The 72,089-nt window shown below is 36.4% G+C and overlaps 5 protein-coding genes across 5 annotated transcripts; all 5 read left to right on the forward strand.

The window, feature by feature from the left end:
• The first annotated feature begins 5,928 nt into the window (after positions 1-5,928).
• Positions 5,929-7,769, forward strand: LOC139707975 (muscarinic acetylcholine receptor M2-like). Its single transcript, XM_071619970.1, has 2 exons — positions 5,929-6,819; positions 7,470-7,769. Exons 1-2 carry the CDS (start codon positions 5,929-5,931, stop codon positions 7,767-7,769), a joined length of 1,191 nt encoding a protein of 396 aa, XP_071476071.1.
• A 6,266-nt stretch (positions 7,770-14,035) lies between these two features.
• LOC139707986 (muscarinic acetylcholine receptor M2-like) lies at positions 14,036-23,148 on the forward strand. The gene is made up of 2 exons (XM_071619980.1): positions 14,036-14,926; positions 22,843-23,148. The coding sequence occupies exons 1-2, from the start codon at positions 14,036-14,038 to the stop codon at positions 23,146-23,148; spliced, it is 1,197 nt and encodes a 398-aa protein (XP_071476081.1).
• Positions 23,149-28,717: 5,569 nt separating this feature from the next.
• On the forward strand, positions 28,718-30,534 carry LOC139707996 (muscarinic acetylcholine receptor M2-like). Its single transcript, XM_071619992.1, has 2 exons — positions 28,718-29,599; positions 30,229-30,534. Exons 1-2 carry the CDS (start codon positions 28,718-28,720, stop codon positions 30,532-30,534), a joined length of 1,188 nt encoding a protein of 395 aa, XP_071476093.1.
• A 9,566-nt stretch (positions 30,535-40,100) lies between these two features.
• On the forward strand, positions 40,101-43,438 carry LOC139708007 (muscarinic acetylcholine receptor M2-like). The gene is made up of 2 exons (XM_071620001.1): positions 40,101-40,991; positions 43,151-43,438. Exons 1-2 carry the CDS (start codon positions 40,101-40,103, stop codon positions 43,436-43,438), a joined length of 1,179 nt encoding a protein of 392 aa, XP_071476102.1.
• A 19,492-nt stretch (positions 43,439-62,930) lies between these two features.
• Positions 62,931-65,683, forward strand: LOC139708017 (muscarinic acetylcholine receptor M4-like). Its single transcript, XM_071620010.1, has 2 exons — positions 62,931-63,821; positions 65,378-65,683. The coding sequence occupies exons 1-2, from the start codon at positions 62,931-62,933 to the stop codon at positions 65,681-65,683; spliced, it is 1,197 nt and encodes a 398-aa protein (XP_071476111.1).
• Positions 65,684-72,089: the final 6,406 nt, after the last annotated feature.

Below are 72,089 nucleotides of genomic sequence, written 5' to 3' on the forward strand. Positions count from 1 at the left end.
TAAATAAATATATATATATATATATATACAATCATATATATATATATATATATATATATATATATACACTGCAAAAAGTGCGGTGTTAAATAGTGAACACCGAGTTGGTGTTAAATTTTCGGTGCTCATTTATGGTGCTAAATTAACACCTCCTGGTGTCATTTCCAAATTTTAAACTGTTTTTGAAGAGTTTCTTAGTAACTGCACTTCTTGTTGATTTTTAATTTAAACAAGACGATCAAGAATTTTACATTAAAATACTAGATTTTTGAAAAAATGCGAAAATAAATTTACACCACAGTAACACCAGCTGGTGTGGTCTCAATGAAGCTGGACGGGTGTTAAACCATTGATATCAACACCAACAAATATCAAATCAACACTATGTGGTGTCATTTTTTTGATTAACACCAGTACAGTGTCAAAATAACACCAGGTACAGTGTCAAATTAACACCACGAAGTGTCAGGTGAACACTTTTCAACACCATCACAGTGCATTTTCAACACCTGTGGGTGTGGTCCTTTATTGAAGTTTGACCGGTGTTAGATTTAACACCCGTGGTGTTAAATCTAACACCGATGTTTTTACAGTGTATATATACATATACATACACTAATTTAATCTTTTTTTTTCAAACTGCTTTGTCTTCCCATGCAACCGGGATGTAGTCTGCGCCTTATTTACCTCATCATGCCAGTTACATTTCGAGAAATAAAACTGCTGCACGTTATTTATGTACGAACGCTTGGTCTCATTTTTTTTTAATTCTTTACCAGGTGTTGGTTGGACAAGAATGGTTACTTGCAACACTTTCACACCGGTTTGGCTTGCTACATGGTACCAAATAGTGAGCCATTATCAAATACGGTAAAGAAAACAACATGTTACGTAAGAAAAGTACAATTTGTTATGGGGGCTGAGCGGTGGAATATCCACTTTCATCGATGCGCCCAACCTCTCCATATCCGTACAAAACATTATGTAACCTTGATGTATCAGAAGCGACAATGCAGAGTCGTTGCTTGGAAACTGAAGAAATTGCCCCTGACCTATGACTGAATTCAATTTTCATACTATTGCACCCATTATCCAACGAGGATGCTCTTGGGGGAAAACTTAATTAACTTTCTGCAGCTAAGAGCAAGCATCTTCTCTAGGCATTGATGATTTTATGAAAACATATATTTTGTATTATTCTTGCTACTTTCAAAAACTTATTCCAAGGTGCCACATAAAAAAGTAGAACGTAGAAGGACAGTATTAACTTTCTATCGTGAAATTATAAGTGATAACGTTAACGGAAATAATTTCATTTCAACATTAAGAAACCTTCGGAATAAAGAACGTCTCTCCGTCTTTTTGTTGATATCACAGAACTAAGTTGCTATACCAGCTGATGTCTGACGCAATTCAGTTCAATTCAAAGTTGTTGTTTTTTTCATTTTTTCGACAAAAAATATATGTTTCACTTCCTTTGATAACAGATAAGGTAAACAGAGCATTGTGAAATGAAGCGACTGTACAATATTTGAGGACCTTGTAGTCATTACACATTGTAGTAAAAAAGAAGCAGAAGTGGTCGAAATGAAGCACATGTATAAAAATTAATGTACATGTATAATCTATTGTGCATGCAATACAACACTCTTTGATGCAGTTTCCCTTTCAGCAGCGAATGATAACAACCTTAGTCTAAAGGTCAAACTATGGAGCTACTACATAGTAGCTCCTTGGTTAAAACATCAAAAGGTTTTGTTGCACACATCACAAACCTTTTTGTTGTCTCGTAATGGGATGCTCTATTAACCCTTTCTGTGCCAGGGACCTTGGACAGTGTGTCCAATACTGTGGAGATTTATGTGCCAGTCAGCACTTATAGAGTTAATAATGAAGAAATTAAATCATTTGCAGAAGACAAACACATCTAGGTCCTACATGCTGACTCGTATGGAATCGAAAACACTGCTATATACAGTTACGTTTTCTTATGTCAGTGGTATTCTATTTTCACTCTTTGAGTTGTTTCAGCTCTAAAAATACCACTTTAAGAGCTATGGCATCAGCCACATACTTAGCGCCCTCTGTGCCCCCGTTACCGAGTCACTTAAAGATTAACACTTTATATTACATTATTCTTATTTTTCTTCTTCTTCTTCTTCTTCTTTTTCTTCTTGTTATCATTTTCATTATCATTATCATTGTGTGATTGTAATTTTGGTTTTGCACTGTTCTGTTATTTCGAATTTTAGTCTTTTTGTGATATTAGAAACACCAATATATACCGCCTTATAAATGCAATTATTATGATCATTATTGTTATTATTATTATCAGTAGTATTGTAATTATTATTATTATTATTATTACCATCATAATCACCACCATCATCATTATCATCATGAGTATCATCATTATTAGCAGTGACATTCCTTAGGCATTTAGAATAGACAATACAGAAGAATGATAAAACAACAACAAAACAAACAAAAACAGAGACCAAGAAGTCAGGGTTTCCCTGTGGTGTGCTCCCCAATAATCATCCTATGATATAGGAGGATTGTTCATGTCATCATTTGTGATGTCTCCTCATGCTTAGGAAAAATAGCAGCAACGCAGTGCTAATTGTCCCAAGGAGTGCATGATTAACACGTAATTTGTTCTCCTTCCCTTTTGTCCATCACAACCACAATCCGTCGGGTTACTATTAACCCTTGACCCCCCCCCCCCCCCCCCCATCTTCCCGCAGTCCCTTCACCCTCTTTTGTAATAATTCTTTATTCGAATTTTGTTCAATTTCATATCACAGAAACAGAAACGTTCACGGAAACAAGAACAAAGCATCATACAAAGACAAACTGCATTATACACAAACATTGAACAAAATAACGTAAATCTTATGTACACTATATAAGGATGAAATCCAGATACACACACACACACACACACACACACACACACACACACGCATACACATAAACGCAGACGCACACACACACATCTAAAAACAAGCAAGAAAAAAAGGTTGTGAGGGGCCAGTTATAATTCGCTTCTCCATCGTTGGATATTCTGTTTAGCAATATTTTCTTCTTATTTTGTTTTCATCTGCGCAAAAAATCAGGTATCGGATCAGGTATAGAAACGTTACAATGTGACAAAGAATCCTTCCCTATATTCGTCTTACTACTCATTAACCGCATTTGAGAATACTTCATAGCAAGCTACAATATTAAAGCAGGAGGTAACTTTGAATCAAATCTACTTCAAAACTCCCTAATGAGTCCTTCTGACACCAAACGCCTGATGTGTGTTGCTATCTGTTCCATTCATGATTATCAACACGAATTGAAGGCATTTGTTTTCTTTGTTTATATGTATGTAACCCGTTGAGGATGAGCTGATTTCGTTATATCACACGTTTCCCATAGACACCTACCCGAGTGGTATTACCAAAGTTGATTATTGTTGTAATCAATTTGACAATTCTTGGCATGTACCCCTTTGTTGTCAGCTTATTGTTTTCTACCTGTCATTTTCATATCATTCAACTTCATAAAGATAGTCTGCACAGTCTGGTAATCATGTATTTTGTTCTTTGATTTTGAATTGACAGCGTGCCTTGGAAGAATAGCTCTCAACACCGAAAAGGACGTACTTCTGATAAATAAAAACAAAAAAACAAAAATATGAATTGATAAAGGAATAGAGGGGAAAAGATTTGCGGTAGCTCCATGTGAATGTAGTCCTTGAAAGGACTCTTGTTCGGCAAAAGAAGACAGCAGAAAGGAGAGTTAAGAAGGGAAGCGACAAAGGACGAGTGTATATAAAGAAAGGCAAGGCGCGAGTGTTGAAGGACAGCGGTGAGCGCGGAGTTGAGGCGGCACTAATGGATACGGGCGGATGGGAGATAGGGACAGACGTTGTTAGGAGGAATAGAGCCAGAAAAAAAAGAAGAAGAATAAAAAAGAGGTTTCGGAAGTCGGTGGGAGGAGAAAGATGAACCAGAAAAGAGGAAGGAGAAGGGAAGGAGAATTAAAACTGCCATAACAAACAAGTCATGCCGCTTACGCAAATGGTTTGAGAGTTCAAAATATGAAAGGATTTCTTTTATTCTATTTGTTATCCCTTCATAGGTCATAACTATAATGGAACCTTGGATAGAGTGCTGTAAGGTCTATCATTAAAAAACACCCACACATAAATATGAAAGCCATCCGGTCCCCATTTCCTTCATTTTCTTGAGTATGATATATCTCTTTCGTGCGCAAACAAGCTTTTAGCTAGAAATCACTTATAACTTCAACATTTTGCAGGAGCAAAGGCGACGGTGCTTTCTCAGCCGGTTTTGTTGTTGTTGTTGTTGCTTAATTTCTTATTTTTGCTACTGCTGTTGTTGTTGTTGCGCATAATGCTATTCAAATAAGAAAAACCTTGGCCAGTGATTCATGCTGCTCTTTTGCAATATCTAATGTAGCCGCAGCACATTAAAAGAGGTGATATTTTTTCTTCAATCTGATCCTCTTTGTCACTTTTGACAAAAGGAGCTATGGAGAAAAGTGTGTGAAAGAGTATGATCTCTCCTCCATCTCATTCTTGTTCAATAGAGGCAAGTCCATTTTTCCTTTATTGATCATTATTGTTGAGAGTGAACCTGTACAAGCAAACAAGATTTAAGCCGAAGATTCCACACAATGCTTGATTTGATGGATACCAAGCATTTTAAGTTTATATGCAGCCTCCAAAGTCAAAGAAAACAAGGAGTGCTTTACTGTAAAAAAAATGTCTTGTATTCAACTTTGTTATAAGTTATAATACATGTATCAAACTTGTCACTATTATCTTAAATGACGTCTCGACGGAAACAAGCTGAGTGTGGCTCTTGCAAAGAAACTCATGTAATAAATGTAATGATGTAATAATCTCATTTTATGACATATCATCAAACAGTCAATGATTGATGAATGGGCCGCGGAACGGGGAAGGGGCTGGATGGGCGGTTGCAGTCCCCCCCCCCCCCCCTCCGCACCCTTCTTTGGATTTGGGAAAAAATGGAAAAGGAATTGAAAAATAAAGAACTGTTGATCTACAACTGCCCCTCCCCATCCACTTTAGAAAATGCCCCGCGGTCCCTCTAATGTTGTAGACAAAGCTATTCCAAACAAGTGCATAATTTGTCAAGCAAAAAAAAAAAAAAAAATGAAATAAAAAATAAAACCAAAAATGTCATCACTGACATCACCACCACCACCAACAACAACAGCAACAAGAACACAAACCCAAACAAACAAACACTAAACAAACGAACAGAGCGGAAAGAGAATATCTCGGAACTCCCTGGACCACCAGGTCAGATTCCACAATGTCTTCGTTTCGTTAATATTGGTCTTGGTATAAAGGAGGTTAAAGTCTGTGCAGACGCAATGTGAAGGCGGCCTCGAAACACGTCACAATGACATTCACTAACGTGTTCTACCGGAAAATAGAGTGCGAGCTTTGTAGACTTTTGTTTTTAGAATCCTGTACTGACCTTGTGTAAGTTAGATCCAACAGAGAGAATTTGCAGCGGAAGTACCACTTTAATCGTGTTTGATGAAATTGTCATCTCAACCTTGTACCACGTGTCTTTATAATATGGGGACATTTCATACCCACTCTAGCGAGTTTTACACTTCAATGTCAGGAAGTGAACTTCTCGCATCTCTCTCTAGCATTGGTAAGAATACTCCCAGGAGACCACGGCATTTGGCGTCAAGACTGTTGATGAATTGCTATTTAAAATTTGAAGTTGACGCATTTGTCCCTTTGTTTGTAGAGCTGACACGATAGATATATATATGTGATTTAACTCTGTGGATTTCTATCATTAGTAAAGTGAAGTCTTTCTAGAAAGGAGTCAGATAATCCACCTCGACATAACAATCTAGGTAAAAATGACCACAGTATCAGTGCAAACATACCCTACGTTTTGGGATGAAACTGCTCTCGACAATACAACTGGGAGTGAAGTGTACACAGAATCTGGGAGGTCCAATTCTTCTAGCGTATTTGGTCTTCTGTGGACCTCCCTGTTTACGGCTTGCATTATTGTCGCAAATCTTTTCACTCTCACAGCTTTTTGCGTGAACAAAAAGCTTCGCACTTACAACAACTACTTCATCATCAACCTATCCATTCTCGATCTCCTATCTGGTTTTCGCCTGATCATTAGCGTACTCCATACCCACATCGGCTACTATCCCCTGAACCAGGATCTTTGTAAGATTATGAATGGGATAAGTCGGTCAGTCCTCAGCGCTTCTAATTTCGTCGTCGTGATCATCTGCGCAGACCGACATCGTGCGACTTATGATCCCATCAACCATTTCATGACTCGCAGCAAACGTAAGGCTTTGTTTCTTAACTCCCTGGCCTGGCTTGTTGCTTTTGCTTTCTGGATGATGTTCATCACAGCCTGGGAGTTCATCGACAACTTTGACAACGGACGTCACTGCGTTAATAAATATTCCACAATACCAGGAGTTTCCGTAGTCAATGTCGTTATCATCTTCTATCTGCCTTTCTTTTTCATTACCTTTCTCTACCTTCGTATATTTCTAAAGATCAGAAAGACACGGGGTGGGAAACTTGTCGAAAAGAAATTCGATGTGAAGAATAATCTCAGTATAGTTTCCACAAATATTCCGAAGGACGCCACAACGTCGTCTCAGAATAATTCAACCATCGACATGGACGTTGAGTCTTTGGGAGAAAAAGAATTTGGACAAGATTTTGCACGGAGGAACACCAAGAAAGCCGGTTCAAATGTCGACAAGAAACCGAATGTAAGCAATCAGCTTTATCCCTTTCAATAAGTATTTTCAGTAGGCCTATATGCTTGATTTCGCAAATGTTGTCACCTTTCTTTTTCTGGTTACGATAAGCCCAAGTCACGTTTAGACAACACAAATATTTTTTTTTGGAAACTCTAAGCTGCCAATGACTATTGAGGATTTTTTTTTAAATGCTTGGCCTTTGGAAACAAGAAACTGAAATTTGTGTGCTTCAACAGAATCCCAAATATACGACAATTTGATATTCTCTCTTTTTTATTATTTTCACCATCAACGAAAATATAAAAACGATACAATGAGTATCTTCTTTACATTTTGCAATATGTTCCAATCTTGATAAAGGACAACAGCAAAAGGCATCTTTTGTATAATGTTTATACAGACCTACAGATACAAAACCTAATTTTGTTCGAAATAAAAAAAAAAAGTTAAGTTGGCACGAATGATAATTATGACAGGAAAGATTGCTTGAATGTAACGAATATCGATTAAATTAATTCTAATTTTCAATAAAACTAAGCTATTACTTTTGGTTAGAATAAGAATGAATCATGAAATCATGAAAGGTTCTTTGTCAGTGTTAAAAGACCAAGTATTATTTTTCAAACTGCCTTTTTCTTTTTCTCTATTTCAAATCAAAGCGCGAGTCGGCTGCCGAAATGCGGAAAGCGACACGAACCCTCTTGTTCATCGTGCTGTCTTTCGTTGTTGCCTGGTTACCTCAGAGCATCATCGGTTTGATCTATTCCGTCAAGCCTCAGCTTATCGTGCAGGGCCTACCCCGGGCTTGGATGCTTTTTTTCACCTGGTTGGCAACCGGAAACAGCCTTCTGAACCCGATCTCCTACGCAGTGAGCCAGCCGCTTCTAAGGTCAACACTGAAGAACATGCTTTTCAATCATTGCAAGGAAAGATCTCCACCGAAGAAAGTAAACTCTTGAATCCAGGAAAATGTAGCACTGCAGCAAATCATAATAGAGTATTCAAAAGGAAATATTATCCAGGACAATTAAAAGAAATCTTTAACTTGAAGACATGAATATCTGTGCACTAAATAACAACGTTAAAAAATGTAAACGATAATATCATACATTTTAGACATTTGAAGTCTTCGAAACATAATCACAATTTACTAGTAAAGAAATAAAGAGCATGTAGTGAATTCATTGATTCTGTTTAAAAGCATAATTGACACCTTCTAGTTAGAATATTTTCGATGTTCAAACATGAGTTGTTGCACGCACTGTCTTCGCAATCATTTCCTGTTTCGATCTTGTACGATTTACCTTACATATTCAATGGTATAAAGAGTATATGATATTATATTTTTCTTACGATTCTTTGAAAGAATATCGTATTCAACAAATAACTTTTTGGAAACAATCATATTTGATGTACAAGTGGGATTTATACAATTATTTCCGAGGACCCTAATTGCATAAGAAATGTGTTGTCTTTGATTTTGTAAGGGCTTTCATTTGAACTTGTTGCAGGCAACTTGATAAAGATTTCCCCCTTCACTTGTAAATTCTATCACAAAACATTTGCCCTTTCATTATTTCCGTACTCAACATATATTTTAACAAAATGAGTGACAGAAAAATGAAACGGGAAAAAAAATCTACGCTGTCTCCGTTGGTGATCAAATGTGTCAATTACAGGTATCTAACCAAGGGTCATTTGTATTCGGAGTCGAGGCAAATATGGCAAACATTTGAAAGGATACATGTACGTGCTTACATCAAAACCTGAAAAGCGACTAGACTATGTTTCTTGATGACATGGATTTTCAGGGTCATGCTAATGTGACTATCCATCGATCGCACAGTGGGGAGATCTGTGTTATCTTTATCCTGAAAGACTGCAGATCAGACTTTCCTAGACCTCCGAAATATGAACGTTCGACGTTTCGCACATTTTCATCCTTTTTTTGGCATCTATTTGTGATGAACTAAAACTCAACCGTTGCAGATAGTTTCCAATTCAAATGTATTCCCTTAAAATCTAATCTAACCCAGAATTTGACTACCTTTTGTCATTTTCGCAATGTAAGATAATATTTGCCTCTTTTTAAATCTTGTTTAACATAATCTAAGGAATGCATTTGTTGACTAGTTTTGTAAATATACATTTTAGTCGATCCTTACGAGAAATCCTGGCATATTCCTGGTTTAAAGAATCATTAGTATTTCATTTTAGACTGGATCTGCATTGATTTCAAAACCACGATTTAAATGTACGAACAAAACATCTTGTGATCGTTAAAAAACAAAAGTAGAATTCCGTGTCGCTGATTGATATTAAAGAATAATTCAACAGTAGGCATCAAAAATTGGGAGAAGTTATGCATTGGTCAAGGCCTCAAATCCCAACACTTGAGACTAACTCTATACTTTAACTCTTCGTTTTGTAATACTTTGCTAAAACATACTTTTGACATCATTCCTTGGGAGCTTTTGTTGTTCATAGTGCATAATCATATTGGAATCATTCCACTGTAATAACTAGAATGCTTTCTTTACTTTATAATTACTTTACTTCAGTCTTTTGTATTTATTATTCCATCTACTTGTACGCAATGTCCACAACTGGTAACGGAGCTTTATCTTGTGTAATTTGGGCATTGATCTAATCAAAATATTAATAACAAAGACCTCTTCTTTACCTATTTCCTTAAGTAGTGTCTCACAAGCAGTGGAGATATGTTTAATTTCATCAATGTTTATATTGTATAAAGTTGATGAGCATTTTTTAAACTCTGTTTATCAACCAGTATTGTAAAACCACGTTTTATCACGTGAACTTTATCTAATTATATAACTTTTATTGTATAAACTTAATAAGTATTTTTCAAACTCTATTTATCAAACCAGTATTGTAAAACCACGTTTTATCACGTGAACTTTATGTAATTATATAACTTTTATTGTATAAACTTAATAAGTATTCTTCAAACTCTATTTATAAAACCAGTATTGTAAAACCCCGTTTTATCACGTGAACTTAATCAAATTATAAAACTTTTATTGTATAAACTTAATAAGTATTTTTCAACTCTGTTTATCGACCAGCATTGTAAAACCACGTTTTATCACGTGAACTTTATCTAATTATACAACTTTTATTGTATAAACTTAATAAGTATTTTTCAAATTCTATTTATCATCCGGTATTGTAAAACCACGTTTTATCACGCGAACTTAATCCAATCATATAACTTATAGTGTATAAACTTATTAAGTATTTTTCAAACTCTGTTTATCAACCAGTATTGTAAAACCACGTTTTATCACGTGAACTTTATCTAATATAACTTCTATTGCATAAACTTAATAATTATTTTTTAAACTGTTTTTATTAACTAGTATTGTAAAACTCCTGTATATCACTTGAACTTTATCTAATGGCTGTCACATAGTGAGCATTGGTGGAACCCAAATTAAGAGATTTTTCTGTGTCAGTTGGAATATAGTATTATATGCGTACATATCATAAAAAATCAACACTTCTACATACTATAATTCTCATGGAATTGTCAACATTTCAATAACCACTTTTCCACATATCACGGGTATTTTTCGGGGGGGGGGGGTGTTTTCTACTCTCTCCCGTGATTTCAGCTGCAGCTCCACTTTACTAGCCGTATAATATCAGCTAGAGTCCCTTCATACAGGGACTGTAACACCAGTTAGCCAGACCCTTCATTAGCCACAAAATAGCGCCCTCTGTATCGCCGTTTCTGTGTCAATTATTGAACATTAATACTTTACATTCATTATACTCTAAGAGGAAGATTACCCAGTTCATCATCATTGTAATAGGGACCTGGTGGCAAATTCTCAAAAGCTCAAAACAGACACCAATGGATTTATCATCTCACTGAAAGCATAAAGATGAATGCTCCATGAATGCTTGCCTTGAATGTCAAATCGTACGTGATGACAGAGAGGTTTAAAAAGATTTTTTTCTCCCTTGTACACGTCTTTCCCTGACATTAGGGAGCTTTAGATTAGCGGCGACGCTTGTGCTGGACGTTCTCCTCTTTCCTGCGTCGTATTAAAAAAAAAAAACAGCTTTAGATTACGCTGAGGCGCAACCTATAAAAAATAAAATGGCGTCCCCATATGATTGCTGCGTGAAGTAGCTATCAACGTCGTGAATTCAGCGGACGTAAAAATACCATAAGAACGCATAGTGAAAACTCAGACGACGCGAGCTATAATAGATCGACTTTGATACGCGATTTTGCGCGTGCGCAGAATACGTTTTTTTTTTTCCCCTCTGATCGTCCCCGTCGCGAAAATCTAAAGATCCCTATTAGCTTATTACAGCGCGCTCAACCGTTCTCATGCCTCATCTGTATCCGCCACTTCATTAAAGGTCCACTTTACCTTTTGGAGCAGTGATTTCAAAAAAGTTCAAGATATATTGATGCATATGTATAGATCTGTTTTATCACAAAACATCCTACCATATAAAATTTTCGCGGTAAAACCTTAAGTCTGAGGAGATATCAGGGTTTTTTCTCAATAAACCGTAACTGAAGAAGGTTTGGTCTGGAAACATTTTTATTATAACTATTGTTCTCGTTTTGTGTATTTAACAACACCATCGATTATACGGATTCAAATTTTTACAGTGGTTGTTTCTATGCTTAACTCACATTTTAGAACTATTCTAAAGCGCTAATGCTGCGTTTTTGTTTTATCTGCAAATGGTAAATGATGCCTTTAAGTAAAACTTCAGCCACGGTCATCCAAGGGCTGACAGTTTGTTACTCTAAAGGTTCGCTATTCCGAATATTTATTGATCCGGAAATGGAGCAAGAGTCGTCATTTTGAAGGTTTGTTAATTCGAAAATGAAGGAAGTATTTTTCGATGGTTCGTTAATCCGAAAAGGAAATAGATGGCTGGTAATTCTGAACGTTCGTCAGTACTCTTGACACATGTGCACCATCTTTTCATTCTCGTGGTATATTGTTTATTCGTGATTCAGTTCTGTTAATCCTTATGCACGGCCTCCCTGAAAAGAGGCTTTTAGCCGTGTCGAAATATATAAAAATCAAATCCAAATCAAACTGCATCTCTGCATTTTCATCTCAATTCTTCGTCAAGAACCATTAGGGCGTGTGTTTGCTATTAAAAAAGCACTTCGGACATCAGGTATCATAGGAACGGTAAAATGTGATTAAGAATGCTTTACCCTCTTACTTGTCTTACTGCTCACGTAGTTAAGACATTTGAAAATTTAATAACAAGTTTTGTTTAACAGGGTTTAAGTTTGAATCGTTTCCAGTTTAAGGGGGATGGCTAGTAAGTGATCAGTGGGAATCAGTGGGAATGCTGGGGATGATTGTTCCATTCCTTGTGGGAGTCATTTAAGAGTACATTATATATCTATTATTGTGTAAAAATTATTTACTTCAGAATGGTCTCATGCATAATCAGTTGTTATTATTCAAGTAATGTGCAGTTCAATGTTTCCAGGTTAGCATGCTTGAACAGTGTCGTTAATGGGCCGTTAACGATCGCCCCGTCACTGCACAAGCAGGCTAACCTTGAATTCAGTATCGCAATTTTCATAGCAATTTTCATCCGCAATGCTTTTTTCACACAGGAAGAAAGGGAGTGATAAACTCATACGAAATCAAGATAGAATTAAAACTGCATGGAAAAGCAAGCCGTGCTCCTTGCCATGGTGGTTTTAAGAATTCCACATAAGAGATATTCTTCTTTCTTTTCGTTAATTCACTTGTGCTTTCTGAGGTCAAGGACAGAGCTGGAAAGCCTGTAATTAAAAACACTCAGAAAAATGGCAAACCTATTGCTATCCGGTCCCCCTCTCTCTCCTTTCTTGAGTGTGTGTCTCTATACTCCACAAGGGCGTATACCTACCATCTATTTTTATTGATAGGATCTCACTCTTTGAAAAAACGCCATTGTTAGAAACCGTTGATAACGTCAGTATCTGCAGGAAGCAGCATGGCAACGGTGGCTTCCTTTCCTCTCTTGATATAATTCTATTCTTACAGAAAAAAAAAAAACCTGGGCCAGTAATTCATGCTGGGGTTTTCGATGCAGACGAAGAATATTAAGAGAGGTGATATTTTCTTAAGTCTGATACTTGTCGTCATTTCTGACAAAAGGAAATTACAGACGAAAGTGCATGAAAGAGTGTGATTGCTGTTCCATAGTTTGCCTGATCAATAGAGGCAATTCCTTTTTTTTTTCGTTCATTACACTTTTCGTTTAAACGCAGACTCTTAACATGCCTAAATCAAACAAAACCAAAAACGAAAAGTGTTACCAATACTATTTTTTTTTGGAACGAAACAAAAACAGGATTATCATTATTATTTCAAATGGCAGCACGGTACAGCTAGGGTCATTATGGATCCTTTGTTACAAGCAACTTATTCCTAAATGATACTGTCTCATTATGACATGCCAACATAAATTCAATGTCTAATGTTGTGGATAATCCTACCTAGCCTACAGCGAAGTTCATGATAAGCACTTTAATGATAAGGGGGTCTTTAATCCTTCTGGAAGTGCATTCAAGAAGAATAACACAAGAGGAGATATCTCGGAGTTCCCTAGGTCAGCACAGCATTTTCCAACTGTCTGTTCGATAATGTTGGTTTTTGTATAAAGGAAGGTTGTAAGTCTGTCTAGACGAAAATGTTGACGGCTTTGAAACACGTCACAATGATATTCAGTCACGTGATAGGGCTAATTTACCAGTTAATAACAAGTGTGCGAGCTTTTTCGAAAGTACTTTTTAGATTCCTGCGTTACGACTTTAAGTAAGCTAGCTCATACCTTCATAGAAAAGGATTTTCATTGAAGGAGATGGTTACCACTCTTATTAATTCTAATGAATTTTGTTATCTCACCCTTACGCCACGAGTCTCTAAGTGACATTCCATTTACTCCATAGCAAGTTCTACAATTTATTGTCAAGGAAGTGAACTTCCCAGGTCTTTGTGTATAACTTTAGTAAGTCTATACTTTCAGAAGACCATGTTACTTTGCGAGGTCAAGTGAAATGCGAAGCATGTGAGTTGATGCATTTCATCTTTTGTTTGTGGAGCTGACATGATATAGATATATGATTTGATTCTGTCATTTCCTCACACTGTGGTGAAGTGAGACCTTTCTAGATCGGAGACGGAAAAATCTCTCTCAACTAAATAATCAAGGCGAGATGACCATGTCATCAACGCAGACATACCCTACATTTTGGGTTGAAACTGCTCTCGACAATTCAACCGGGGGTGAAGTGTACACTAAAGCTGGAGGGTCGAAATCTTCCGGAATTTTTGGTCTCCTCTGGACCTCCCTGTATACGGCTTGCATCATTGTCGCAAACTGTCTAAATCTTGCAGCTTTTTGCGTGAACAAGAAACTTCGCACTTATAACAACTATTTCATCATCAACCTATCCATTCTCGATCTCCTCTCTGGATTTCGCCTGATCATTAGCGTTATCCATACTCACATCGGCTATTATCCCCTGAATCAGGACCTTTGTAAGATTGTAACTGGGATAAGTCGGTCACTCCTCAGTGCTTCTAATTTCGTCGTCGTGATCATCTGCGCTGACCGACATCGTGCAACCTACGACCCCATCAACCATTTCACGTCTCGCAGCAAACGCAAAGCTTTGTTTCTTAACTCCCTGGCGTGGCTTGTTGCTTTTACTTTCTGGATGATGTTCATCACAGCCTGGGAGTTCATCGACAACTTTGACAACGGACATCACTGCCTTAACAAGTACTACGCAATACCAGAAGTCTCTTTACTCGGTGTTGTTGTTACCTTCTACTTACCCTTCTTTTTAATCTCCATCCTCTACTTTCGCATATTTCTAAAGATCAGAAAGACACGGGGTGCAAAATTTGTCGAAAAGAAATTCGATGTGAAGAAAAATCTCAGTAAAGTGGTTACAGATTTTCCGAAAGACGCCACAACGTCGTCTCAGAATAATTCAACCATCGACATGGACGTCGATTCCGTCGGAGCAAATCAGTATGGACAAGATGTTGCACGGAGGAGCACCAAGAAAGCCGGTACAAATGTCGACAAGAAACCGGAAGTAAGAAATCAGCTTAATCCTCCTTTTTTATAAACATTTACAGTACTAGTATGCTTGATTTCGTTAATTGTTACTTTTCATTCCTTGGTTCCGACATGACCGCGTTATACCCCCGTCACACTAATTCGGAATCGGCACGAATCAAACAAAACCGGTCGGAATTAAGGATTTTCAAAATTCGCGCCACATTCGGGAGGAAAATTCATATTGCAACTGCTTGGTAGGAATGCTGTTTGAATACTTGGAATTCACTTCGAACCCTTCTCAAATCATTCTTGCACATTCCGATTGAATTAGCTCTCGAATGCTGCTCGAATATACTGTAGTGGGAACGCGGTAGGAATATTCAGAATGTTGTTAGAATGCGGTCAGAATTTTAGAAAGCACTTGGAATGCCGCACGAGCGCGATTCGATTGCTGCCCGAAGTTTGATGGTCGGAAGGCGCTCAAATACAGTACAATATATAGTACAGTACAGAATGCAGCGCGAAAACTTCGAATACACTTAGAATGCAACACGAATGTCCTGTGTGTGTCAAGAACCCCCGGAATGGTCTCCGATAGCGTGTAAAATGGTTCAAGTTCAAGTTCAAGTTCGAATTTATTCGTTTTTCCACAATAAAATCATACAGACATAAATCTCACTTTCTTGAGTGACAGATACAATGTATGTAAATTCGTACAAAGAAACCAACAATAATGAGAAAAACTAATAGTATCAATACATTGCAATTGTTGCAGAAGTAACGAAAATGAAAGAATTGTCAATATGCACTGTGTGAAAAAACGGAGGGACCCACTAAAAAGACAATGCTTGTAGAGTGTGGGCCCCTCTTGTATTAAAAACTCGATGCAAAATTTGACTAAATATAGCAACAAAGCAGCACGAAAAGTTTGGCATAAAAAGTTTAGCAGCCCACTAAGAGACAGACGGACAAACAGTTACACACAAAACAATAACAAACGAAATAATGAGCATGAGACAAGACTGGGACAGCAACAAGACTACTTATAGGGAAGAAAACTGACTCGACGACACGACAGGAAACAAGACTACAGCGCGACGAAGAGGTAACAAAATAGACAGGAGTAAGCAACAGAGACAACGATCATCGGAGGTTAGAGGAAGAAAGAGAAGAAGAAGAAAAGAAGAATATACAACAAACCCTTCAACTGCAAGGTATCAGTTAAAGAAGATCTTATCATAATCAAAGCTAAGGCAAAGGTAACAATAATGAAAAAAACGGCAATAAAGATTTTGCGGACGGGAAACAAAATAAGCCTATGAACTAATCCGATTCAGGGGGTCGTCATTATAGGATTGCAAAAGAAAAAACTTCAATCTCCTTTTAAAGGAGTAGATAGAGGGAGCAGATTTTATATCGTGGTTCAGGGAATTCCAATAATTAGGTCCAGTGTAAATAAGTGTATTCTTTGCTAAAATCGTTCGAAGAAGTGGTAAATGAAACTCGTTAGAGCGTCGGGTGGGGTAATTATGGAATGATTGATTTTTTTGGAACATAGAACCAAAGATAGGTGGCAGTAAACTGTTATCATACATATACATAAATTGGCCTAAGTTGTATAAAAATAATTCGTTAATTTTTAGTAGCTTATTACAGTTAAACAATACATTTGTATGTGAACGAGTGGGAGAATTGGAAATGATACGGAGGGCTTTCTTTTGCAATAATAACACTCTATTCAGCAGCGTCTGATGTGTATTGCCCCAAGCTAAAATTCCATAATGAAGGTAAGGGAGTATCAAAGAGGAGTATAACACAAGTAATGTCTTTTCAGGAATATAAAATTTTAGTCTGTTCATAACACCTATATTTCGAGAGATGATTTTGCAAATATGATCAATATGTATTTTCCAAGAAAGTTTATTATCTACAAAAATACCAAGAAATTTGAAATATGACACACTTTCTAAATTACAATCATCCAGAACTATTTCTGAATTCAAAGAATCAACAGTATTGCTGAAAAGCATATATTTTGTTTTTTGAACATTCAATGACAACTTGTTAGCTCTGACCCAGTTGGTCACTTTTTTCAATTCTGTATTAGCTTGTTGAACAAGAACATCGATATCGTTATGGGCAAGAAAAACACTGGTGTCATCAGCATAGTGTATAAAGGAAAGTACCTCTGAAACAGAGGAAAAATCATTGATATATATTATGAATAGCAGCGGCCCTAAAAGACTTCCCTGTGGAACACCACACTTTACATCTCTTATAACTGAATTATTATCTTTAATTGAAACAAACTGTTTTCTGTCAGCTAAATAAGTCTTGAACCACTCCAAGGCCTTCCCACGTATTCCGTAGTGCGATAACTTGTGGAGTAAAATGTTGTGATTAATTGTATCGAAGGCCTTGGAGAAGTCCAAGAATATACTAATTAAATGGGAATGATTGTCAGTTGCATTAACGACTTTATCAATAAAATGAAGAACTGCATGGATGGTACTATGTTTTTCTCGGAAACCAAACTGAGAATTTGTGAATATTTTGTGCACATTTAAAAATTTGATAATTCTGGTGTATATTATTTTTTCTAAAGCTTTCGATAATGAAGATAATAAAGAGATTGGACGATAATTACTGACATCCAGATTATTACCTTTTTTAAATATTGGAATTACTTTAGCCAATTTCAGTTTATCAGGAAACATACCATTAGAAATTGACAGATTAAAAATGTGAGCCAAGGGATCTGCGACTGATGATATAACACCCTTCAGGATACAATTATCTATATCATCATAACCGGAGCTACGTTTGTTTTTTAAAGAGGATACAATATCGATAATCTCATATCTGTTTGTTGGAGTTAAAAAAATAGAGTTGGGGTTACACTGGCCTAAGAATTCAGTAAAATTCTGTTCTGTAGCCGGAATACCATGAGCAAGCGTTTCACCTATTTTTGAAAAATAAGAATTAAAAACATTTGCAATATCAACAGGGTCATCAATTATTTCATCATCCCACTTTATTTCATCTATTTCTGCTTTTTTGTTCGGAATATTCATTGCCTGCTTTAAAACTTTCCAAGTATTTTTAATATCAAACTTAAATTTCAACAACTGCTGAGAATAATACCTTTTCTTTTCCAAACGTAAAATCCTAGTTAATGTGTTTTTGTATAATGTATATTTATTCTTTGATCGTTCAGTTTTTTCCATTTTATATTTATAATACAATCGATTTTTTCTATTAATTGAACGAAGAATTGATTTTGAAATCCACGGTAACCTAGGCGTCTTTTTATAATCCTTTTTACTTTTTTGCTTTGGAATAATATCATCCAAAAGAGAATTAAATATTTCCATAAAATTATCAAAAGACAGATTAACTTCATCATTTTCATAAACTCGTGACCAATCAGCATTATCAAGAGCGGCATCAAAACTGGCTAACTTTTCACATGAGACTCTACGTTTGCATAAAGGAGCCGAAGGTTTAGCATCATTAGCCAAAGTTTTCAAAGTAAAATGAGTCATGATTGGGAAATGGTCGGTCACATCTGAGAGAATTATAAAAGAATCGGGAAGAGGTAAGATATTGCAAAACAGATTGTCAATTAAAGTAGCAGAGTGATCCGTGACGCGAGTCGGTTTAGTAATGAGTGGCAAAAAGGATGAAGACAAAAATGTCTCAAGAAACTCGCTTGAGATACAATCATTTCCAGATTTCAGCAAATCAATATTATAATCACCAAGTAAAAAGCAATCCTTATTTCTAAAAACTGGGTTTTTTTACCAGGTCTGTAATATATGTCACAAAATCTAAAGTATTCGAATTAGGAGGTCTGTATATTATACCCAATAACACATTCCTACATCCTGGGATAGAAATTTCTACAAAAAGAGATTCAACAGTGTTGTCCATTCTACAAATGTCGTTGTGAACAATACATTTGTAAATACTTGATACATAAAATGCAACACCGCCTCCACTTCTGTCCGATCTATTACTAACATACATATTGTATCCGTCGATTGCAAAGGAATCTTCCGTAGTGGAAGTCAACCAGGTTTCGCTAAGTCCAATGATAGAGAGTGATTGGCTCGCATCGGATTCTAATAAAAATTTTAACTCATCAAAATGTTTATTCAGACTTCTTATGTTAAAATGCAACAGAGAAAACGTGTCTTTAGAGAAATTAAAATACATATCTTTGAATTGATTAACTGTTATATAATTACATGACGTGTTCAGATTTAAATCATTACTAAGATCATAAGGCAGTTCATTTACTGCTGAATTAAGATTATCGGCAACGAAGTTGTCATAAGGAGTTGCTTGTGTTACTGGTGCCTCATCAACTGAGTCAGATTCGGATGTTGTGAGCCTATACAGTTCAAAAAAATCGTCATTTGGCACGGAATGAAAGGGTGCATTCGAGAGATCAGCCATAACGAAAGATGAAATTGTCTAAGATATGAACCTGCATAAACAGTAGCGCTGTAACGAAGGAATGCCAGGTTATTATGCAATGGGAGAATAGCCAGCAGACACGGCAGAAGGAATGTGACAAGGCGCGGGAAATAATCGATGCACATAACAGTGTGCATGGGTTGCGTAAAGACTTGAGTAGATAGAGGATAGTTGCGAAGGAAGGGAACTGGGAGTAAAAGAATGCAGAATGAATTGGGCTAGAAGGGTCAATAACGATGAGAGAGAAGAACAAGGAACACACACAACAGGTGAACGAAGATACAACGAGTGTCTCGGTGGGCTTCCAAAATAAAATAAAAAACATGCATACACAAGATGATCGGCGGAGAATATAGACAAAAGAAGAAGGAATGCACATGATCTTATCAGCAGAGAGCATTGCCCTACCGCTGCAATAATACAAAATATCCGCCTCAGAAAGTACATAATAATACGCTATGACAGAAAGCATCGGTGCACACTTCCTGCCAGCCACCACCATACACCGTTTAGAATTTGGCAGACAGGAAGGGAAAAAAAAGTAAAATGAAAATCCAAATCAAAAGAAAATGCAAAGGGAATTTGAATTATCTAAATTTCAATAGGTAACAGATTTTATGTAGGAATATACTTAAAGGCAAATACATGAGTACTGCTAATACAATATGATCTCATATTGTTTGAATCGGCTGAGTAAGTGTTATGTGAATATCGATACTTTTTTGTTTGATTAACAAAATGGTAAGATAAAATGCAGTGCAAAGAAGGACAAGGAGGGACGGTGCCCTTTACAAATGATAACAACATAGTTAACTGCGGGAAACTTGAATAAACCACAACACATGCCTGTTCCAGGCCTCGCACGTGCGTTGCTAAACAGCTTCACGCCGCGGGCTCTATATCCGGATATAATTTTAAAAGTTTTACATTTGTTGTTGAAAGGGTGAACATTGTGTTGTAGTTTAAAGCAGAATATCAGATAAGATGGCCAGAACCTTTGCATGGTTAATCATGAGACAACTTGGTTGTAAAGGATAAGTATAAATACAAATATTTCAAATAAACGAATGCTCATTATCATAAATGTAGCCTACTTGAAATCAGTTTAACAATCAAATATATGGGTATGAAATAGTAAAATTAACGAATGAGGTACAGAGCGCCCTGAGTAAACACGATAAGTTTCACAATGGCTGAAATCTGTCATGAGTGTGGTAAAGTCGGAAATGTTTGTGGATATAGTAAAGTACCAGCCTCACTAAATTGTAGTAGAGCAACCCCCCCCCCCCCGAAAAAAAAGAAATATATATATATATATATATATATATAAGTATACACGTTTATATTGTAAATAAGTGGAAAGACTGCAAAAATATACAACCGAGCCTTTACTGGCTATTATAGCTTACAACACAAATACATTTCCAGCATTCCTACACAGTTGGAAATCAGGAGTACGCATACGAAGATCCGCCAAGTACAGAATGTGATGGTATGTGGGGAAAGTCACAAGCTATAGCAGATTCACATAATAATTTAGCATTCGTTGCGATGCCATGCAAAACATGTATATCTAAGGCACGGGGAGATAACTGCCCCGCCTTGGCAAAAGGAAGCAAGTGACATACCATCCGAATTTGAGTCATCGATGTTTTCATACTTCATATAATGAGTTCCTCTTCCAGGCCAAATTTCGTGCAGAAACAATCATCCCACTAAGGGACACGTTAGACAAGACATCATGTTAGTCCACCGACATCAGTGTAAATAACAGACACACCTAGCTCTTTACGAGAAATGTCACTTTTGTGACTCGCTTCCCCTTGCCAAAGCAGGGCAGATAACATCTTAATACAGAAAAATTGCATATTTTTGCAATTGCGGACGAAAGATGCCATAAATGCTGGAATAAACTATTCAGTGAAATAAATCAACAGAAATGTCACTAAATTCTTTGATGAAGCTTACAATTTATGGCACAATGTATAAGGCTACCGCCTAATTTAAAGCTCTATATTTCGTAGGACAAAACTATGTATAACAATGGTAGAATGGTTAAATCAATGGAATAATAAAACGTCATGTTTCGGTTACTGGTATAAGAATACGAAGCTTACTCTATACGAGAAAATAAGAAGAGCCAAACATGATGGATGAAAAAAAAACAAGAAAAAAATTGATTCGTATAACATGACATAATGATTGCAGATTTTATCTCATTGGGGTATTGAGTGTCACATAAAAGAAGTGACTCGAGTAAAGCATAATGCCTATAATATACGCAAGTGAGAGTCAGTATGGTGACGGATCTTGCTTTTTCACCAGTCTCAACCCGATCATGATAGAGTGTGGACCCCTTGGACCATGGTGCTTTGCTACAGATTGCTGTCCTCCAGCAAGACCTCCTTGAAAGAGAGTATCTAGGCCAATTACCCCCTGGGCAATTACCCCAGACCCTTCCCTTGACCCTAACCCCAATCCTCATCCTGAACCTAATCCTAACCCCAACCCTAATTGCAACTCTAACCCTAACCTGAACTCTAATCTTTACACTAACCTTTTCACTATTTACAAGAATTTAACTGGGGGTAATAAATGTATTGTTTGCACATTTGAGCATTCTAAAATTTCTGGCAGGATTTGAGGTGCAAAACCGATTCTCCCTCAAGAGGTCAGATTGTTTCAAATGCTGTAGAATGCTTCAGGAACATTTAGAATGCAATCAGAGTCCAATTAGAATACCATTCGAATGCAGATCGATACTTTTCCACTTCGAATGCTCCTCGAATGTGTTAAGCATGGTCAAAACATTCGGGCCGGCCACAAGAATGGGCCAGAATATTTATTCCAACAGCATTCCGGGTCATTTCGCCTCTAGTGTGACGGGGGTATATATTTCAGCATCCTTTATGAAAACTCTAAGCTGTCAATAACTATTAAGGATTTTAGAAAATGCTTGGCCTTAAGAAATAAGAAGATGAAATTAATGTGGTTCTTTTGAATCACAAATATACGATAAGTTTATTTTCTTGATTGTATTATTTTCACCGTCAACCAAAATATAAAAAAAAACAATCAGTTTACAATATTTCTTCTTTACAATAAATAAAGTACATATTCCAATCTTGATAACGTACAACAGCAAAATGCATCGTTTGCATTTGTTTTCACAGACCCATAGGCCCAAATATAATGCCTAACTTTGTTCTTAATTACACATATTAAGTTGGTCAAAATATGATATAACAGGAAATATTGTTTTTTCAATGTATAATATAAAAAAAGAATAAACGAAGAAATATCAATTCGAATTTTCAATAAAACTATACTATTAGTTATCGTTGAAATAAGAATGAATTAAATCAATTCAAGGAAAGTTCAAAGCTAAGTTCTTTGTCAATGTAAAGAAAAAACCAAGTATTTGACAAAATTATTTTCAGAATACCCTTTCTTGTTCCATTTTTGCAGGGGACACGTGAGTCGGCTGCCGAAATGCGGAAAGCGACACGAACTCTCTTGTTCATCGTTCTGTCATTCGTGGTTGCTTGGTTACCTCAAAGCATCATCGGTTTGATCTACTCCATCAATCCCGTACTTATCGTGCAGGGTCTACCCAGGCCTGTGATGCTTTTTTTCCCCTGGTTGGCGAGCGGAAACAGCCTTCTCAACCCGATCTCCTACGCGGTGAGCCAGCCGCTTATCAGGTCAACGCTGAAGGATCTGCTGTTTATTAATTGGAAGAATAGATCTTCACTGAAGAACGTGAAAGTTTGAATTCAGAAAAAAATTCTCCTAGAGTAACCCACAAAAATTATTCAGAGGTAAGGTAAGAAATAAATTGATTTTTACATTAAACGGATTATGTATTATTTGTGTTAATACCTATGATGAAATAAATGAAAACAATATTTGGCCTTTTAGACATTTTGAAGTTTTATAAACATAACCACAGCTCACTCATTAACAAATAAGAATGCAGTCAATCATTCTGTTAATTCTGCTTCAAGGAGAATCTTTCTACATTTAAACACTGTAATAAGTAGTAACACGCATTGTCTTTCCAATTATTTCTGATACGAGGCTTTCAAGACTAATTCAAAATAGTATAAAAATGAAGAGTTATAGGTCATACAGGCCCAATAGTGAAAATTGATCGAAATCGGGTAAAGGCTAAAAGTATGGCATAAAACTTCTGGAAAGTTGCTGTGAATGAAAAAAAAAGTGAGCTAACGATGTCATAATCTCCCAGTTCCTCATTGATCATGTAGAAAAAGTTGACAATATTCATTTTTTTGTACCTTAAAAATGTAAACAGTATTCATAGCTGAATAACTTCAAAGCAATGTTCAATTAGATATGTCAGAATTTGCTGTAGTGGCATGAATTTGTCTGAAAAGGGGAAATTTCAAGAATTAGTGTACAAACTTTACTTTGCAAGTTGTGGCATCATCATTTCACTAATTTCATTATATACCATACAGTTCAAGAACTGTTAGAATAAATTATGTATTAATAAATCTTTCAATTTAACTTAAAGGACAAGTCTACCTTCATAAATCTGTGACTTGAGTGAATGGCACAATGATAGTAGAACACTTCAATGGAAGTTTGGGAAAGATCAGACAATCTGTTCAAAAGTTATATGAATTTTTAAAGTATCTGCACAATCCCTGCTGCATAAGAACACTACTACAGTGTTTGATGTCACATGCGTACAAGGATATAAGTAAAATATAAAGAGAATTTCACAAAATTTTACTTTTCGAAAAAAGTACACATTTCCTCGACTTGTCACTGACATTAAAGGGTAATATTCTTTACCCTGCCTTCAAAAAGAGGCAAGTCAAGCGTTCTTTTGTTATGCGAAATGTTGAATGTTTGTTATGTGAAAATATGATGAACTTTCCCTATGTTTTCTTTATATCGTTGTACACATGTGACATCACAAGCTGTAGTAGTATTCTCATCAAGCAATGACTGAGAAGAAACTTCAAAAATTCATAACTTTTGAACGGATAGTGCGATTTTCCTCAAACTCTCACTGATGTCTTCTACTAATATTGCTGCATTCACTCGATCCACATGTTTATAAAGGTAAACTTGTCCTTTAATATGATCACGCACATTAATCAGCGGGTTCAGTGCAACCTGTTACACAGTGTTAAATCGCAAAACTCTCCTCTTGGGTAATCCGACCACATGATCATTACTTCCAGTGTCTTTCAGTACACTGTACTTTGAATGCAAAGATGGCTTAACAAGCTGCGCAGTCTATACTTAATGCATGAAGTACCATACACGACGCAACTTTTCCTGCAAATAACCCTATAATGAAAAGATGGAATTGCTTGCTTGGCATAGACACAGACAAAGACGGACAATGGCCATCCACAGTTGTCACAAGTGATTTAACTGCACAACTGTTATTGTTATTATCATTCATTTATTGATTTTATGATAAACATACTTAATGGTAGCTACTCTTTACAGCAAACACGCACCTTTGGTTATCGCTATTGATCTTTCATGGCTGAAAAGTAAAATTATATATAGACAATTCTAGTCAATTAGTCAAACATAAATTTATTTAACTGCGAAGAAACTAAGAGCAAAAAAGAAGGGGATGCCTTCATTCATTTTTGGAAGCTAAACACGCCCCCCCCCCCCCTCAAAAAAAAAATAGAAGAAGCCATTGTGGAACACTTTCCGAGAAAGTGACAGATAATCACATGTTCATCCCACGTCAAGTCAACTGGGCGGGCTTTTGGTCTTCTCTTCTTTCAGGTAAGAAGAAGCAACATGTTTATCAATATCAACATATATGTTTGCATGGAGGGTTGTAAGGGTTTGACATTGGTACGACCTATATTGAGTGCGTTAATGCGAGGTTTTTAATTTGCCTATCATTGCCTGGTGTAAACTGGTAAAGTTTCAGATTAAACGACACCAGGCAGAATGAAGTGCATTGTGTGAATAATTATTATGGAAAAAGAAGATTGTACAAAATTACAATGCTGCCCATGACCCTCGTATTTATAGTTTGCTACTTGAATTATTCATACTGTATTCATACTATAAAGATTAGCTGGTTGAACAGAATGAACATATATACGATGATATAGACGTCACAGAAGCGTATTGTTGACGGTCTGAATGTACTTGATGGTTTAGCAAAAAATTATGTTCAAGGTGTAACACTGGCAAGGCAATGAGCATTCATACTGATTATTTCACATTCATAATTTTTCTCGTATAATTTTTATAGTGTATCTACAGGAGGTGGATAAGATGTGCAATCGTGTTATTGTGTAACATTATAAGATGTATATGGAAATTTGAAGGAACATAAAGTTTCAAAATGTTTTCGTCTTAGAAAGTTGCAAGACTAGTAATCTGTACGTGATGCACCAGTGTGAACGCGTTAATTACAGTGCTAAGAAATGGATCACAAGTGTTGATAGGATATTATAGCAACTGCATTGATTTCTTAAAATTCAACAACGGCAATACAATTGATGTAGGGAGGAATGAAAGAAAATAGTTTCGTAATCATCTTGTTATTATATGACTAGTTCAACATAAATCGATTGCAAAAAAAAAGAGAAAAGGTTTGCTGTTACTCTTTGTCAAATTCAGAAAGTGTGTTTGCCGATATACGCAACACACTGCTACAAGCCATATGCGGAGTAAATGAAAACTCACAGACGACGTCTTATTTTAAGGGCTTACAGTTCATTATTCTAAAGTTTCGCTATTCCGAATATTCATTGATCCGGAAATGGAGCAAGAGTCGTTATTCTGAAGGTTTGTTAATCCGAAAATGAAGTAAGATTCGTTATTCGGTAATTTCGTAAATAACGAAGAAAAAAAAATCCCTATTTGGATCGTTTGTTTCATGTGCACCCTCTTTCATTTTCGTCTTATATTGTTTATCCATGATTCAGTTCTTTTATTCCTTATGCACGGCCTCGCTGATAGCAGGCTTTCAACCTTTTTTTAAAGAAATCAAATCAAATCAAAATCAAACTGTCTCTTTGGTTATTCTCTTTAACAATTCAAGAACCATAAGGGAGTGTGTTTGCTGTAGGAGTTTAAAAGCACTTCGAACATCATGTAGGAACGGTAAAATTTATTTAAAAATGCCTTACCCTTTCACTTGTCTTACTGCTCACATAATCAGGACACTTGCAAATTTAATAACAAGTTATGCTAAACAGGCTGTAACTTTGCATCATTTCCAAATTAATGCTCTGTAATAGGTCTATCCATTTTCTCAAACATGACTGCTTTATCTGATTTGGATTAACTACATAAAGCGTGTTAATATCTGTCCATTTCGACTTTTCGTATCATCATGAATAGGACGCACTTATTTTTACTGTCTAACTAGTTATTTCTTTGTTAATAAAGTAGATGATTCATCATTCAACAGTTCCTTTAATGTGCCCCTTCATTGATCCTTTATTGTTTTATATATTTCGCTTTCATGCCAGTCGACAATCTATATTAATGAAGTGCAGTCTGTTAATCAAATATTTTGTTGACTGATTTTAAATTGAAAGTTTCTCTTACATGCCTTTAAAAAGGAGTAGGCCTATATAATCCACATTGAAACGGTCTATACCACATACATAAGCAAGAAAAAAAAATGAAATTACTTTTTATATACATTCTCGCTTTCCCGTCGGCTTCGGAACTTGCAGTATCGCAATTTGCACAGCAATTTTCATCCGCAATGCTTTTGCATTCAGAAAGAAAGGGAGAGAGAAACTCGCACAGAATCAAAATAAATCTTAAAACTGCAAGAACAAGCAAGCCGTGCTACTTGCTCTCATGGTTTTGAGAATTCCACATAGCAGACTTTTTTTTTAATTCATTTGTGCCTTGTGAGGTCACAAACTAAAAAAGAGCAAAGGATAGAACTGGAAAGCCTTTCATTAAAAAACACTCAGAAAAGATGACAAGTATGGTCCCCCTCCCCTCCTTTTTCTCCTTTCTTGAGTTTATAGATCTGTAATACCGCCACACAGATCACACGATCCTCTATTTTACTTGACAGTATCTTACTCTTGGAAAAGAAATGTCTTTGTAAGAAACCGTTGATGACGTCAGCATCTGCAGGAAGGAGCATGGCAACGGTGGCTTCCTTTTCTCTCTTGATATAATTCTATTCTTACAGAAAATAAAAAACCTAGGTCAGTAATTCATGCTGGGGTTTTCGATGCAGACGCAGAATATTCAGAGAGGTGACAGTTTCTTGAGTCATATACTCGTCATTTCTCACAAAAGAAACGACAGACGTAAGTGTGTGAACGAGTGTGATCTCTGTTCCGTCGTTCCATTGTGTACCTGTTCATTAAAGGCAATTCCATTTTTTTTTTGTTCATTGCACTTTTCGTTTAAACTCAGACTCCCAAGTCAAACAAAACAAAAACAGTATGCTGCGAAAAGTGCTACGATTACTTTTTTTTGAACGAAACAAAATCATGATTATTTTCATTTTCATTCTCTTAAAAGGCAGCATGGTACAGCCAAGATCATTGTGGCTCTTTTGTTACAAGCAACTTATTCCTAAATGAAACTGTCTTATGACATGCCAACATGCATTCATTGCCTAATGTTGTCTATAATCCTATTAAACCCACAGCGAGGTTCCTGATAAGCACTTTAAACAGTGTAATCCTTTTGGAAGTGCATTATTTGTCAAGAAGAATAAAACAAAATAACACAAGAGGAGATGTCTCGGAGTTCCGTAAGTCAGCAGTTTATTTTCCAAATGTCTGTTCAATAACGTTCAGGTCTTTGTATAAAGGAGGTTGTAAGCTTGTATAGACGAAAATGTTGGCGGCTTTGAAACACGTCGCAGTGATATTCAGTCACTTGATAATGCCAATTTTCTAGTCAACAGTGAGCGAGCTTTTTAAACTTTACTCTTTAGATTCCAGCGTTTTAGATTCCAACTCTATGTAAGTAAGGTCATACCTGCCTAAGAGGGATTAATTGCAGGGGATGTATGCCACTTTTCTCAATTCTGAGGATTTTGTCATCTCAGCCTGGCACCACGTGTATTTAATTGACATTCCATTCACTCTAGTAAGTTTTACAGTTTATTGTCAAGAAATTGAATTTCCCGGATCTCTCGGAACAGCTTTAGTAGGTCTGGACTTTCAGAATACCATGATACCTTGCGAGGTCAAGTGAAATGCTAAGCATGTAAAGTTGAGGCATTTATATAATTGACTCTTGTGATTTTCTGACACTCTGCTGAAGTGAAGCCTTCCTAGATCGGAGACAGAAAAATCCCTCTCAACGTAATATCAAGTATAATCGAGGTAAGCTGACCATGGCATCAGTGCAGACGTACCCTACACTTTGGGTTGAAACTGCTCTCGACAATTCAACCGGGAGTGAAGTTTACACAAAATCTGGAGGGTCAAACTCTTCCGGTATTTTCGGTCTCCTCTGGACCTCCCTGTTTACGGCTTGCATCATTGTCGCAAACTGTCTTAATCTTGCCGCCTTTTGCGTGAACAAAAAGCTTCGCACTTACAACAACTATTTCATTATCAACCTATCCATTCTCGATCTCCTATCTGGTTTGGTCCTGATCATTAGCGTTATACATACCCACATTGGCTACTATCCCCTTAACCAGGAGCTTTGTAAGCTTGAAAGTGGGATAAGTCAGTCACTCCTCAGCGCTTCTAATTTCGTCGTCGTGATCATCTGCGCTGACCGACATCGTGCAACTTACGACCCACTCAACCATTTCATGACACGCAGCAAACGTAAGGCTTTGTTTCTTAACTCCCTGGCGTGGCTTGGTGCTTTTGCTTTCTGGATGATGTTCATCACAGCCTGGGAGTTCATCGACAACTTTGACAACGGACGTCACTGCCTTAGCAAGTATTTCGCAATACCAGTAGTCTCCTTACTCGGTGTCGTTGTTACTTTCTACTTGCCCTTCTTTTTAATCTCCATCCTCTACTTTCGCATATTTATAAAAATCAGACAGACACGGGGTGGGAAACTTGTCGAAAAGAAATTCGATGTGAAGAATAACCTCAGTATAGTGGTTCCAGATTTTCCGAAGGACGCAACAACGTCGTCTCAGAATGATTCAGCCATCAACATGGACGTTGAGTCGGCCGGATCAAATCAATTTGGACAAGATGTGCCAAGGAGCACCAAGAAAGCCGGTTCAAATCCCGACAAGAAATCGAATGTAAGAAATCAGCTTTATCCTTTTTTAAAGGAATATCTACTTGCTTGATTTCGATTCGTAATTGTTATCTTTCGTTTCTCGGTTACGACAAGCCCACGTTAAAACAATGAAAATATTTCAGCATCGTTTATGAAAACTCTAAGCTGTCGAAAACTATTAAGGATTTAAAAGAATGTTTGTCCTTAACGAATCCCAAATATACCAAAATTTTGTTTTCCTATTCCAACCAAAAAAAAAAAAATAAAAACGATACAATCATTTTTTTTTATATTTTGTCTACATTTTTCAATATTTCTTCTTTACAATAATGTAATATATTCCAATCTTGATAAAGTGCAACAGAAAATGCATCGTTTGTATTTGTTTGTACAGACATATAGGTCTAAAGATAATATATAACTCTGTTCTGAATTACACATATTAATGGGTCACGACTGATAAGACACGAAAAATTGTTCGAATGTAAAAATTTCTTAATGTAAAAAACGAATTAACGAAAAATATCAATTCGAATTTTCAATAAAACTACAATCTACTTTATAGCTGAAAAAAAATGAATTTACTTAATTCAAGGAAATTAGTTTAGAAAATTACTTTCAAAATGTATTTATCTTATTCTCTATATGCAGGGTAAGCGCGAGTCGGCTGCCGAAATGCGGAAAGCAACACGAACCCTCTTGTTCATCGTGCTGTCTTTCGTTGTTGCCTGGTTACCTCAGAGCATCATTGGTTTGATCTATTCCATCAATCCTCTACTTATTGTGCGGGGTCTACCCAGGCCTTTGATGCTTTTCTTCACCTGGTTGGCGACAGGAAACAGCCTTCTGAACCCGATCTCTTACGCGGTGAGCCAGCCGCTTCTCAGGTCAACGCTGAAGGACTTACTGTTCATTGATTGCAAGAATAGATCTTCGCTAAAGAAAGTGAAAGTTTGAATTTGAAAAATTGTCCTCTAGGGTAAACCGCAAAGATTATTGAAAGTTATGTGCTTTGCATGGTGGAAAAAAAATCTTAATTGATTTTATTTAAACAGATTAAGTTTTCTTTGTATCCTGTCAATAGCAAAGCTAGGAATAAAGGAAAACAATTTTAACATTTGGCAATTTTAGACATATTGAATTTTTATAAACATAACCATATCCCACTCATCAACAAAATGAGTATTCATTGAATCATTCTGTCAATCATTCTTCTTTTTAATGTTAAAGCAATGTATTTAGTGGTTACACGCACTGTCTTTGTACTTACACTGTATTTCCGACATGAAAAAGAAATAGTAATTCGATCCTGCCCAATTTACTTTCGGGCTGTTACAGCTTTTTAATGTATAATTTCTTACTTTTCTTTGAATGAGTCTCATACTCAACGAGTCAATGTCCGGAAGCCTAAAATTATTTGGTAAGTGGTGCTTGTGCCACGTTTTCTGTGTATTCGTGTAAAGCAGATTGGGGTGTTTTTTTTTTTTGCACTTGGAAGGGCTTTGATTTATCTTCGCTTCAGGTTATTGATCTAGCAAGATTTCTCCCATGTAAAATTTGAAATAAAAGGTTTTCACGTTTATTACTTTCCATAATTTGAACAGTGGAATAAAGATGACAGTGTGAGGAAAAAGGGACAGCTAAGATCTGTACTCTTTCAGTCGGTTTTCAATTTTTGAACCAGCTCATCATACACTATTAGATCCATGGGATGTGCATTCTCATTCTGCGCTTGAATTTATTTCTAATTTAAAATAAACCTCATATGTTGAAGATTATTTCAGAAATACAAAACGTATACTCTGTATACCTGACCTGGCCTAGAATTTCGGGATTTTGTCCATTCGGAATGTAAGCTTAAATTTCCCTTTTTTAAACCTTTTTTTCCTAATCTAGTGTATACGCAAGTTGATCGGTTGAATTCTTCGTTAACTGAATTTTAGGCAACGCGTGAGAGAAAGCAAGCTTGCATTTTTGTATTCTATTCATTTGTATTCTATTCCTTTCACTGAGTACGCATTACCGAAACACTATAGAAAACCACTCTAACTTGTGTTCGTTAAAGCGGGGTTCCCACTATCGTGCGATCCATTGCGAACGCCACGATTGGACATTCGTAACTGATCGTGGAAAATTTGTTGAACTCGTCTGAAATTTCACGTTTGGATACGAGGTTATGCGAGTCAATACGTGTTGGTTCGCTGGGATGCGATATGGTCACGATTGGTCTATTTCAAGCAATACGATCTGTCACGATGTGGTCTCCGATTCAAATATGACCCGATAGGATTGTCCCGATTGAGTCTACGATTTGTTTCGATCTAACACGATCATTACGATGATGACATTATTATGTGTTATAGGCTCAGTATAAGAAAGTTGACCGAACTTATAGTATTGCTTATGTGTTTGATGTCATATTCGCATAATACGTATATATGCCTTTCTATTTCAAAATGTCGTTATCTCATGGGGAAAAAAAAAGTTTGGTGGGTAAAGCTTGATAAATAGTTTTTTTTTTTTAACAGTGTTTAACAAAACCGATATACACACAACAGAAAAGTAACTCCCCTAATGTCACTCTTTAACACAAAATAAGTTTGAAGCAAAATAATTTCGATAGTTCTAAAAAGTAATCAAATTTGCCTTTGATGTGTGCTCACTCATGCACGATTCAGGAACTCATTCTCATTTCTATACTGACCTAAGTCAGTATGTGCAAACATACCACAGTCATTTTAGTTTTTCTATTTTTTTTTTCGTTAAAAACTTACCCCAAATTGACTACGGGGAACTCAGTTTTTGTGCGTCTGTGTATGGTAAAACAATGTATAGTAATAATAATGATATGTATGAAAATATCTAATACTCGCGGAATACAAAATGTGTACGATCTTGGAGCAAAATAAGGGCAAATTTAAAAAAAGAAGAAGAAATATATATATATATATATATATATATATATATATATATATATATTTATGAAGGAGGGAAGTGAAAAAGTCGATCCCGATCAACACGATTAAGAAGTGCGATTAGATGAGATTTGCTGCGTTTTGATACGATCCAAGACAACCTGATGCGATGATCACGATCAACAATTAATCGTGTTAATCGTAGAAAATTTTTCTACGAACCGTCGTTAAGATCAAAATTTTTCTACGATTAATGCGATTGCCACGACTGACGTTAAGATCTTATCAGATTGTATTAGATTGTACCAGATCTTAAGGTCAATCGTAGCAATCGCGTTAATCGTAGAAAATTTTTGGACGGTTCAAAAATTTTCGACGATTAACACAATTAATTTTTTATCATGATCATCGCATCAGATTGTCTTGGGTAGTATCAAAACGCAGGAAATCTTATCTATTCGTGCTTATTAATCGTGTTGATCGGGATCAACTTTTTCACTTTCCTTCTACTTATTTGCATATTCGCCTTATTTCACTCGCAAATCGTATATATTTTGTATTCGGCGAGGTTGAATTAGGGAAGGGTGGCACAATGAAATATAAAATAGCAACACCACTGAAACATCTACCAGAAGCAGAATGTTTCACATACCCCACAAAGTAACTTTTGTGACTTTTGAAAAGTGACCATTGTCGTGGATGTAAGGTCACTCGTGCATGACTATGAAGATCACCTTCATTATTTTTCACATAGAAGTTAGTCAATAAGTGTAGCAATACCTGCGAAATAATTTTGCTTGGGTTAGGGTTAGGGTAGTTACCTTTAACAATAAACCAAGCCAATCAAGCAAACTTTCAATGCCCCATAAGATAACGACATTTTGAAATAAAAATGCATATGATACATACCAACTTTGTTATATTGAGCGTACATAACTCATATTATGTTAGCATTCAAAAATATCCCATCGTTTTTGCTTCAATTTCATCATGTTTTCTTCATGTATTTCTTAGAAAGGTGAAAATATTAAACCTTTTGTCTTGATGTTTTGTTTTGTTTTTTCTGGAGAAGATGGGGCAATGATCTGATCTTGTGTATTCGTTTTTGTGTGTTTTTGTCGAGCCCACCGGAAGTGTGGGGAGACTAAGGGATCGCCTGCGGCGTCTGTCCGTCCGTCGTCGTCCGTCCGTCGTCCGTCCGTCCGTCGTCTGTCCGTAACGCTACAAAAACTTGAATAATTCTCTACTGAGGATTTCAATTTCAATCAAACTTGGGGGGAAGAGTGGTTATGCAAAGTTACACATTTTATTAAACATGAAGGGCACCTAAAGGTCAAAGGTTACAGGCAGAGGTCAATGAACTTTAGGGCCCAATGTTAAGTTTTGAGGGCGCGTTTCGTTTATGGCTCGTAACTTTTGATGTATCTGTTTGTTTGTGACCAAACTTACATGGTAGATGTTCCTTGGGAAGTTGAAGGTTACCACAAGGCCATAGGTCGCAGACAGGGGTCAACAAACTTTTAGGGCCCAATATTAAGTTTTTATGGCGAGTTTTGATTATGGCTCATAACTTTTGATCCCTTTGTGCGTTTGTGACCAAACTTGGATGGTAGATGTCCCTTGGGCAGGTGAAGGTCATCACAAGGTCAAAGGTCACAGACAGGGGTCAACAAACTTTTAGGGCCCAATGTTATGTTTTTAGGATGCGTTTTGATTGTGGCTTATAACTTTTGATCCCTATGTCCGTTTGTGACCAAACTTGGACGGTAGATGTCCCTTGGGGAATTAAAGGTCATCACAAGGTCAAAGGTCACAGACAGGGGTCAACGAACTTTTAGGGCCCAATGTTAAGTTTTTATGGTGCATTTTGATTATGGCTCATAACTTTTGATCCCTTTGTCCGTTTGTGACCAAACTTGGATGGTAGATGTCCCTTGGGGAGGTGCAGGTCATCACAAGGTCAAAGGTCACAGACAGGGATCAACAAACTTTTAGGGCCCAATGTTAACTTTTGGGACGCGTTTCGATTGTGGCTCATAACTTTTGATCCCTTTATGTCCGTTTGTGACCAAACTTGGATGGTAAATGTCCCTTGTGGAGTTGAAGGTCACCACAAGGTCAAAGGTCATAGGCGGGTCAATGAACTTCTGGGAGTTAGAAAAATATTAATTTGTTGTACGCGAATGGGCGAGATACAATTTGGCACTTGCCTTGGTTTTTTTTTTTTGGGGGGGGGGTGAGCACGTCGATTCAAAAATCTATCAATTTCTTTAGGTTAAATGTAAAGGAGGGACTGTCTGATGAGGGTGTGTTTCGCTCAATTTGCGGAGGCAGAATCAGCGTTTTGAAACGCTGATTCAAAACGCTGATTCAAAACGCCATTCACGGGAGCACTGTTTATGCTCACTTTCTTCGAGTCTTGGAAAGAGCGTAACTTATGCGGTTGCTTTGCTGACCTCAGCAGAGGCAGGTCAAATTGGGGCGCGCTTTTTTTTTTTCTTTTTTTTTTGGAAGTTCTGGCCTGAGTGTGTGTATTGTTCATGTTCCGTAGCATGTCTAACAAATTTTCGATTGCTTTACTAATACACATGTACATGAACTGTAGACAATGATAAGAAATACGAGTATTTTTTTCATCTACAAATTGTTGACAAAATCGGAATGTATGATATAATAGTGAGCTCTATTATGTCTGTCATCATGTACAATAATGTACCAACAGGAGCTCGAGGAATCAGCACTTGCAGCACAGTACAAGGTCGGCTGGCCTGGCGAGCGAATTTCAAGTGGACCGGAAAGGCGATGGAGATGACGTAATTCAAACGCGTTTGTGATGTGAGTTGCGGTTATGCTTCACGTCAAACGTGATTAGTCAGAAACGCCGATCGTAAACGCACTATTTTGTGCGTTTTGAAACGACGTTTTGAAACGGTGTTTGTATCAAAATGAGCATGGACGCAACCACGTTTTGAACTAAACGTGTATCAAAACGCTGATTCTGGCCCGAAAAGGGGAAGCATAAACACGGCCTTAGGTTGTGGCTGGCCTAGGTGATGCTTTCTAATCTGATGGTAACGTAATCGTCATTCGCAATACTGCAAAGGTCACGTTCTCATCATTCTCAACCTGTCAATCCTTGCCATTATCAATGGTTGTGAATAGTAGGCCTAATCACTGTGCAGAAGCTGAGGAGACAATGAAAGCCATCTTAAGCCGGACTATGACATTCCCATTCGGGTCCAATCGCACCTTAAAGGGAGATCGCTTTTGATAGATATCGTGTCTTATCTTAACAGCCCGCATTGGTTCGCGGTATTCGTTTTGGAACGTATCAGAACGTAGCTGCATCGTATTGATAGTGATAGATCGGAACCAATCATGGACTAAATCGGGACAATCCTATCGGATCGTATTTGAACGCGAGACCAGATCGTGACAGATCGTATCGCTTGAAATAGACCAATCGTGACCACATCGCATCCAAGCGAAGCAACACGTATTGACTCGCATAATCTCGTATCCAAACGTGAAATTTTAGACGAGTTCAACTAAACTTCCACGATCAGTTACGAATGTCCAATCCTGGCATTCGTAATAGATCGTACGATGGTGGGAACCCCGCTTTACGAAGGCGTCAAACTGTCACGAAATGGAGCAAAGATGGACACGATAGAGGAAGTGTTCAACTTTAGATCTGATCGTAAAGATATTGGGTCATTCTTGAGGGCATCGCATGAACGCCAGTACAGTTTCTCAGGATCCAGTAGCAACTTGGTGATGCAATATTCGTATAGCCATTGTTTCCTTTGTGTGCCCTAAAGGTAAATTTCTTAACAAAGTTTTACACCTTCGTTTAGTCTGGGTGTTGATGCCATTGTGTAACCTCCTGCAGGCACCTTAAATGCTAAAGACGTTGGTTAGCCTTTGACCAAATCGGGGGACAACATTATGACGTCACCATTAATAAAGTAATTTCTGGTAAAGGATTTAGCATTTTAGGATTCAGTGAGTGGTTCACCTTCTTTACCTACGCTAACACTATGCAGTTTCGTCCATTATTGCACAAAATTTCAGGGAAAGTTGATATGAATAACAATATGAGTGAGGTAATGATGTCATAATTTCCCAGTTCCTTAATGATAATATAGCAAAAACTAACGATTATTTTTTTTTTTTTTTGGTTAAAGTGTAAACCGGTATTCATGGCTGAATAACTTAAAATTAAGTTCAATTAGATATGTTGAAATTTGATGTTATGGTATGATTTCGTCTGAAAAGGGGGAAATTTCAAGAATTAGTGTACAAACTCCTTTGCAACTTGTGGCATCATTACTTCGCTAATTTCATCATATCGACAGTTCAAGAACCGTTGGAATAAATCGTGTATTCATAAAATTTACCTTACCTACTTAGAATTATGATCACGTACATTTAACGGGTTCAATGCATAGTAAAAAAAACAACAGCAATATAATTGATATAACGGGGAATGAAAGAGAGTAGTTTCATAATTGTTTTTAATTATATGATTAGTTAAACACAAAGGGATTGCAAGTAAAAGGTTTTGCTGTTATGCTTTGTTAAATTCAGTAAGTGTGTTTGCCAATGTATGCAACATACTGTTACAGACTATATAGTGTATAGAAACTTACATGACTTACCGACGACGTTGTATCAGACATGTTGTAAGATGAAAATAGATAAAGATCACACGCTTATCCAACATCAACTTAACTGGACAGACGTTTTTTTTTTTTCGTTTCTTCAGGTTGTGAGATTGAGTGATTAACACCACCCCTCCTTTTAATCGAGGGATGGGTGTAACACACACACACACACACACACACACAAACACACACGCACACTCATTATATGCACATATATATGTGCAAAATACTGTGAAAAGAGAAATAATGAATGAAACAGAAGCAGCTTTAGTTTCAACGCCGGTTCTTTTCTTCAGACCATGTCTGGCTGTGTGCATAAAAAGGACTCACTGGTATAGAAAATGTATGCAAAACAAATGCAAACTATGAATTAAACAAAGTATGGAGAAAGCAGTTACATTGGCTTTCATTAGTGGAATTTAATGGCGACGCCGGGAATCTTGGCAAGGGAAGCATGTGTATTTTTGTTCGCTTGTCACTTCATTTTGTGGGCTATGAGTGGCTCGTTGATTCTTTCTTTTTATACATTTTTCTTCTTTCTTTGTACTTGCGCCAGGAATCATTGTTGCTTGTGTTTGGTATTGGCATTTCAAAACGCTTTGTTCATCGGGAGTGAACATCATGAAAACGTAATAACGTAAATACTTTTCTTACTTTTAAAATCTCCATTTGGAAATTTGATAGCTGGCTATATGAAATAAAGAGGATACAACTTTGATACAAATTCCGCATAATTGTCTCTAATCAGTCTTTCTTCAGAACCATCGACTGACGTGTATTACTTTATGTTGCATCGCGACTGCTTCGTATCATAAAAAATCGAATTATTCGTTGTATGTTTTTCTACATATATCATTGTTTAGTTGTTACATAAATACTGCATTAAAGTGTTACCATTGGTTTCCGTCAGACATTCCACACATTCGTTCCTTCATTGATCTTTTATTGCATTTTCTTATTTTCATGACATGCGATGTAACATCACCTGTAAGCAACTATCAACCAACTACATTGCTACTTGATATAAAAAGACATATCTCTTTCGCAGAAAAGTATCCCACTTCGAAATTAAGGGTCGTGTCACGTTTATGCTATGAACATAAAACGAAATTAAGCAAAAAATATGAATAAAATAAATGAATGTATTCTTCGTTCATTCTCGATCGCTTTCTAAACATTCAATTGGCTGTATTTGCGGTATCACACACCCACACCCACACTGCGCGCGCCCTGCTCACACACACACACACACACACACACTCACACACACACACACACACACACACACACACACACACACACACACACACAAACGCACTCAGCCAAAGTACGATCCGATCTCCCTTTTCTGTCGTTTCTTTCTTTTCCCCACATTCCCCTTTCTATGCCTCTTATGACAACGTAGATAAAACGCACACACACCACTCGCACACGCACACACACACGTATACATTCTCTATTCTTATCGACAGTATCTTACCCCTGGAAAAATGGCGTTGTAGCTAAAAATTGTTCATAAGGTCAACATTTGCAGGAATCCAAGCAATGGCGCTTTTTCGATCTGTCTTACTACTTGTGCTTTTCGAATGACAAAAATCCTCGACAAAAAATTCCGGAGGGTATCTTTTTTTTTAATTCAGATGCAGTATATTCAAAGTGGTGATAGAGATACTCAGTCTACTTATTGTCATTTCTGACAATGTCTGCAGAGCAAAGTGTGTGAAAGAGTTGGGCCTTCGTTCGTACCTGCTGTGATATCTATTCCTTTGTACACCTGTTCAAAAGAGGCAGTACCCTCTTTCTTTCGCTGAACATTTCTTTATGAGTATACACTGTGGTATAGGACATGAACGCCGGCGACTCCTCAGTGCTTGACTGAATGGATGTCAGGCACTCTGGTTTAAACTTAGATTCCCAACTTGTCAGTCAAAATAAACAGAAACTAATGAAAGAAAAAGTGTCAAGTATCTTTTTTTTTATTCCGAGCCCCCCCCCCCCCCCCCAAAGAAAAAGAATTGCGATTGTTTTTTTTTTTTATATGATGGTTTGGAGAGTAGATGTATCAAGGTAAACTCATGCTCATTGTGGCTCTTTTAAAGAAACTATTCCAGTGAATGATGCCTTCCATCATACAGGTAGATATGCCAGTCAATATCTGACCCTTTGGACATATGACTAGCAGATAGTATGGAGATCATCTTCTGAAAATTGACAGTGCATCATTTGTCATGAAAACAAATAAAAAAACAGGAAGAGATAACTCGGAGTTCCCTTTGCAATCAGGCGAGTTAAAAACGGCTGATATAAGTATAATAAAACGATGATATGAGTATAATAAAATGATGATATAAGTCTTGAGTCTTGGCATAAAAGAGGTTAGAAAACCCAGGGAGGTGAGGCTACCTCCCTGGAAACCCTACGTATAGACGGCGATGTGCAGGCGCCATTGAAACGCGTCACGATGATTTTTCTATCACGTGATTGTGTCAATCCACCAGCCAATCAAATGCGGGCTTCTTATAATTTTGTTTTTATATTCTTGCGTAGTGACTTTGTGTCACTTACAGATCGTGCAAAGAAACACTGCAGCTGATGTACAATATATCACTTTTTATAATCTTTGATCAATTTGTCACCACAGCCTTGCTCCACGTGCCTAATTCAATTGATATTCTATTTTCTCTAGCAAAATTTACACTTCAGTGTTAGGAAGTGAATTTCTCGCATCTCTATTTTCTTACACGAATCTACGTTCAGGAGATAATGGTGCTTTGGGGTGTCAGGTGACAAATAATCGTACAAAGTTGAAGCGTTTGCCCCTTTGTTTGGAAAACTGATATGATATATATATGATTTACTCTGTATTTCACCAACATAGTGAAGTGAATATTCCCAGATCGGAGACAGACCATTTCTCTCAACGTAATAAGCAAGGATAAATATGACCACGATATCAGTGCAGACATACCCTACTCTTTGGGTTGAAACTGTTCTCAACAATTCAACCGGGAATGAAGTACACACTAAATCTGGAGGGTCGAATTCTTCCAGCATTTTCGGTCTCCTCTGGCCCTCCCTGTTTACATCTTGCATCATTGTCGCAAATTTCCTCACTCTTGCAGCTTTTTGCGTGAACAAAAAACTTCGCACTTACAACAACTACTTCATCATCAACCTATCCATCATTGATCTCCTGTCTGGCTTGCGCCTGATCATCAGTGTACTCCATACCCACGTCGGTTACTATCCCCTAAACCAGGACCTTTGTAAGATTATGAATGGGATAAGTCGGTCCCTCCTCAGTGCTTCTAATTTCGTCGTCGTGATCATCTGCGCAGACCGACATCGTGCGACTTACGATCCCATCAACCATTTCATGACTCGCAGCAAACGTAAGGCTTTGCTTCTTAACTCTCTGGCCTGGCTTGTTGCTTTTGCTTTCTGGATGATGTTCATCACTGCCTGGGAGTTCATCGACAATTTTGATAACGGACGTCACTGCGTTAATAAATATGCCAGAATACCAGGAGTCTCCGTAGTCAATGTCGTTGTTGTCTTTTACCTGCCCTTCTTTTTAATCTCAATTCTCTACCTTCGTATATATCTAAAGATCAGAAAAACACGAGGTGGGAAACTTGTCGAAAGAAAATTCGATGTTGACGATAATCTCAGTACAGCGGTCACAAATGTTCCAAAGGACACCACGATTTCTTCTCTGAATGTTGCAGCCATCGACATGGACGTTGAGTCGGTCGGAGAAAAACAATTTGCACGAGATATGCCACGGAAGAGCACCAAGCAAGCAAGTCCAAAAACCAACAAGAAACCAGTTGTAAGAAATTAGCCTTTTTTCACAACAGTTACAATCGCCATTGTTAGATAAATAGGGCCCATTTCATAAATAATCACAACTGATTTCGATTTATTGAGCATCACTCCGCGAATCTAGCTTAAAACAAATACTGATCGTAAGTCTGTTTCATAAAGGTACATATATAGGCTTGATTTAAAACACAGATTTGATAGCAGATTGAGCGCAACGTTTTATTTTTGTGTCGCATCAATTCTAAGATCACTCTTACGATCAATCTTTGTGAAACTGGCTCAGGCCTTTTACTGCTCTGACGTATATATATATATATATATATATATATATATAATATATATATATATATATATATATATATATATATATATATCATATATATATATTATATATATATATATGTATATATATATGTTGATAATACAACTAAAAACAAGTTCATGCTACAATCCCCAACAGTTTATTCTGGCACACAAATTTTCGAGCGATTCGCTCTTTCTCAAGTGTTTTTGTTCAAGTTTTCTTAAGAGCACTTGAGAAAGAGCAAATCACTTTGTGTGCTGAAATAAACTGTTGGTGATTACACCATGAAATTGGTTAAAGTTTTATTTTTGATGTTATGTATTTATTATATCAATATATGATACAAATATATATACTGAGCAAAAAAGTAAACACTTTTCGAGTTCATAATTTTCATAGATTTTGATGAAAATCAATGCATTGTATACCATAATAATCATAATTCAATTGACTATCAACCTAGTAGGTCAATATAAAGGGAGAATTTACACATGAGTAAACACATATGTTTCTGGCCTCCAAGGCACAAAAGTAAAAATTGAAAAAATTGACATATTTTCCATTATTTGCAAATACCCTTCGAGATAACAATGATAACAAAATACCAGTTTAACACTGTGAGAGACATAAATGAAATAGCAGAAATAAGTTTTCGTTTCTCTTACTTCTTAAATAACCTCAAACAAAATCAAAATTAGAAACTGAATGGGGAAAATAAGAACTTTCTGTCAACTCAACTTGAAACGAAATATGGAGTAAGGGCACAAGAACGACAGAATGAACAGAATATCTTTGTTTAATTTATGTAATTTAGTAATTTAAGAGTTCATAAGACAAACTCAACCATTATAATTAACAGGGTTTTTTGATTTGAGAAATCAATTAAAAATCCTACCATTCTTTGTTAAAATTGCTTCTTTTCTCATTTCATTTGAGTTTGGATTTGACAGATAATTCTTCACTTTCCTCCATTAATATTTAGCCTTTATTGTTCTTTTGGGCTTAAAAAGATATAACAAAGATCATAGGTATATTTTTGCAACTGAGTTCATGTCTTTTTTGTGCTAGATTTGTATTTGTGTTTTGTTACATGGAGGAACTTTTTGCATGAATGACAACTTGTTCATTTTTGCAATTTTTCACTTTTGTGCCTTTGAAGAGAGAGAAAAAAGTGTTCGTTCATGCGCCAAGTTTCCCTTTTTATTGACTTACCAAGTTGATAGCCAATTAAATTTTAGCTAACATTTTATGAGAAATATAGATTATGTTTTTAGATCTTGCAATAGTTAAAGAAAAGAGGCAAGCCAACTCAATGATTTCAGAATTCTTTGTTGCGTTCATGAATTATTAATTTACAATCAACAATAGATGCTTGGATTTTACAAAATAATAAGAAAACAAAACTAATGCTTCTTATGCTTCAGTAACATCCTGAATGAGGCATATTTTTATCATTTACTTTGATTATTTTAATCATGATCAGACAAAATACAGAAACTACAATATGTTTTGAATAGTTTTTATCTTCATCGATTAATGAGTTATATATTTCAATCATGAATAAATGCTGTACCAAAATATATATTATCATATTCATTTAAAACGTATGGACATAAACCTCATTTAAGCCATAATCAGGTATTTCTGAGTTAGACGTGGATGCTATAATGATTAAAAGAAAAGTGAATTCAAGGTAATGCTTTTGAAAATGTAATTGAACTATATTGTATACACAAATGAATAATTTCACATAACAAGAGTAAAATTCCAAGCTAAGCTTTTGATTATTAAATGCTGAAATCAAGTTATTTGACAAATCAATTCCAAAATGCTTTGTCTTACTCCCTGTTTTGCCATCAAAGCGCGAGTCGGCTGCCGAAATGCGGAAAGCGACACGAACCCTCTTGTTCATCGTGCTGTCTTTCGTTGTTGCCTGGTTACCTCAGAGCATCATCGGTGTGATCTACTCTATCGATCCCCTACTTATCGTACAGGGGCTACCCCGACCTGGAAGGCTCTTTTTCACCTGGTTGGCATCCTGTAACAGCCTTCTGAACCCGATCTCCTACGCAGTAAGTCAGCCGCTTCTCAGGTCAACCCTGAAGGACATGTTCTTTATTCATTGCAAGGAAAGATCCCCAAGAAAGTAAACTTTTGAATCTAGTAGAATTTGCACCATTGTGGTACATAGTATAAAATTATTATGAGATATTACATCGTGGTTTGCTGTAACCATAAACAGTTTCATTGCCTAATGAAGCGTCATTGAGGAAAAATAAGACTTAATCAATCTTTCATAAAACTGAATATATGAATATGGAATATGTATCTATGAGTATCTTTAATTGAGGTTACTTGACAAATTAAATAGAATAAACTCATCCATTGTAGATTCTTGAATTCTATCATAAGACTATTTTTCTTTTTTTGGAAAACCTGGTCTGAACTAAAATTTGACAATTATCTGTACTTTTGGGGATTTAAGGTAACCTTTTCCACCTTTTCATTCACTCTTTCATCTACTAAGTTTTCAACATGAATTACATTTGTAACATTCAGTTACAGTTCAATAAGTAGTAACGACAGATAATTGAAAACTTGAATTTACGATAACAATTAAAATGTACAGAATGTATTCCAATTAGTCTAGATTATGTCCTATGATGGTCAAGATATGTATAAGGAAACCTACAGAAAAGTAAATGATGGTGGGGTAAAGTTTTAAAGTTTTATCTTTAGGAATTTGTATGATTTTGAATTCTTAGAATAGCTGTAAATATCCCTCTTTAAAACCAAGCTGGATAACTGTTAACTGTTTCATGTCTCATAATCAACTAGCAGTACAGATAAAATGCATGTTATAATTTTATATCATGTAAACTTTCTCTTCTGAAGTTAATGTTATTGTGTTTTTAACTCTGTTTATTTCCTTTGGGGATAATAATGTCAAATCAAGTTTATGTTGTGAAATATATCAATGGCTTTAACAGGCATTGAACATAAATATTCGTGAAACCCAAAGGAGAGTTAATTGAGAACACTTTCTTCGTCATGCAGTATATGATTGATTAGCACTTACATAATCAGCAAAATATAGGAAATGTTTAAGAAAAGTATATATCTCACACAAAGGTTCGTATCAGACATTAAATACTGAAATGCCTTGCTCTTCTAATGATTGGAAGAGAGTCACACCTAAATTTTATTTCTATTCTGTGTATGCTTGACTGTTCAAACGTGCTGTCAAAATTATATAGTGCAATGGTGATTTGGTTATATCTATAGGGGTTTAGTTCTAAATCTTAAAACCTTATATATTGCATGTTTAGCTATGCACTCGACACCAAAAAGGGTCTATTAGCACTCGGTCTATCTCTACTTCCCGGTTCGTCTAACACCTCTACGGCTAAACTCATTTGGTCTTTTTGGATTTTTCCTCATTTTGTCTAATAGTTTTTGGTATATTGTCAGTTCATCTAAATTCCATTTAGTCTATTTATCACATGGTCTATCGAAATTCCGGCTAATTACAGCTTCGTTCACTGCCCAATTGGTGCATATATTTCACCAGGTCTAATGGGTAGTTAGTCTACTCTCATTTCGTCTAATTTCCAGTTAGTCCACAAGCCGATTCGTCCAATTAGCATTTCGTCTAAACACCGTTTCGATTAATCACCTATCAGTCTAATTTTCATCTTGTCTAATTTCCAATAGGGCTTATTTATGCTCTTGTTTATAACTTATTTATCACTTGGTCTATCGAAATTTCGGCTAATTACCGCTTCGTTCACTGCCCGATTGGTGCATACATTTCACCAAGTCTAATGGGTAGTTAGTCTACTCTCATTTCGTCTAATTTCCAGTTAGTCCACAAGCCGATTCGTCCAGTTATCATTTCGGCTAAACAACGTTTCGATTAATCACCTATTGGTCTAATTGTCATTTTGTCTAATTTCCAATAGGGCTTATTTATGCTCTTGTTCCGTCGACAATATGCAAATAATCATAAAATATTGACTGGCCTTGAGGGAGATACCAGAAAATATTGCCCAAACTGAAAGAATGTTGCTAAAGTCGAAGACATGGGCAATATTCTTTTAGTGCGGGCAATGTTTTCTGGTATCTCCCTCAAGGCCAGTCAATATTATAATTATTAGCTATCCCCTAGGTAAATTAGGAAAATATGTGAATACGGCTATACACTATGATATAGATCAAGCCACATTTGACGTGCCTGTAGATCATCACCAACATGTCGAATAATTGCAAAATAAATAAATAAATGTTGCACATGGTAACGACTTTGTGAGTGATGAATGATTACTAAAACAAATTAGCGAAAATTTGAGATGAAGAATATTCGTTCAAAATAATGACATTAATCTTTAGGAAATCAATTGTATTCATATGAAACTCTCTAGATTGAAGCTCTACAATAATTATGATCTGAATTTCGATATCGCAAGAGTACAATTACATTAAACTTCAAAGAACTCCAGATTTGTGAAACGAAAAATTGACTCGGTTCTATTCGAATATAAAGGAGCAATGGAAACAGTGGAATAGCTTATTCAGTTATTGTTTGTCGGAGGTTGTATAAAAGATGAATTCATCTTCAACGAGTATGATAAGAAACTTGTAGAAATTGAAATTGTAAATGTGATTTTAAAAATCCATATATAGGACAGGACAGTGGTAGACTGTTAAGGAAGAAAAACATCTGAGACACATACTATAATCTATAATTTCAAGTTTCGAGTTCAAGTTTATTTCACATCTTTAGAAATACAGAATAATTAGAAATACAACACACTCAGTTTAAATTTCATGTCATATTTCACTTTGAAAACATAACTAAAATGTAATTCGAAATATTACACGAAATGCATTGAAATAAGATCAGATGACATGTCTGACAAGAGAAATCTCAGGAGATTTGGGGGAATAGCAAAAGCCATTTACCTATGAAGGCTTATCCTCTTTTTACTGGTCTTATTACATTTGCTACCAGGACATTGACAAATAAAAAAGACTTAGAATAACAACAGCAACTACAACAAACAATATATGAACGAAGAAGAGGCAATCAATGAAACTTAAACGTAATAACTTCTATAGTACCCGTTGTGGATAGATTTTATACGTCCTTTTAATTGCTTAAAGTGGAACACTGTTTAGATATATCTAACATGCTATCCCTATGTGCTTTATTAGAATCAGGGCAAAAAATAGCACACGATTGCAGGAACCCACGCACGTACAAAGTTTAATGGCCCAGTTTTTCTCTAAATAGCGTAGGATAAAACAATGTCTTATGATATAAATGTTTGTGCCTTTTTTGTAAGCATTTATCATTACTTTCACAGTGTATTTTGTTTGAATGCGTGTGTCTATATGCAAATAAGAGATTACATCCTAGATTTGTGTATCTAATAGTTTCTCGTTATCATTGTCATATCAGTAAAACAAAGTCCTTGAGTTTGCAACACATTAAAATCTCATCAGATAAAATCATGAGTAAAGGGCCCAGTATTTTCACGTCTTCATGTACGTTTGCATTCAAGCAAACATTCAACATTATCGATGTGCACCGCTATACTATTTGTGTGAACGTATCATATCCAATGTATAATGTATGTTCCCCTTCTCGCATATAATATATCATATTATGTAAATCATCACTGTTATACTCCTGCAGAATAGGTCACGAGATCGATGACGCATATTATGCTGTCGTTTATTATCGTTATGATCATTAACATATTAATCATCTTTATTTTGAATAAATGTGTACTGTATTATGTGTACATGCATACCTCAAGAGAGAATGTGTATGTTGTTTGTGTCAATTATATTTACTATCACTACGAACACAACATAAATATGATACTTTCTTGGAATGATGCAGGTCATGTTTTAAAAGCCGAAATGACCAAATGTAGCGTCATTAAATTCTTATAGTTTATAGTGTGAAATCAAGTGTTTGAGTGGAAACTGAATTACATGTACTTGGCAAAAATATGATAGGTAAACTGTATGGGCAATAGAGCAGCGTGATTTTGTCGATGTCTTCAAGCCACGCATTACAGAACAATCGAAGAAGTCGTTTACCTTTCTTTCGTTCTCTCTCTCTCTCTCTCTCTCTCTCTCTCTCTATATATATATATATATATATATATATATATATATATATACAGGTAATACCTTATGATATCGATAATGTGTTTGTGTTTGTGTACGTACAAATACTCTCACGCATTTATATGCATATATGCAAAGCTACGCGCGGGGCGGATCCAGGTGCCACTTCCGGGTTTCATTTCATTTTTTTTCTTTTGTTTTTCTATTGTTTTTTACGAAAAAATAAAGGGGGGCGTGCGCCGGTTGGATCCGCCACTGGCTACGCGTACATGTGCGTGTGTTTTATAGGAATATGGCATCGTTTAGAATCTACTGAAAAGAAGAAGATAATCAAGTACATCAGCACGATGCTCTTCGCGAAATTTCAACATAAAGAAGGCTGGTTTAGTTGTGCTCTGTCTCGTGGTTTTGAGGACCTTTGTGCAATGAGCAACAACTGGTGCAATTGAATATCACACAATCAAGCGAAAGTTGATGGTCCACACGATGACAAAAAAAAAAAATAACAACCAAAGATATAACTATAAGTACATCACTTTAAAGAAAACACAAAGTTTTGTGAGGGGAAAAGTTTTAGCAATAGAATTAAGTGCTCTTTCGCCCCTGAGCTTCAGCCTATTTAGAATGAATAGACAAACAAACACAAAAAAAATGCAAACAAACACACACACACACACACACAAAAACCTAACTTCTTTCTTTAGAGCTAAGTACTGGATAACATCTCCACCAAATGTTAAAGTGTTTCTCAGGAAATGACACTTCTTGTCCTTCCTGCCTCTTGCACGAAAGCTCTTATCATATAAAATGCCAACGAGTGCCTGAATTCATGAATTATGATGCATCGAGAGACCGCTAACAATCACAGGTGACTTCAATCCGTTTTAAGATGGCAAAAAAGGAACAACAAAACGAGAAAAGGAGCAGAGCTGACACGTCTTTCAAATGTGTCAAGTTAAAATGATTTTTTTTTTCTCGAAAGATTGCTGTGTGATAAAAAAGGAATCATAATGTCAGGGGTAAAAAACCTCGGAGTTGCGCGTGATACAAAAGATGCTTTTTACATAATGATCCAACTCAGCATGAAGAAATCTGCATCTCGAGTCAAGCATTGATGGCACCTGGCTGCGAGAGATGTTTTGACGCCCTTTAAAATCAAACATTAAGTCATGAAGACATACTGTTCTGTAATTTCTATGTTCAATATCTGCTCTTTATGAGAACGGTTGCTGTGGCTGCTGATTTACGCTTTCGTCTTTTTTAAATGGTGTATTAAGAAAAGTGATTTAGTTTAGCTTAATGATTACAATTGATAATGTCAATGCTAATAAGTCTGTAAGAAGGATTATTTCTTTTAAGACTGTTCCAGCATTTAAAATCGACAGAAATATCATTCGTAATTATGTCGAGACATTCTAAACAGGTCCTCTATAACTCAGATATTAGTTTCTCTCACATTTTTTTTTCCGCTGAGAGAATGGGACATTTGTTCCTAATAGGAGACACTGTTCATCACCTAAGATTTAACAATCACATTGACCTGTATGTTAGGTGCCCACCTTGTTGGCAAAGTGTTTGTGACATCACAGGTCATCTTTGATATACACAGGACTTTCAGAGGTCAAATTTGTCCTTGTTATATCACTTCATGCGAAGATTCACTCTAGATACACGAACAGGCGCGCGAATGCACACACACACACACACACACGCAAATCATCATATGTATATGTATATGTATGTATATGTATATATATATATATGTTTATATATATATATATATGTATATATAGATATATCATGTGTATATATTATGTATTTTTTTTAATTGATATTTACAATGCTGATGTATATCATAAAGCTCATTGCATTTATCACCATATTACGTACCTCCACAGGGATTTCCATAATACATTGTAGAAGTGTTCGCCGTTCGCCGTGCCCGTTAAACAACCACCATCTACTTAACCACGCAGACATTTTATTTTGATGGTCTTGCAAACGACAGTGTAACAAAGAGCATGACAGTGTACGTAATCCTATAGTATTTCCAGACACTCATCCGGATGGTTATAAAGCCTTTTCCGGTTGTTCTCGAATACTAGTAATTACCACTGTTGCAAGAAATGTGCATGGAATGTTCTGATGTTTAAACGTGCAATCATTTTTCATCATCACGTAGCTCGTTGTTTCCACGTCACCTGATATCTGCTATGTGTAGTAATGTGGTAATATTACACCTTCGTTTTCTACAAGGCACATGTGATTTTATATCGAAATGGTGAGCTACCTTGGTTGCAATTAATTCCTACACTGCAAAAAGTCCGGTGTTAAATAGTGAACACCGAGCTGGTGTTAAATTTTCGGTGCTCATTTATGGTGTTAAATTAACACCCCCGGGTGTCATTTCCAAATTCTAAACTGTTTTTTGAAGAGTTTCTTAGTAACTGCACTTCTTGTTGATTTTTAATTTAAACAAGACGATCAAGAATTTTACATTAAAATACTAGATTTTTGAAAAAATGTGAAAATAAATTTACACCAAAGTAACACCAGCTGGTGTGGTCCCTTATTGAAGCTGGACGGGTGTTAAACCATTGATATTAACACCAACAAATATCAAATCAACACCATGTGGTGTCATTTTTGAATTAACACCAGTACAGTGTCAAAATAACACCAGGTACAGTGTCAAATTAACACCACGAAGTGTCAGGTGAACACTTTTCAACACCATCACAGTGCATTTTTAACACCTGTGGGTGTGGTCCTTCATTGAAGTTTGATCGGTGTTAGATTTAACACCCGTGGTGTTAAATCTAACACCCATGTTTTTACAGTGTATAAATCATTAGGGGGTCGGTGCAATATAGTGCTAACCCACACAATAGTCATTTTGATATAATCGCTATTGAATGTTTGGAAAGTCCATTTATACATTGTACATTGATAAAACATGAATGCATGCATTTTTTATTTTTATGCATCTCATTGGTTGAATTCAAATGTGATATTTTCACGGAGGTTAGAGTGAAGGATAAGGATTTTGAAAATGCATGTAACTCAATTTTAAAAAAAAGTGTGGGTTAGCACTATGTTGCACCGACCCCCTCATACTTTCTTTACTTTCATTCGTCAAATTCTGTCTAAATCCCAATCTTTTCATTCAAAGACACATTGTCTTGGGTTGCAGTCTAAAAAGAAAGAATATGTGACCCGCTACAACAAAAGGATCCTAAAGTCGCTGACGGGCGAAACAAGCATGGCCCAGAGAAAATGTTATTTTCAGGCCTTTCCTTTGATCATTTAGCTTCGAAATTTCGGCAGATGATAGAAGATACATTAGAATACAAAATTATGTTAAAAACAGAAATCCTAACGTTTTGACAGATTTTGGTGATCTGACTTCAAACTCGATTTTCTCGGCTCACCCGTCAGCAACTTCAGGATCCTTTTGTTGTAGCGGGTCACATATGATGAAAAACATCGCAAAAATGTTATGCAAATAGTTGTAAAGAGCCTATATTAACAGAAAAATTAACTTGATTTTCAACTGAAATCAAACAATAACCAAAAGTGATTTTATATCGAAATGGTTAGCTACCTTTTGTTGCAATTACTTCCATATCAGTGAAGTAATCATTGTTGTCCTACACTCTTTCTTTCGTCAAATGCTGTCTAAATCCCACTCTATTCAATCAAAGATACATTGTTGGGGGTTGCAGTCTAAACCGAAAGAATGTAATATATGTAATATTGGAAAGAATATGCGAATACAATGTAGGCCTAGTTGTTAATAATCTTAATGAATTTAACCTTGATTTTCAATTGAAATTAAAAAACAGTGCACTGTGACAGCCAGGTCAAATGTGGTGACCGAAATTCTTTAAACATCGATTCTTTTCTATACGTCAGTAGACAAGTGGAAAAATTGTATGTATCTTGTGATGCACACAATCCATCGCGTTGACAGAAGTACGTACAAATAAATACCTGTCTGGCTTTCGACAGATAAAATTGACGTTAATATATTTCAATGTGCTGAATTCACTCACTAAAAGAATGTGTGGAAATCTCAACTATTTCATGAAAAAACAGTGATAGGCGTCATTGTAGTCCCCGAAGTTCTTGATATCTTTCTCAACATAGATTTTCACCAAAATATTTGTGACCCGCTACAACAAAAGGATCCTGAAGTTGCTGACGGGTGAGCCGAGAAAATCGAGTTTGAAGTCAGATCACCAAAATCTGTCAAAACGTTCGGATTTCTGTTTTTAACATAATTTTGTATTCTAATGTATCTTCTATCATCTGCCGAAATTTCGAAGCTAAATGATCAAAGGAAAGGCCTGAAAATAAAATTTTTTCTGGGCCATGCTTGTTTCGCCCGTCAGCGACTTTAGGATCCTTTTGTTGTAGCGGGTCACATTTATTCTATCACCCGCCAGGTCTGGTGAAAATATGTCCACGCATTTTTAAGAGGAATTTGAACATGTGAACATGTACCCCTAAATTGATCATACTGACCCCAAATGTGACACCCCTGTATCTGATATATTTACTCAAGGTATTCGATCTTGTATACTACAAAGGAACATTCTTAGATATGATAATTAGCCCCGATTTGGGGACCTAAAACGAAGAAACTACAAACTGGTCTAACGTGAACAAGCTTGAAACTGCGCTAAGAACGTGAATTGTGCTTACTGATAGCATTTTAGCTCTAACGTTTTTGGTCTTACATAATAACCATGCAATCCCCCCCCCCCCCACCGCTTCTGGATCCACTGTGATCACACTTTAAAGTGCAAGTACCATCGAACTATAAGATCATAGCGCAAGCTGAGCTCTATCACTTTCATTTCTGAAAGATGATTTATAAAAATAAAAATGAAAATCTGGTCTTTTAAATATTTGAGATTCTATAACCCGAAGGATGTGAAATGAAACGTTTGGTAAAAAAAACAACAACCCGGAAATGTAAAAAGATTACAATGACCCACGACGAACCACAAATGACGGATCCCGGAAGATGAGTAATCACAATAAATCACCTGAGCCTTTTGGTCACTTGAGTTAAAAAGAAAGAAATGGTAAAGGATTGATTAATGTTGAAAAGTGCAAAAAAAAAAAAAAAAACAGGGGCAAATTTGAACTATTGGTTGTTTTGTTGAAGCATGCTATTCACATTAGACTGTTACGGTGAGAGAGGGGTCTCTCTTACAGCAGCAGCACAGCATGTTTCTGAGTGTAGCCCTTAGAAGTGGCTGGGTGATAGCGTAGGAGATGGGGTTCAGAAGGCTGTTGCCGAACGTCATCCAGCTGAGGAACAGATATGCCGACGTGGGTAGGCCAGGGTCGATGAGGACCGGTTCGATGGCGAAGAGGAGTTGGATGATGCCGTTAGGTAACCACGAAATAATGAAAGACAGGACAATGAAGAGCAGAGTACGTGTTGCCTTCCTCGTCTCGGATGCTGCCTCATGTTTCACCTTTAAACGCAAGTGGAGAGACAAACACAGATACGTTACGTTAATAACATAGTGTTGGGACAAGAAATATTTTGTTTCCTCTGGCCATAGAATACAATTTAGGCGACATGACGGTACTAAGCTACTCAGCACTGGTAAACACTACAACATTGCCACAAGCAAAACGTCAATAATACAATACTATACAAGTACCCTCCGTTTAATGTAAATACGACAGTTTAATGGTACAACAATTTCCTCAGTGAAAGAGGAACTCTCAGCACAAGCACTTCGCTTTCACTGTACATTGATTACAAAATAATATGAAGACGCACATGCTTTATGAGGTTTTTCTGGTACCAAGGCACACGTTTTCTGTGAGGACGCCAGGCAGAAAACAGACAGCAAGGTCCATCATCTAGATTTTGTTGACAGAGAAATATATATTACATCCAGCAATTTGGTTAATTGTTCACGTTTCTCACCTTCTTAGGGGAACCTCTCTGAATCGAAACATTGTTTTCAGGGGAACTCAGTGTCGACGATGCGGTATCTTTCAGGACATCTGTCATTGTTTCAGTCTGTGTTTTGCTCCCACCTGTGTCAGAAACAAATTTCCTTTCGATGTTCTTTCTGTTTCGAGTTTGTCTTATTTTTCTTAGAATACGAAGGTATAGCACCGAAATTACAACAAAGGGCATGTAAAACATGACAATCGCAAAGACGACTGATGCCCCAGGTAAGTGGGTGTATCGACGAATGCAGTGACGTCCGTTATCGAAATCGACAATGAACTCCCATGCCGTCACATATATCATCCAGAAACCGAATGCGGCCAACCAGGCCAGAGAATTGAGAAAGATAGCTTTACGTTTGCTGCGAGTCGTGAAGTGGTTGATCGGATCGTAGGTTGCACGGTGTCGGTCTACACAGATGATTACGACCACGAAATTGGAGGCATTGGTTACCGCTTGCCCGATCCCGCTCAGTATCTTACAAAACGACTGGTTGAGAGGATAGTAACCAATGTACGTATGAACAACGCTGCCGATTAGACGTAAGCCAACAAGAAGATCAAGAATGGACAGGTTAATGATGAAGTAGTTGTTGTAAGTTCGAAGTCGTTTTTCGACAGAAAATGCTGCAAGGGTTAAAACGTTAGCTGCGATTATCGAACCAGTGAACACAGAGGGCCAAATAAGTCGATGAATGTTGGTGGAGGTTAGTTTCTCACCGGTGAAATTCATGAGATTCACGTTGATATCAGACGAAAATGTGGTACTGGAATTCTCTATGACTGCCATCATACCTGCTGATGATTGGTTTTCGATAGTCTTCAAGAACGAAAATTGATGTGCATGTATTTTAGTAACAAGCAGTCACGCGGGAGAAATCCTACATTGCAGAAAAGTTCTATACTTATCAAATTGTTGTAGGCCATAACGTCAGCTTCTTTATATACGCTGGAGTAGAGAGGAGTAAATTCATTAGTGCTAATGCTTAACTTTACTTCTGCTGGGATTCAAAAACTTTCAACGACGAAGATCTTCCATAGGTTCTAATATTCGTATTCCAGACTCAATCGAGGCAGCGGCTTAACCACCTCAGGAACTAGTTATTCTTTGCAAAAGTGGAAAAGAGGGGGAAAAAAAGTTCTCTAATAAGATACATTGCTACACTGCCCTTGGCATTTATCACCTATTCGACAGGGTAAATGAAGTGCACGAACAATGGATCAAAGTAGAATGGGCATCATTCCCCATTCTTGCAAATCTAAAGAGCGAACGCCACGAATCCTCTAGCCAACAGAAAACATCGACGTAATACATTGTATTTTTGAAGAAAATAATGAACAATGCCGAGTTTCTAAATAGAAGCAGGTCGTCTGATTCTGATATCTGAGAGTTTAGCTGACGGGTACAACTCACTTATTCGTCGTAGTTGCTCCAACACTCATCTGCTGAAACGCAATGTATGATGAAGTTTCGCTCTGTCAAAATTTTCCTTTTAGTGAGAACAAATCAATAGTCAATGGCATTCCATACACACACACACACACACACACACACACACACACACACACATACACACACACATACACACACACACACACACACACACACACACACGGTCGTATTTGGTGAAAGTAATTGTCAAAGAAATCACACAGTGCTGTGTTTGTTAAACTTATATTTCCATAACCGGATTCCCTCAGGATGAGGACACCTTTTAATGCTGTCCTTGTAGAATACAGTGAAAAATATTGACACGTCTTTCCCCTTGATCTTTTTGAAGTTACATTCTTGAGAGAGAGAGAAAAAAAAAATATCGTTCTTTGAAATGTATAAACCGGACTTAATCGAAGGCTAAGAGAGGCAATGAGGCTGGTGAGATTTTAAAGAGCGCACAACCTTGACATTTGGTTATGATATTTCTTGACGGCAAAACGTCTCCAAACAACTTTTTATTTCTTTTCTTTTTTATACGAGGGATTTTGTATGTTCTTCCTCTTTCTTTAAAAAGATTGGTTCATGGAGTAAAAGTAACCTAGTTTTCAGAAACTCTTTTGAGTGCGTGGAAGAGAGCAAGTAACCAATACAACTGTTGATTTGAGTATTTTGAGTAAGCTTTATCGATAAGGTAAATTTGATAAACAAATCTATTTAGGAGGCCTATTTTATCATTCTGCCTTACTATGCTTACAGTGATATGAAAAATCCCAAGGTGCTGTTTTCAATGGGTGCTGTTTTCAATGGGAATCTGAGAGTCCACCACGCGGTCTTTTCGACCGACTACAACACTATGTACCAAATCATTTCATTCATTTTCATATTTCTCAATGAATAATAAAACATTCATCAAATGTAACAAAATCTAATGATACATGATATCCAGCTAGGAGGCATAATATTACAAAATGAAATAGGGCCTATACATAATATCCAGCTAGAAGACAGACATAGAATACTGCAAACATATAAAACATAGTGGTCGATCTATAAAATTTGGAATATGGGAATGAATGCTAAAGAAATATGAAGGAACCTACTAAAAACAAGCTTGTAGAGCGTAGGTCCCAATTGATTTTGAGCTACAGATTGAGATAAATGTATACGAAGAATCAAGTCGTGTTTGACACGTAAGATCATGAATCAGCTGTATTTGTCTTTTATACTTCCAAATATTGATTATTGTTGTCCTGTATGGGGGTCACTAACAAAGACAAATTTAAACAAATTGCAACGCTGTCAAAATAAGTATGCTCGTGTAGTATTGAATGGAGGTTATTGCATGTCAGCGCAAGCTCTTACTCATGCTCTCAAATGGCAGTCGGTTGAACAAAGAATTTAATATCATTACTGTGTCCTGGTGTACAAATTGTTACACAATTTAGCCCCACCGTACATAGTCAAACTTGTGACCAAACGCCCTACTACTTATACCACTCGATATCCCCTCTCTTGCCAATTACATATACCCAAACCTAGAACTGAATATAAGAAATGCTCCTTCACATATGCTGCATGCAAATCATTTAATGAGTTACCCATTTTTATTCAAACAGCCTCCACATTGCAAACATTTAAGAATATTGTGTACGCCAACATCAATCTCTCATTTGATGTGAACCTGTTACACTAGCTATGAATTATTCAGACATCTATTTTCTCCGCTCGTTTTATGTTCTTTCTTATGTGTTTTATGTTCTTACGAACCGATTGTTATTTAGCTGTATCATATCTATGTTCGTTTTGTTCTTGTTTTATATTGTGTGTACATGTAATGTAATGTATATCAACGCAGGGCTCCCGTGTAAAGCAGGCCTTTGTGGCACTGAATGGGACTACCCTGCTTTTAAAGAAGACTTAATAAATAAAGAAAGAAATGAATGAATAAATAGATAAAATCGTCATCCTCCTCCTCATAATATCAATAATAATAATAATAATAATAATAATAATAATAATAATAATGATAGTAATGATAATAATAATAATGATAATAATAATAACAATAGTAATAGTAATAATAATAATGATAATAATAATAATAATAATAATAATAATAATAATAATAATAATGATAATAATGACTTGGTGGAAATGAAAATTGGGGGTGGTGAAAAGCGAACTGGTATAGTGCAGTCCCCTCACTTACTGACGTTACATTACTATACAATACATTGATACATAGCTTATAAAACTACAATACATGTACCGAACAAGTTAATCATTGGAAGTATACACTTTTCATTACATCGATAGTAACATGAGGCAGAGAGCCCTGCTAGCAGTATTACTCTAGCATTGCCAGGTAGCCATTTTTACACCTCGGCCGAGAGAGACATTGTGGATTTTAAAAAAAAACAACACCTCTCGTTCAAGGATGTAAGCACTGGGCGGGAATCGAACTCGGGTCCCCCGATTGAGAGCCGGGATTCTTATCCACTATGCCACAGCGCCCCCACATGATGAGCAAATTAACATTGCTTTCAGTCGAGCGACAGTGGCAGTCATAATCGATACTGCAAAAAAAAAGAAAAAAAAAAAGCGTCATTCTCTACAATCCTCACCAGTTTAAGTGTGTAACTAGCAGAAGGTCGTGTCAGTTAGAGACTGCACCAGTCGTCTTATGATAACTCAGAAACATTAGGTACCACAATTGTCCTGAACATGACTGATAAGATGTCTTTTTTTTTTTTGATAGAGAGTTTGATTCAAGAGGGACTCAATTTTCATTAGAAATAGAATATGATATCACAACATAATTTATAGGGGTAAGTAGAAAAGTAGTTTGTAATGGTGGACTCAGCAGTTAACCAGCAGGTAAAGGCGTTCAAAAATGAATGAATAAATAAACAAACTGAAATGTCAAAATGTCCTATATTTGTGAGATACCAATGCAAATTTTATTTCTCTGTCTCTTTGATTTAAAAGTGTTTGTGAAAGTCAATTTGATTGTGTCTGTGTCTGTGTCCATGTTCACAGACACAATTTTTTTACTGACGGGAGAGGGCGCTATTCAGAGATTGGATTAGAAAGCTGTATACAGAAAGGAGAAGAAAATATGCTTCTTCAGCTACAACGATAGTATAGACACAATGGTTAGTCAGACAATCAAGAGTTGACGTATTCAGAGACAAGGACGGGTTAAGATATTGATGTTGAATTAGAACGACGATTGACATTCATTCAGAAAATTGATTCTTTGGTTTCTGTAAATTTATAACCTAGGATCCGTGTAAATTCACATGGGCACCAATAGGATTGAGCGATGAACTTAAAGGGAAATTCCAGGCGATATACATGATTTCACATCATGTAATATATAAATCGACAGCTCCAAGTTTAGATTCAAATAGCGCTTTCGTGATCGGGTTAATTTCCCAAGTCAGAAAATAGCGCGATTTCGAAACATCGGGCTGATATGAAAACGCCTACTGTAAAGCTGCTATGTCATCATCCTTGTTCAATAGGCGTTTTCACATCAGCCCGATTTTCGAAATTACGCGCTATTTTCTGACTTTGGGAAATTAACCCGATCACGAAATAGCGCGCTATTTGATAATGTGAATACAAATTAGCGCGGTAATTCATCGAGAAAATTTCTCGAGTCCAACTCAGGAAATTTCCGAAATAGCAGGATAATTAATGCGAACTACCGCGCTATTTGATAATGTTCGAGCTGATGTGAATAGGAAATGAAATAGCGCGCTAATTTGCGATCGCGAAAAATATCTCGAGCTCGGATTTTTATCAGGCTGATGTGAAAACGCCTATTGTGATTTGTTATGATTTTTCAAAACATTCTTTCTTCTTATCTAAACCAGTATCAGGTACCGTGCGATAAGCAGCGTTTTAGATGCATTATGGGATAGCACATTGGACAAAGTTGCATCCGGTTTTGGCTGCGAATGCATCCAGGTCACGTTCCGTCTTAATCCAGAGGTATTTTTAAATTCTTAATTAGTAAAAGTTTTCGACTTTTTTTAAGCTTAATTCTGACCAAGGAATAGAGGAGTAACGAAAGAAAATTGCGTTAAATCCCATGGGAACTGAGAAACGTGGCAAACGCCTAGAAGCAACAATGCTCTCGAGGAATTCCACAGTGCATCTGTGACAGGGCTCTTTGGCGTGCCCATTTTGTGCGCGTTGGCGATGCTGATAATTACTGTCAATTCTGAAACTCCCCTATGCGCAGTATGAACAATAGTTGTTCCAATGTAAAAGTCTGAAAATCAGCCGGAGCTCCCCTTTAAAGCGGTACATGAAAGTCTGGATACAACAGCAAATAGGAAGCAATGATCTCAACACTTTACAAATTGAAACGCCCTAATACTTACAATTTGTACAGGATTTGAAAGAAGATAATCAAGATCATGTGTTGTTTCTGATTCAACAACTACAATCGCTCTCCCCTTAAAGGTCGTCGATGCTAAATTATCATGCGACTACCACGAGGAATACAAGCTATTGTCATTGTGATTTCATGCTGACAGGAAATTGAACGCCCTAATACTTACAATTTGTACAGGACTTACGTGTTAAAAGAAGATAATCAACATCATTTGTGTTGTTTCTGATTCAACAACTACAATCGCTCTCCCCTTAAAGGTCATCGATGATAAATTATTATGCGACTATCATGAGGAATACAAATTATTGTCATTGTGGTTTCATGCTGAAAGGAAATTATACGCCCTAATACTTACAATATGTACAGGACTTGAAAGAAGATAATCAACATCATTTGTGTTGTTTCTGATTCAACAACTACAATCGCTCTCCCCTTAAAGGTCATCGATGCTAAAGCGACTACCATGAGGAATACAAATCATTGTCATTGTGAGTTCATGCTGAAATGAAATTGCACGCCATAATACTTACAATTTTTACAGGACTTCGAAAAGGTAGTTACGTCATCATCTCTGCTTATTTTGATATCTTGTTGCATTCAACGTCACTGATTTGAATGATGGGACTTAGCAACTTCACTACACTGTAATATTGACTTTGATTATGTGCCTTTTTAGAACTTTATCTTAAAGGGAGTTAGTTTTCCTTCTCTGGAATTGCCAACCTTCTGGACAAGGAGTTGAGTGAAGGGTTATAAAATATTGTTATGAAAATGAATTTGTGCAAAGTGGGTGTGACCTATTCGGCCCACTTTCCTTTAACTAGGTTTCATTTGGATTGATGGCTAATAGATAAATTAAGCATTTCACTTGACCCTTTCCATTTGACCCACAATTCATCAAAATTAATAATCACAAACTGTTAGCATCCATTTTCATGATAATGCTTTGAGCTATTTTCAAGATATGGGCATATTGTGACATTTTAACATTTTTTCACTTGACCTTTCACCCCATGGCCAAAATCTTTCCCTACAGAATCACTGTGCAGTAACATGCATGGATATAATTACATAGTTTGATTAATTCTATACACTGAGTAATCTACAAGGTATCGAGAAATTAGTGTAATTTAAGCATTAAAAAAGTAGAATTATAGCATTTTAGAATGACCTTTCACCCAATGACCCCGAAATTCCCAAGAGAATCATTGTCAGCCAATATGTGCATACATGTATAAGATTCATGGAGATAACTTGAGTCATTTACAAGGTATGGAGAAAGTGTTCAATTTTATAGTGTAAGAAAAGAAACTTCAGAGAAGTTGAGAGGAAATTAAGAGAGGGGTACTCTTAATTCAGCATGATAATCAAAGGTATGCAAATTCAATATCTCTGATAACATAGAAAGACCCGTTACTACGTCTACGTGACGTACGGGAAGATATAAGGAATTTCAGGCAAGAACCATTACTGGTGCATAATACTTACCACAAAAAGGGGACATTTTCTTGCTTGCCTCTTACAAGTATATTTTGTTTCTCATATTAACGTAATTCATGAGGAAGATAATTCTAGATGTTGCATGACTCATTGCATGGACATGACAGTGTTTCTTCGTTGGTCTCGAACCTTCATTTCGATGACGTTCGACTTAATAGCATTAACCTATTATACTAGTCAAGCATTTTGCAGTTTGATTGACATTACCCAACCAAGGGTAACATTTCCAACACAAAACGGATTAGCAAAAATATAGATGAATAAATAGACTCTTCATACAGTCTCACTTTCTAGTCTTTCGATCTACTGGGTATATGCAATATTCATGGAAGTCCATAATACTTTCACATGAAGAAAAAAATGAGGGAGAGAAAAAAATATGAACAATGACGATAAAGTTAGAACTGCCATAACACACACAAAAGAAAAATATGCTTACTCAAATATTTTGTAAAGTCTATTTAGATGAGAGGGTTTGATGTTCTTCTTTAATTTGATTGCTGCTTTTCGTGACGCCATAGGTAATAGGAGCCGTGGAACATTTTGGAAAGCCTTCCTTTGGTTCACAGAAAAATAATAAAAACTATTCAATACCCTCTTTTTCCCTTTCGTGAGTCTTTATCTCTTAGACATACTCCTACGTTGATGAAAGAAAAAGGGGCATATATAGATTCTCTGTTGCTATTGATAATATGTTACCCTTGAGAAGGAAATGTCATAGCCAGAAATCGTCGACAAAAAAAGACACAATGTCAACATTTAACCCGTTCACTTCGGAAACCTGGTGACCTGTGTATTAAGTCTATGAGGATTTCAGAATTCAGTACGAAAGTGGTTAAATACAGCATGGCAACGGTGTTTTCTCGGCCTTTCTTGATATGCATCATGCTATTCTTCTATCACAAAACTCGCCTCCGGTAATTCATGCTGGGAATTTTATTGCAGACGTGGCAATTCAAAGAATGAATGTTTTCTTCAGTCTCCTGTGTGAAAGAGTGTGAAAGAGTTCGGGCTTCATTGAACCTATTATGCTCTCCATTCCATTGTATACCTGTGCAACAGAGGCGGTTTCATTTCTCGTGTATTTATCATAATTGCCGATATTGAACCTTTACACGAATACAGTAGAGCCGAAGAGTCCGCTTTGCTTGATTTGACAAATGTCTTTCATATCAGGCTTAAAGTCACACTCCCAAGGCAAATAAGACAAAATAAAAAGTTATGTACACTTTATATCCCGGGGAATAAAAGATATCTTGTGCTTCAAAAGGCGGGAGAGAGAATGCATTACAGTATAATCATGATCACTGTGGCTCTTTCAAACCAACTAATTTAGTCAATGAATCTGTCTTATTATGGCATGTCATTATGCAAATATATATATTAGTCAATGTGTAATGTCGAGTACAGTCCTACTGTAACACCTGCAATTTTATACAAGTATTTCAATTAATTAACTAGTATTCAGTGGGTCTTTTAACGTGCATTATTTGTCATCTAAACCAGAACAAACAAAACAAAACGAGCAACTTTGGAGCTCCTTATGGCGCTAGGTTAAATTTCCAAACTTCTCTTCGTCAATAATGTTCTTGGCATAATCAAGAAGATTTGATTTTACCAGGTATAAGAGGACTGCGCAGACGACAACGTAGGCGGCCTTGAAACACGTCACAATGGTATCCAGTCATGTGATCTTGCCAATCCACCAGCCAATAGAGTGCGAGCTTTTATGAAGGATATTTGTTTTTAAGACACCCTCGTTATTGCTTTCCGGAATCACCCTATATCTCTATACTTTATAGCTTACACTGTCCTGGTCATAAAGAGACTCAGTTCAGGAGGTCTACCGCTTTAATCGAGATTGTGAACTTGTCATCTCAGCCTTGTAACACGTCTTTGAGCAAAAGTCCATATATTCTAGCAATTTTAATTCAGTATCAGGTAGTAAACTGCTCATAGTTCTCTGCAGCATCAATGAGCTACTTTCAGAAGAGCATGACAATTTGCTAAGTCAAGTGAAATACTTATCATTGCAGTTAGTTGATGCATTTTTGCCCTTGTCTGTACAGCCCCTTTACATATAATTTGACTTTGTAGTTTACTGAGATTGGTGAAGTAAATCTTCCCAGATCGGAGACAGACTATTTCTTTCAACGTAATAATCAGGGTAAATATGACCACGGCATCAGTGCAGACATACCCTACACTTTGGGTTGAAATTGTTCTCGACAATTCAACCGGGAGTGAAGTATACCCTAAATCTGGAGGGTCGAACTCTTCCAGCATTTTCGGTCTCCTCTGGCCCTCTCTGTTTACGGCCTGCATCATTGTCGCAAATTTTCTCACTCTTGCAGCTTTTTGCGTCAACAAAAAACTTCGCACTTACAACAACTACTTTATCATCAACCTATCCATTCTTGATCTTCTCTCTGGTGTATATCTTATTATTACTGTTGTCCATACCCACGTCGGCTACTATCCTTTGAACCAAACCCTTTGCAAGATCCTGAGCGGGATAAGTCAGGCTATCATCGGTGGTTCTAATTTCGTCGTCGTGATCATCTGCGCTGACCGACATCGTGCAACTTACGACCCCATCAACCATTTTATGACTCGCAGCAAACGTAAGGCTTTGTTTCTTAACTCCCTGGCGTGGCTTGGTGCTTTTTCTTTTTGGATGTTGTTCATCACAACATGGGAGTTCGTGGACAACTTTGACAACGGACGTCACTGCGTTCGTCGATATACTAACATGCCAGGCGTGTCCATAGTCAATGGCATTGTTATCTTTTACCTGCCGCTCGTTATAATCTCCGTTCTCTACCTTCGTATATTTCTAAAGATCAGAAAGACAAGGGGTGGGAAACTTGTCGAAAAGAAATTTGATGTGAAGGATAATATCAGTACAGCTGTTGCAGATCTTAAAAAGGACACCGCAACCTCGTCTCTGAATGATCCAGTTATCGATACCGACGTTGAGTCGGTCAGAGAAAAGGAATATGGACAAGATATGCCAAGGAGGAGTACCGGAAAAGCAGGTTCAAATATCAACACGAAACCAATCGTAAGAGATCAGCTTTTCCCCCTTTCTCAACGGTTAAATCATCATGTTAACGAACACGACGATAAGTCTATTACCGCTCTAAAATGTGTGTGTTTAAGAATATTTGATTTCGTTATTACTCCCTACTGTAGCAAGCCCACATAAAGCCTGTTATTTCAGAATCCTTTATGAAGATCTGAAGATGAGTTGTGAAATTGACATTTAATAAATGACTGGCTTTCAGAGATAAGAAGATGAAATGAACCTGTTTTACTTGTTGTACGTTGCAGAATGTTGTATGTTTTATAAGATAGTTTAATCTCCTCTCTTAAAAGGTAAAATCCAGGCAATTTTCAGAACTTCACTTCATGTAGTACGTGTTCGAAAGCTCCATGTCTAGATTTATGGAATTAATTGTGGTCCTTGAGAAGAGAAACCAATACTCTGAAAAGACCAAAACAGTAGGAGGTTCACATGTTTCAGAAATGTAGCAATGTGATTCCATTACGATAGAGATTGCAAGGACAAGGTCACCTGTGTCGAATTTATGCGTGCTTTCTTCTTTTGTTCTGGTTTCTTGAGCCCCCACGCATGCATTCATATGGTGAAGCTGTTATGTCATCATCCTTGTTCATTTCGATTTGTTTATAAATTTTGAAAACATTCTTATTTCTGAATCCCAATCACTATACATTCTGAAAGTCTGTACCACTATAACCAATTGCTGTTGTTCAAATGTAAAGTATGAAAATCAGCCGGAGTTCTCCTTCAAATGTTTTTACTATAATGAGACAAAATTAGCAATACAACAATATAAGTGGACACTTCTTTACATAAGTAAATGGGTAATGGTTAATATATCCGGATATGGACAAATCTTGACCCCCCCCCCCCCCCCCCAAAAAAAAAAAAAAAATGCAGCAATCAAATACATTTTATGTGAATCTATACATGGGTGTTGTTCGTCATTCTGAGGGTTCGTTATTTTGTAACACACATTCTCCGTATACCACATGTTCGAAAATGAAATAGGTTTCGTTAATCCTAACGTTCTGCGGAGCTATTTCGAAGGTTTAATATTACAAAGGTTCGTTAATCCTAAAATGGCATCGAGTTCCTTAATCCAAAATTGAAAAAAAGAACAACTGCGTACTTACGAATCTTCGAAACTAGGGACCTTATTTCATTTTTAGAAAAAAACCCTCAAAACAAAACTCTCTTCTTCATTTTCGGATTAACGAACCTTCGGAAAAACGATCTGGAAGTACATAATGCCTCTAAACAAAATACCTCAGTCTGTCAAATATTTTGACTTAGACATGGATGATATGAGAAATGGAAAAAAAAAGAAGGTAACTCACTGTATCTAGAAGTTTATCATAGCACACAACGTACAAAACGCATATCCCACAAATATCATTTTTTGTTATAATTTCTTATAATCAGTAATAGGAGCAAGCTCTTAGATGGCACATTATTGAAGGAAATTTTGTTGTTAAGGTCTTTGATAATGATAAGAGACCAAGGTATGTGACGGTATGAATTCCAAAATGCTTTTTCTTGTTCCCTATTTCCAGCGGAAGCGTGAGTCGGCTGCCGAAATGCGGAAAGCAACACGAACCCTCTTGTTCATCGTACTATCTTTCGTTGTTGCCTGGTTACCTCAAAGCATCATCGGTTTGATCTACTCCATCAAGCCCCTACTGGTCTTCCAGGGATTACCTCGACCTGGAAGGCTCTTTTTCACCTGGTTGGCATCCTGTAACAGCCTTCTGAACCCGATCTCCTACGCAGTAAGCCAGCCGCTTCTCAGGTCAACATTAAAGAACATGCTTTTCAATCATTGCAAGGAAAGATCTCCACAGAAAAGCGTAAACATTTGAAGCTTAAGGATTTCCTAAAATTGTTAAGGACATTAAGATTTAAAAAAATGACCATACGTATATCAGTTCACTGTAACTTGCATTCATTAAATAAAGTAAGGCAAAGGTAGAATGTAAGACTTTTAAACATTTAAAGGCTTTTGAATGTAATCAAAATTTAGAATGTCATGAATGAAGATCATGCAATGCGTTCATAAATTCGGTTTAACTCTTGGTAACTAACTGTTTGCAAGGATCGTTGCAATATTCGAGTGATTTGATGAGTAGAGTTACACGCACTCTCTTTGTTATCAATACGGACATGTTATATTATGTTTCAATCCTGTACGACTATACTAGTCGAGTACTACTAGTAGAGTACTTGTATATGAACATTTTTAAGACAACCATCACATTTAACGTATCACAGTTTGGAAGCCTCCAAAATGCTCATGTGGTGCTTTTACACTCTTTCTGTGATAGTATGTTTCTACGCTTGCCCGAGGCTGGATTTTGTATGTTGTAAGATAAATCTATCAATATCATTAACCGTTGTATATGAAATGTACAATAAATGATATTTGCCCTCATTAAACTCTCTGCATATTTCATGACATATATCTCATACGTTTTATGACCAGCTAAGATTAGCTTTGTTTTGGTTTGTTTTGACATTGGAAAATTAAGAGACAACACAATTTCTAAGAAAATTGTGTATGTATCGACCCCTACCCAATTACCAAAGACTAAACTCTTTTCTTTCTTCTTTTTTTTTTTTGCATACATAGCCCCGCATTTTGTATCATAAACGGTTTACTTACTTTTTGAATGAATGGATGTTTTGGGAGATTTGACTTTTATAGTCAGTGCATATTGAAATCTTTTCATGTATGGAAACTCGTATACTCTGTCCAGAACAGGCAATGGAGTTTTGTCTTGTGGAATCTGAACGTGCATGATCAAATGATCTATTTCAATGTCTTTTTACGTAAGATAGTTAAAAGTTGTCAGGTGGGTCAGTGTCTTATAATCAACAAGTAACGCAGGTACATTTACTTTATGTCGTTTACGTTCTGTTCTGAAGTGATAATATTGGGGGGGGGGGGGAGGGTTCGTAACTCTTTCTTACTATTACAGCATTTTGAAAACAGTTTTATCTTGTAAAATTCCGAAAGTGGTTGGACCATGTACTGAACGTAATTGAAGCTGAAATGAAGATCTGAATGAGAACATTTTCTTCCTTCATCATGCCTTTTCCCCCGTCACTTCTCATGATCAGACAGGTGAAATGATCAGGAAAACTTGGTAGCATTCACAGCTGTAGCAAAAAGTAACTAGCACACCGGCCTTAATTGCTCTGTGTAGTAGATGGGAAGAAAGTTACAGCTAAAAGTTATATGCGCTAGTGCTGTTTTTAAAACCTGCTGTAAAGGGTTGTATTTTATGATGGTGTTTTGTTATATTTAATTTAATATTCTATACTTCTAAAGCTGACACACCGTAAGATATGTATAAAATCTTCGCTTGCACTGTAGAAGTGGACACTCGACATTCTGCACACACAAAAAAGTACTATTCATTTCACCAACAGCCATATATCAGGTTTCTTGACGAAGCAGAATCTTTTACTATAACTGTCATGTTGATATTCTGTGGTCTTTATTCCACATTTCGTCTGTTTTACTGGTTTCATCACCCAATGACTCTAAACAGCAAAACATTAACGGCTCATAGCAGTTTTCATCAAGGATTGATCACTCCTTTTCACCATTTTATGTTTAAGGCGTTTCTTTGTTAGGGAAAACATCGGACTAGTGAACAAGTTCCGGTTAAAACCTGATGATTAGGCCCCGAATTATCCAATATTCTTCAATCCTGTTATGTGATACTAGGGATTTTTTTTTTCTCCTAAAATACATTGTATATACACTACATTGTATATAGATATATTTTGTTTTTGTACATAATCCTTACATTATTTGTTTGATATTATTTGTTTGTGATATATGCTTATATCTGCTCACATCTATAGCATCCGAAATTTAATGATATCGACCCATCAATATAGGTATAATTATACTTCTGCAGTTTGAAAAAAAAAATAAATGTAATTCGTGTAGACGTAATCAAGGGTTCACACACACACACACATACACGCATACACACACACACACACACACACACATATATATATATATATATATATACACATATATATATGTATATACATATATGTACATATATATATTATATATATAGATATGTATATATATATATATGAGAAAGAAAGGAGAAATCTGTGCCTAGATTTAACATCATTATTCATCTCAATGTTCCTCCTTTTCGGGAAAGCGCAAGAGTTGAAAAATTGGTCTCCACCGGGACTGGAACCCGGGTCTTTGGCATGGAACGCCAACGCCTTAATTTTTCAACTCTTGCGCTTTTCCGAAAAGGAGGAACAGCAAGAGGAATATAATGTTTCATATGAAAAGGAAAAATACGATACAAATAGAGTTATTTTTTTCAACAAAGTGTCATAAAGATAGGAAAAGTTCAAAAATATAGAACAGCGTGCTCTTGTCTTCCTGTGAGCTTTAGGCTCGGGTTTGAGACCGAAAAAAAATACTCCTTTGTTTTGGGACAAATTCCTTGATAAGATTTCCACTATCTGAATATAAATATTTATGGCGTTTCTCAGGAAACGAACATAAGGAATGTTCCTATCGATAGAATCCCACTATGTATCTGAATTCTCGAATATGATGCGTCGACAGAGAAAGAAATTCACGAGTAACTCCATCCGTTTTGTAGACAGCAAGCACAAAATGAAAAGAGGAAAGCAGCAAAGTGGACCTATCTTTCAAATGTGTCAAATGTGATTTTTTTTCTTTCGCTCGATTTCCGCGTGACACAAAAGGCGTCATTATAGGGAAGAAGATGCCGGTGATGCGCGCTGCACAAAAGATGCTCTTTACAGACGATTCAGAAGAAATCTATATTCCGAGTCAAGTATTGATCGCACTTACGGGTATAGTGAGAGAAGCTTTTCTGCGTCCTTTTAACTCAAATATCAAATGAATGAAGAGAAATGCTAAATGTGCTTTTTATGTCAAGAATTGGACTTTCTTTTAAATCAAACATCAAATAAATGAAGAGAAATGCTAAATGTGCTTTTTATGTAAAGGATTGGGCGTGGGTAGTACTGGTACTCATTCCCGCGCTTATTTTTGTTTCTAATGATAACATATAGGTATCATGAGTTAGTATGCGTATAAATACGTTTATGAATCATAATTGATAATTCCAGTGCAAACCAAAGTCGGCAGGTCTGATTACTTTTTAAAAACTGGTTTCGGGTTTGAATGAAGAACTTGACAGAAAGTTTAACAATAAGAAATATTACGACATCCTCAGCATATCTTGGAGCTTTTGCATAACTTTCTTTTATTGAAGTAGTTTTCGCTGAAAATTCCTTTCTAGCGGCAACCATTGTTCATCTCCTAAGAACAATTACCTGTTGGTTAAGCAAGAGCCAGCTGCATACCTTGCATTCAAAGTGTCCTTGTCATTGCATGTCATCTTTATGACTTTCAGTGATCAAGTTCGATCTTGTTGTATCACTTTTTGCGAATAAAAATAATGAGTAATCAGATAAAACGCTGTAATCAAATGAAACAGTTTCCTTCCAGTGGCAATTCCTGTGCAAGCAACATTAACTATCATTTGCACCAAGCTCTCCTCGAACGAGGTTTTGAGAAGTGCGTATAGACTATATTTTTTCAGCATAGGAATGATTTATATTCAGCTTGTACACGTTCGTTTCACTTGTAGATTGCGAGGAGATTCTTATAAAGTATTGTCGAAAGTTTTTCTCCACTTGAGGCGAATAAGAATTTATCATCAATTTCCATCAGGAGCGGTAAGGGTATGGTTGGACTCAATATCAATCAATTTGCATTTTGAAATGAACAAATACGTAATACATGTACACACAAACATACACAACATACACACACACATGTGTATATATACATATACATTTTACATATGTATATATATATATGTGTACATATATATATCACATACATATAATATATATACATATATATATATATATATATATATACATATATACAACATCTACATACATGACTGTGTGCAAGAGGTTGCATATCTAAGGTCATATGCGACAGTTGTCTCCAAAGAGCAAAGCCAATATTCATGAGTAAAGTCATCATTTTCATCTCTGACAGAACATGGGTAACTTTGTTATACCCTAATGTCCCCCACCCCCCCCCCCCAAAAAAAGAAGAAGAATACAACGGAACCCCCTGCAGTGCGTGATAACTTTAAAAAGAGTGAATCAATCAAATACAATTTCAGGGTATAACTTATTACCCACATCTTACAGAAAACTCCATTCGATTTGCTTCAGTGGTCAAAGAGAAATGAGGAGTTTTGTAGAGCATGTCAGGAATCCCTTAATTCCTTCAAAGTTCAGTCCGTTGTGTTCACACATTATGCAGTTCCATAAGTGATAAACTTGGAATAATCAGACCCATGACATCCTTTAACAACGATCCACATTTTTCTGTCACCACTTGGTAAAACTGAATAGGGTTTTCTGCATAATATAGCTAGGTGTCGTATTTTAAGACCTTGAAGTAGCATATAGACAGTTTAATAATATTATAAATTATTTATGCAAAAATCCGCTGGTAATTTCTTTTTGGATGGGGGGGGGGGGGGGCATGCTGTATATTTTGAACACACATATCTGTTCCTTTGAGTGGAGTCATGATTTTTCGGAACTTGATGGGAGGAAAATGATATCAATTTAGATTAGGAATGTTGGTTAGTATTGTCAAGTCTATAGTGCATAATAATTTGTTGAAAAAATGGATTTTTGGGGCACTCAGCGTACAAATAAAACACGTCCATGTTAAACCTAAAGAGAAAACCGTGTATTATACATATATTTATATATATATATATATATATATATATATATATTATATGTATGTACAGTATGTATGTATGTATAATATGTATGTATATGTATACATATGCATTTTATGTATAATATAATACATTTACATATATATGTATATGTATATATATATATATATATATATATACATATATATGAAGAAATTGCTTCCAAAAGGTGCTAAATCCATTACTTTTCAATGGATTTAGCGCCTTTTTGGAAGCAAGCTTTTCATATTCATATTCATATTTCATAAAATTATATACTTAAGTTTACGATTCAGATTTGCCATTCCCTTGTTACTACATTGCATTTTTTTTTTTAATAGCAACGTATCTCGAGACAGATTGATGTACAACATATCAATTCTTTAGAAAAAAAAACACAACATTTACATAACCACAAAGGAATTCCGTTGTGACGGTGCTGCAAAATGACATTGTAATACAAGTGATACAAGTGTTTGGCAAAGAACATAAGCATACTCTCACAGAAAATATTCATAGGCAATTTTCCTACAAATAATTGATCGGATAGTATGACGCCTTTCGCAAAATGTAATCATTGAAATGACCCTGCACCTCATCGCGGGTCGTTTTGATGTTTTGATTTTTACACGTGCAATGATTTACCATCATCATTATGGTGCCCATTGTTGCTACGTATGCTGATATCTGCATGTAAAGTAATGTACGAATATCATATATTTGTGTTTCACAGAGCAACAAGTGATCCGATATCGATATGATTAGCCGCCTCCCATATCATCGGAGTGGTCAATATCTTTTTTTTATACATACGTTCTTTTTTGTTTTGTTTTTTAATGCTTTGTAACTCTCTCTTTCTCTCTCTCTCTCTCTCTCTCTCTCTGTTCAATGCAGGAGTATTATCTGGCGTCGTAATTCTAAAAAAAAGAATGACATCACACTGCAGTGGAATAGTACAGTGCGAACAGTATTTTGTGCGTAACAATTATAAATCTGACCTTGAATTTGACTTGAGTTAAAATGAAGGAACGACTCCCTGTGTCAGGGATCAAGCAGCTTGTGAACTCTAGGTATTAATAAAAGGGCAAAGCTGTGAATGATATTCCACGTACATCGATTCTATTTCTTACATCATGCCGGACAGCAGACAAAGGAAAAATGTTATGATATTTACAATTACCACTACAAGGGTAATTATTCATAAACACATATCTTGCTTTAGAGAAACAAATGTGGCGTTAGCATACTATTTCTATGTGATGACTTGACGTCCTAAAAGTGTCTGAAATGTCGCTAGTGAACAGAGGTGACTGAGGAAAATCGATCCTTTTCTTCACAGCAGGCAACGATGAAAGAAATATTCTTGCTTAGTTTTTCTTTGCTTTTTTTTTTTGCAAGTTAGATGGGTAACATAATTTTCCAAATATTCTACCTAGTGTGCGCAGCATAT

Source organism: Diadema antillarum, unplaced genomic scaffold (assembly GCF_040938485.1).
Source record: "Diadema antillarum isolate AM-2024a unplaced genomic scaffold, OU_Dant_1.0 scf00000036, whole genome shotgun sequence".
Lineage (NCBI taxonomy): Eukaryota > Metazoa > Echinodermata > Echinoidea > Diadematoida > Diadematidae > Diadema > Diadema antillarum.

Coding starts and splice junctions, on each gene's coding strand:
- LOC139707996 (XM_071619992.1), top strand. CDS start 28,718: ATGGCATCAGTGCAGACGTACCCTACACTTTGGGTTGAAACTGCTCTC. Junction 29,600..30,228: donor ATCCCGACAAGAAATCGAAT/GTAAGAAATCAG, acceptor CTCTATATGCAG/GGTAAGCGCGAGTCGGCTGC.
- LOC139707975 (XM_071619970.1), top strand. CDS start 5,929: ATGACCACAGTATCAGTGCAAACATACCCTACGTTTTGGGATGAAACT. Junction 6,820..7,469: donor ATGTCGACAAGAAACCGAAT/GTAAGCAATCAG, acceptor TTCAAATCAAAG/CGCGAGTCGGCTGCCGAAAT.
- LOC139707986 (XM_071619980.1), top strand. CDS start 14,036: ATGACCATGTCATCAACGCAGACATACCCTACATTTTGGGTTGAAACT. Junction 14,927..22,842: donor ATGTCGACAAGAAACCGGAA/GTAAGAAATCAG, acceptor CCATTTTTGCAG/GGGACACGTGAGTCGGCTGC.
- LOC139708017 (XM_071620010.1), top strand. CDS start 62,931: ATGACCACGGCATCAGTGCAGACATACCCTACACTTTGGGTTGAAATT. Junction 63,822..65,377: donor ATATCAACACGAAACCAATC/GTAAGAGATCAG, acceptor CCCTATTTCCAG/CGGAAGCGTGAGTCGGCTGC.
- LOC139708007 (XM_071620001.1), top strand. CDS start 40,101: ATGACCACGATATCAGTGCAGACATACCCTACTCTTTGGGTTGAAACT. Junction 40,992..43,150: donor AAACCAACAAGAAACCAGTT/GTAAGAAATTAG, acceptor TTGCCATCAAAG/CGCGAGTCGGCTGCCGAAAT.